We start from the raw sequence: 72089 nt of genomic DNA, 5'->3' as shown, positions 1-72089 counted from the left end.
AGAGGATGGCACGACTCCTGGAAAGAAATGGGATCGCTTGGAAACCCATTTAACGAGGCGGACAGAAGCACCGACGCCACACGACAGGCTGACAGCGCTGAATCCAAATCACGAAAATGCCCGATCTCACGGCAAATCTCCCAACGTTCCCAGGGACAGGCAATAAAGTATAGACGAATGGGTTACTTCGGAGATCATGCGCGAAAGATGTTCATGGAGCGAAATGGCTATGCTCAACGCCGCAATTTCCAGACTTCGCGGACGCACATCAGCTTGGCAGCTTGGCACCCTATCAGTTTAAAGTGCTTCATTATTGGGGACACTTAAGCTCACCATTTAAGTGTATGACGAGAGCGCGTAAGTTACCAGTCTTCTTCTTCTTATTCTGCTCCTCCAGCTCCTCCTCGGCTGTTCAAAGTCAAGTGTGGCCTCCGCCGGGATCACGAGCCGGCTCGAAACGTGGCGCAGTATTGCTATCGCAGTAAAAGAATTTCACTAACAGCCGCTGTTCTGCGAGTGGGTCGACAACGTTAACGCCCGACGACAAAAAGAAGAACCCCTTAAGGCACGCTCACACTGGCGGGAAACTTTCCGCAGCGGCGCAGCGTCAACGGCGCCGCTGCGTCGCAGCTCCTCGGAATGAAGCTCACACTACGCGCGTTTTTCCGCTGCGGTTGTCGTGGAATGCAGAGAGAGGAGGCGCTGAGGGAGGACCCTAACGAGCGAGAACACGATAGTCACGTGACACCAAAGAAGACTGGAAAACGCGCACTTTTCCCGCGTCGTCGTCTTGATCGTCTGCTAGCTTTTCTCCTGTCGCCCTTTTAGAGCGCAGCTCTTTGGCGTCCGTTCCTGGGTTTCGCGTCGGCGTCGGCGTCGTCGTCGGCCTCGTAACCAGCTCCGCCCCCCTTTCATCCCCCCAGCGCTAGCAGCGACCGACTGATACCGCTGGATGCCGCTGACGCCGCTAGAGAGTCAAGATAACGTGACTGCATAGAACACCGTCGCCGCCATGCAGAAAGAGGAGGGGAGGGTCCCCCCCCCCCCCCCTGTTCCAGTGTGGCGGATAGGGTGCTCTTTAGTTGCCGACGCGCCGGTTATTTCACGTAGGCCCCGGCACGTCGACGAATACGTGACCACCTTCCCACGGCTAGACCTGGTTCTTGGCGCTGCGGAAGCGAGGGTATCATATTGTTTGCGTCGGCATCGGCGGCGTTGTCCCTGAAACCAACTCCGCAGCTGGGGTTGACTCACTATCGGCGTCAGCAGCATCAGTCAGTCGCTGCTATCTCTTCCCTCCTCCCTTTATCGCGTCCGCTTGCTGCGCGCGCTTTTGCCCCCATCGTTTGCCGCTGGGTGTTCACGCCGCCCCCCTCCCCCCTCTTCCTGCGAGTCTCCGGTTGTCAAAGCGCCGGCTCGAACTTAATTCCTTTCTTCGCTCCTCCTCCAATGCAACCCCTGTGCGGTGGCAATCAGAGAGCCAGATCGGTGGCAGCGGATCTGTATATGTGCACCGCCCGAGCCGAAATTGCCGCTGCCGTTCGCCACTGCGAAATTATCTGCCAGTTCCTTCTGAGCCATGAGCGAGACGAATGTTGACATAAAGACAAACAGGAATTTCTTCATACTTATGCGGGAGAACATCCCGTTCCTCTCGCTCGTAACGCGTCCCACAGCTGTGACAACCTCGCGAGGCACTTGTATAGATCTCGTCTTTGAGAATCAAGCATTGGTGTACCAAGTCGAACATATATCAGTCTATTTCTCCGACCACAAAGCTTCCTTCATGACTGTCAAGAACTGTTAGTGGAGTCTTTGTTAAAGGAATACGTGTGAAAAAAAAAAATACTGTGATAGCGCATACATGTGTGGCACGATTTCTTTGCCTCAATCTATCGAAAAGGTGAAACAGCTTATTTGCTGCGCTCAAATTTCGCATTAGGAAGTAACGTAATCGTCGGTAATTTTTTGTCCGGAGGATGGCTGGTTCTAACGATGAACTTTTGGCTACGGTCAACGTACTAATACTTGTCTGTTCGTTGCTTGTGCACCGTCGCCGTACACGGAATGCACGGAAGCGCCGATTTTGGGTGCGACCCGTATATCGCCGTCGAGATCAAGAAGGACAGGCACGCCTATTGTTGCCACGGCTGCGAGCGGAAGACGAGGCCTACTTTCGCGAGTAAGTACTGTTTCTTGCGATGCATTCGTAAAGTCGGTGCTCGTCGTACGGGGTATAACTGACATATCATCTGTCCCTTTTTAGCTACCTTCGGATGCCTCCAAGCACCTTTGACACTTTGCTGGGATTCGTCAAGCACAGCCTCAGCCGTCAGGTGACTCCATTTAGAGATCCGATTTCGGCCCACGATCGACTGGCAATTACAGTACGGTGAGTGTCCGTGACGAATCTTATCCAATTAAAATGGTTGACAGCTTACCGCAGATGTATTTGCTGAACCTGCTCCGTATAATGTGGTGCGCTGTTAGTACCTTTCAATGCAGTACAACTAGACACATTGTTGTTTTATTTTTAATTAGTTCTGTCTTCTTACAAAAGGTACCGATCAGTTAATGGCTGCTCAATATCTGTATTATATATGTGATTGTTTTCCAGGTTTCTTGCAAATGGGGACACGTTCCGCAGCTTGTCCTATAATTTTTTAATTGGCCGATCAACAGCTTCAGTCCTCATAAGAGAAACCACAGCTGCAATATGGACGAATCTATGGTATAAATAAATTCCTTTTCCTCAGACTGAGGTGGAATGGAGAAAGGTAAGAGAAATTATTTTTCTAAAAAAAAAAAAAAAAACTTGAATATCAATCTGAAAACGTAATATAGAGGCCATAGATGCTGTGTTGCAACATCCATATCAATTTTTCAGCGTTTGTCTCTTGTCTGTCTCCTCTTTTAGTCCAGTCTTTAATTTTGCGTTGAAAAAATATGCACTCTACTTATCCATATGAACCTTGCCACCTCATTCCTAACAGTGCAAAGGTGTTCAGTACTAGCTCATTGCATGGACGACTATAAATTTCACGTTACTGTTTATGCCTCTTTGCAGTGACAGTTCAGATAACCCTTAATCTAAAGTTAAGGAAAAAAATTTCAGAAACAAACATCTCTTTTCTCCAACAAACCGCAGAACTTGTTAAAACATTGTATGCACATGTTGCCGTGACATGTAGTGCAAGTTGAATGGATTGGTCAGTGCTACACCCTGGAGTGCCTCCTTTACTTTATTCTTTTTGTGCTGTGATTACGCAGTGAAATCTCGCATCTTCAGAGGTTTTTAAGTATTTTTTTATATGAATTGTTTTGTTTTGCGAGACCTACGTGTAAATGTTTGAAACTCGTGAAATTATTTATGTTTCATAAAGAAAATAGTTTCAGCCGAACAAACAGGAAGCAGAGATGAGGACGTTTATGTTTGCATCATTTTAATTGGTTGATCATTATATGCACTATTCCCTCTCCCAACTTCTATGAAATTTTTTACTAAGCCAGCTACTGCTGCCAAATTTGTGTCTGTTTCAGATTGCATTGGACGTGGAAAACTATTGGAATTTTCCAAATTGCATTGGAAGCCTTGACGGCAAGCATGTAAACATTGAATGCCCGAATAGCTCTGGGTCAAGAAACATGAACTACAAAAAAACTTTCAGTGTTGTCCTTGCACACAGAGACTTAGGCCAAGACCACTGCAGTCATAAATCAAACGTGCTGCAAAAGACGACTGCATTATGAGTATAATATTTGCCGCAAAACGGCTTCTTAGTGCTAATAGAAAAAGCTTCCACGCACTTATTTCAGTTCAGCGAACTTTCACTTTAACAAACATTGTCCTAAGGTCCCTTGAAGTTCGTTCAAGTGAAGTTTCACTGTATATAGTTCCTTTCTTATCACGAAGGTGTTTTCCATGCACTTCGGCTCTGCCTGCCCTCAACTAAAAAATTGGAGGCTTATCAAGGTTAAGCCCAGTGGATGCGAAGCATGTTAAGCAGCTGCCTCAGTGTGGATGGGGCTAAGTAACGGAGACGTGGTTTTAGGTTAATCGTCGTACTTTATTCTTTGCAGCCCGACAAACACACTCTTATGGTCCGTAAATGCATGACTCTTGGTTTGCACGTCACTTACGCATACACGCCCGGCGCAAAGACGCTAGCGCGGTTGCGGGCACAGAGAGACGGCGGGCGCGCGCCGCTTCATCCCTGGCGTAACGTCACATATCACGTGATGCAGCGATGGTGGCCTCCGAACCGAAGCGTGGAGGCCTCCGCCGGGCGACGTCCGACGGCGCGATATGAGGCCCCATCTGCAGCCGGTGTGACATCATCACGTGACGTCACATCATGTGATCTCACTTCAAGGTCAATGGTGGCCACCGCCGGGAGGCGACTGACGGCGCGATATGAGGCCCCATCTGCAGCCGGTGTGACGTCATCACGTCACGTCATGTCACGTGACCCCAGTTCAGGGTCAATGGTGGCCACCGCCGGGCGTCGCGCGAAGGCCCGAAACCTACGTTAATATGCTTCGCATAAAATACATTTTGTCGCCAACCCTTCGGTTAGGCTCAGTGGGAACCGCGAGTGATTGAAGTTGATTCTGAGGACAGCGCGAAAGGGACGAAGACAAAGAAGGAACACGAAAACAACGGCACAGCACCAACTTTCAACTGAGATATATTCGCGGAAGCCCTTGCATTTTTATGAAGCACCCAAGCCATATCACAATGGCCTATCACGTAGACATCCACATGCAGCGTTCAGACAACAGGCGCAACTGGTCACAGGCCAGATAAAATTCAACGCAGCACAGCACGTCAGTCCCAAAAATAGGAATTCATCACTGTAGAGCATGCCAGCCTTAAAAGCAACTTATTGGAACGAGACCCAAGGTTATCGAGCGCACAAAAAAAAAACACGCTAAAACAATACGAGCTTGAATTCAACCACACGCCACAGATGCGCTCGTGCTCAAGACAAACACGGTGCGAGTTTTTTTCCCCTCGCTTGCAATAACGAAAACAGGAGACAATGATTGACAAAAAGACTGACAGAAATTACGAAAAAACGATGCACATGAAAGCTTAAACAGGTGACAAATGAAGCAAAATGATCAACAGAAACTCGAAAAAAAAATGCACATGGAAGCTTAAAATCTAAGAGAATCATCTCTGCGTCAACAAAAAACGAAGACTTCAAAAGACGTAACAATCGAAAACGCTTATCAAGAACAATGAAACAATAACTCTAGTATAAAAACTAGAGAAATTTCAATAAAAGTCGCCTCAACTTCGCTGATCGATATGGACGGCCTGCTAACGCACAAACTTCCTGGTTTCTTGATGAAATGAGCCTCTACTACTTCTCGCTCTACTTTATCTTTACCGGATTTCAAAAAATCATCTTGTCTAGTACAGCCTTTTGGGTCATAAGGCCACAGCACGAGCAAAAGTCAGACTTCCATAGCGTTAATAACAGAAAATGCGAAGAACAATCAATCGTCATTGACCAGGACGTTGCAGTCACGCTCAGCGGGACAGTCGCAGAACGACTGGGATTGATATACCGTATACAGAAAGTGAAAATAGAAGAACTGTATCCCCCAGCCCAACCTTTCAAAGATGTGTTTAGTGGGCTCGGACAACTGAAAGGCGTGTAATACTCAATGAAGTTGAAACCAGCAGCTTGGGAACCGTCGTGCAGGCTAGCAGGGCTCCCGTGGTGCTGCAAGACAAAGTACTGATGTAACTGCAGCGCATGGAGCAGCAGAGCGTTATTAATGACAATCATAAGTGAGCCGACCGAATGGTCTAGACATGCTGACAGTGGTGACAAAACAAAGTGCGTATTTGTCTTCACCCGACGGCCCTAAACAGAGAGTTGCTTCGACAAAACTACCCCATGCCAACATTCGAGGACATAGTTCCATGGCTACCCGGAGCAAAAATTTTTTCCACCCTTGCTGCAGCATCCGGATTTTGGCAATTTAAGCTAACTGAACAAATTGCAAAATCTGCAGTATCAGTACGCCGTACGGGAGATATCGCTTCCTCCGAACTCTCTTGGGAATATCATCGGCTCCGGAAAATTTTCAAGCTGCAATGCATCGCTTGTTAGGCGGCCTTTCCGGTGTCTCGCGAAATACAAGAGATGAACATGACAGCAATCTGACGCTCTTGCTGACGCGCTGTCTCGAGCACAACCTACGACCTAACCTCAAAATGCTCTTTCCTGCAGACAAGGTTAGTTACTTGGAAGTTGGGACACATCCTCACGACACAAGATCTGCGCATCGAAACAGAGCGTGTGCAGGCCATGCCGGAAATACCAGAGCCAGCAGGCAACTGCAAATATTTCTCGGCACAGTCAACTTTGTAAAGCGTTTCATTTCCAACATGTCTGTCTAGACCGAACCGCGTAAAGAACTACTGCGAGAAAGATAAGCATGGGTTTGGAGAAAAAAAAAAACATGCCAGTTTTGAAGCATTGCGACAGATACTCATAACAGCGCTAGTTCTCTCCTAATTCGACCCAAAAAAGGCAGTAACGCTTTCTGTTGATGCCAGCCAGTCAGCCGTAGGGGCGGTTTTCATGCAAGATGATCGTTCTGTAGCCTTCTCGTCGAGATCGCTCACAGAAGCGGAGCCATAGAGAAAGGGATAGGGTAAAGAGCGGACACTTCCATAGGGCCCAGCGGCCCAATTGACTGTAGCGCACCAAGCGGCTGATGCTTGACGCACATCCGCTTTCGTTAAAGGCGCGCAGTTTGAATGCTGAAATGCGCTGCGCCACGGCGCGCAGTTTGAATGCTAGCAAGCGCTTGCCGTATTGCCGCGCCCTGATGGCAAATTATTTCTGTTCTGTACGGTGCGGTATTAGTTTTCTATTTACTTTCAGCAATGAAATATAAAATTAGGTCACAAATATTGCTGACTGGCCATCAACGCAGCTGCGTCAAAGTCTTTGCCAAACAGCAGTATTGCAGGAAAAATACCAGGAGCTCCGTGAAATGAACGTGTATTTTGCTTCATACAATAACAAAACAGATACAATTCTGTCACAGTTTGCTGCACGAAAACAACCAGGAAGAGAGACAAAACGTAGGATGCATCAGCCCACGTGTACATTATAAAAAAGTAGAACAAATTACACAAGGCAAGAAACAATACATAGGTAGACAAATGTAGCATTACATGCAGATATACATAGTATGGAAAATCATACACAAGAAAATAGACATACACTATGCTCAAAATATATTCGCGGCTCCCTCACAATACCCTGTATTTTATTTGAAACAAAGATTTCAAACAAATATACTTCTTGGGTATTATGTCCCAAACACATTGCTTTTAGATTAAATGTGCACCCTTCCCAATACAATAATGTGTTTTTGGATACGACCTTGGCAGCAAATTCCAGCAGACGGTTACGTCTTTCATCCTCAGCATCACCTTTTTCAGATAGTTTGAAGGATTCCTAATCACAAATATTCTGTAACCCCGAAACAGGCTGGAAAACGTTTACTCATGTTACAAAGTGCCTTGTATTCATTTTACAATGACAATGTAAATAGCACTCGTTAAATACATAGCCAGAATGCTCAACAGTGTAAATATAAGAATGGTCCCTCTATTATTCGCTTCTTTATAGCCCGGGTCCCTTTGGGACGGTAAATGGAAACCAATCAAGCTTAGCTTGCAATATTCTCACATGGTCAATTTGTTGGAATGCGAAAATATGTACTGATATTAATATTTCAGGAAACTAATGGGACATTTATTTCATGCCTATTAACACATTTTTCATGTTAAATAACAATTACATCGTTGTAGAAATATCTGATGTGCAAAATCACGTGAAATGGCTAGCCGAAAGTGATAGCTCAAACGTATCGACTCGTGGAATGCGGGATATTGGTCCTGACCTCTTGCACGTAGGCTGCAATTCAGTCACCAGGGCACATAGCAGAGACTGCCGAATCCTGGCATCAGCTGGGAAATTTACAGTAGGAATATATGTTATCGTAATACACCTTTTACTGACACTGTGTAAACAAATTAAACACGAGAAATCTCTAAAGGAATAAAGTTACGAATATTGGTCAATGATTTATCGAACCTCGCGTGCATACCCACATAAAATACACAAACCAAGCTACATGGCGACGATTCCTACCAGTAATTTCTAAGCATTACTCCATTTCCCGATTTTAGTATGGTTTTAAAAGCTGCATTGACAGCCGACTACGCGTTTCATTCAATAAACAATATTTGATAGCTGGCGGCAACAGCACAGGGGATACCACAGTTCGCGTTAGGAACATCGAAAATGCGCGTGTGGAATGCATGTTTTCAGAAACGGGGAGGTCAGAATCATCGGCACGCCACTTCTTTAGTATGAAGATGTTTAGAAGCACTCGTCGTTTCCTTTTCTATTGCCTTTTTTTAAAGCGCATTCACCGCGAGTTTTTCGTTGCAGATGGCGATTCTCGGTCGACAAGTAAGTTTCTGGTTCTCCAGATTTTGTGCGGTATTTTTTTTTCCTGCCGTGTTAACAATAACGGTCCCGTACATACCACGCGAAAACGCTCGTCTTTAACACATTAGCCTACTCTCGATGTTCAGATTTCACCCGGCCAACACATCATCTAAATGAGATTGCGCACTGGTGAATGCCATAAAAAACACCCCAACACGTAAAACTCAACGAGAAACCACGCAAAAGTAACCATTAGGCAAACCAAGCAAAGAACGTCAGGCGTGGGTTCGCTCTTATCTAACTGCGCAGTAACCGGCGAGCTCTTGTTGCGCCATTACGGAGCACATATAGGCCTTCTCTTCACAACCGCGCCAGCCAGAATGCTCAGCTAAACTGCTTGAAATATCTCACCTTGCCTTTTCTGGGAGCTACCGGGGTGTCACGAACTGGCCGACACATGACGTGCCCATTGGCGCCTGTCCACTAGCTGCGCAATTCAAGAAACCGGCCGGCGCGGTCAGCATATGCAACGTTTTAAACCAAAATAACGTTCCTCACCTTGCCGTCCTGACAAACTGCAGTAGTTCCGTTTCGAAGGCCAAGGAAACCGCATTCGGACCTCAAGAACACGCAGCCCGCGTAGACTAGGGTGCCTGGATGCCCTCTCTTGGCCCCGCTCCGTTCAGGGTGGAGACATTCTTTGAAGGAGCTGTCGCCGCCTCGATCGGTTTTCGTAGCTGCTGTGCGCCATTGTATAGCCCCACGGAAGCAGCACGCGTGAACTTTGCGCGGCCGCCTGGCTGTGGATTTCGGCGCAGAATGCCTGGTTGCTGTGTGCCGCTGTGCACGAACCGCTCCCGAAATGGTTGGAGAATGTTTCATTTTCCAACAGAACCCCAAAAAAGACGGCTCCTGCGGATTGTGAAGTCAAACGCGACAAGTGGCAGCCGACAAAGGGATCGTGCGTGTCTACAACTAATTGCCCTGCACGTTTTGTAACCGCTATTGGAGTCTGTCCGTTTGTGTTGTGCAATGTGTGACGCCTGGCAGCCTGTGCACTCAAACGCAGTAAAAAGGATGTCATGTAACGAATGAGGTTTCTGTGCCTGCATCATGAAACTGTACAATGCCGGAGTCTTTCGCGGGTGCTAAAATATGTTGCTTGCGAACCAAGTACAAAAAGAAATATGCGTTCATGATCCATATCGATATTATAATAAAAGCTTCACTTATTATATTCCGGTTCTGACATTGCCTGCAGGCCCACTCTGATGAGAACAACTTCGAACAAAATCGGGCCGACGGCTGGAAGAAGTTGAAACCAAATGCTGTGCCAACCGCATTTCCCTTTGACGGTGAGTACATACAATACTTCGAATCAGCGTTGCAATCATAAAGTCGCTTGCCGTTGTCGTACTTTGACGAATGTCAACGGCATTAATGGGCTAGCGCTTGCAATTCCAGGCCTAAATTTAATTCCGGCAACGGGCATTCTTATTTGCACCTGAAACTTGTTCATTATTATTATTATTATTATTTAATTTTTTGCTGTTTTAACCTTGCCGCGGCAGAGGAAGCCACCGACAGAAAGGATGCGACCTTGTGTGTTATCCGTGGCATGTGAAGAAGGGTTGTCGCCATGTGAAGTTGAATTTTCACTAACAGCTGCCGCCTCATCCGCTGAAAGCAAAGAAACAGCTTAAGCGTCCCTCACAAGCAGCAACGAACTGCTTCCAGGACATGACTGCAACCCACAAGCAGCCAGCCTGAGCCTTTCGCCAAATGACAGAAACATTGCTCAAAGCTCGGCTTCCGCTGCGCTGTCTACTGGAGTTCATGACCAACAATCTGCTAATAACTCCTGCGCAGAGTTAAACAAGCAACTCGCTGATATGACGAGGAAATATAACCAGCTTCATGAAGCGCACAGCGAGGCAAATACAACCATTCAAAGCCTTAAAAGAAAGTGAATAAGCTGGAAAATAACTGAGAAAATCTTGGAAAGCGTACGAAGTTCTTGAACAAAGACCAAGTGGAAGCACTTTCACGAAACAGTAACCAGGGGAGCACATGGTCACCACAAACAATCCGGCAAGCACTTCAGATTACATTTGCATGTGGAACCTCGGGTTGTGAAACAGTTAGGAGACTTGGGTACACTTCCATCCAGTAGAACTCTTGCGCGTCGCCTACAGGCTCTGAAGTTTACGACGGGGATCCTAACGGAGGTGGTCGATGTGCTTAAGGCAGAAGGCATAGAAGACTTTAAAAAAAGACTGTGCTCTTTTTTTTTGATGAAATGGAGATCGCCGAGGGATACGAACTTGATCGTGCTGGAGATGTTGTGTATGGGGGGAAAACTTTGCCGCTGAAGCCAGATGAGACTGCAAACCATGCCCTCGTATTCATGGCGGGTGGCCTCACTCAGAGATGGAAGCAAGTAATTGCATATCATTTCACTGGAAGCCACGTAGATGGCCTGACCCTCAAGGAGTGCGTTCTGCAGGTTGGAACTTTGTGCCGACATTTCGCTGAGAATCCTCGTCGTGACTTCGGACATGGGAGCTTCAAACCGGGCCATGTGGCGGGAGCTTGGATTAGCGAGTCACAGAAATTCTCATACTCTTTGTTCAATATGACATCCTTGCCTGGAAGGTAAGGAGCTTTTTTTTTATTGTAGATGCAGCACATGTGCAAAAGGATATCAGGGGACAACTTCTAAATTCATCTGTTTTTACTTTAAGTGATGCAACTGTATGTGAACATGGCTTGCCATCTAACGAAGTAAGAATAGATCATGTACGCGCTGTAGTACAGTATGACAGTGAGAAAGAACTCAAAGTCGCTCCAAAGCTCTTAGAGGCGCATGTTACTGCCGGCCACTTCACTGAAATGAAAATAGAAGTAGCTGTACAGTTTTTCAGAGAGGCTCCATCCGCAATCCGATATCTGGTGAGGCATCAAATTCTGAACCCGGAAGCTGAGACAACCGCGTGGTTTCTGGAACTAATTTCTAAATGGTACACGATTATGTCTTTGCGACACCCATCAACGGCCCTAAGCCTTCAAAACACGGAGGAATGCCATTCAGCTATCAGCACACTTATGTTTGCACTTGATACTATTCAAGGTATAAAAGCAGGCAACGCGCCTGAGTGGAAGCCATCTCAAACAGGTCTCATGATTTCTACAACCGTCGTTCTTCGACTTCAGGAGGCGCTCTTTAATGGAGAAGGCTATGTTAAGCGGGGATCCAGGCACTGGTAGCGGGCGCTGGTAGCGAGCAGGAACGGAGCAGGGGTGTCCTAACTTGCAGTCAGCTGGTCCGCAAAATCACTTTCTCTTCCTTCTTCTCGGGGATCTGCCCACTTAATCGGAACCTCTTCTTTACAATTTGGCCCTCGCAGAAAAGAGGAGCCATCCTGGCGACTCAAGGACACGAAAGGAATGCGGGATCGTAGTAAGGCTTCAAACGGTCGACGTGAACAATCTCACGCCCACGGCGGCGAAGGTCGGTGGATGCGGCTAGCGCTCAACTAGGTAATTCACGGGAGAAGTCTGTTGGAGCACTAGGTAAGGTCCGTGGTACTTGGAAATAAACTTGCTGGTCAGACCGGGTGGTGTCGTTGGGACCCAGAGCCACACGTAAGAACCGGGAGAAAATTGGTGGACAGAGTGGCTGCTGTCGCTGTGCGCTTGTTTCTGGGCTTGCTCGTCCGAAGTGAGTGAGCGAGCCAGTTTGCGACATTCTTCAGCGTGCCTGGCAGCTGCTGAAAGCGATGTATACTCTCAGATATCAGGACGGTAGGGAAGGATGGTGTCGAGCGGAGACGAAGGTTTACGCCCGTATAGCAGAAAAAATGGCGAGAATCCGGTAGTTGCTTGAACGGCGGTGTTGTAGGCGTAGGTTATAAATGGGAGAATCTTGTCCCAATCGGAGTGATCGGAGGCGATGTACTTGGACATCATGTCACCTAGTGTGCGATTGAAGCGCTCTGTCAGTCCGTTGGTTTGAGGGTGGTACGCACTGGCTGTCCGGTGGATGGTTTGACATTCGCGTAAGAGCGCTTCGACAACCTCGGATAGGAAAGATTTGCTTCGATCACTTAGAAGTTCACGGGGGGCACCGTGCCGCAGAATGAAATGATGAAGAAGAAAGGACGCGATAGTGGGTCCGGTGGCATCCTGAAGTGCTGCTGTTTCCGCATAGCGAGTAAGGTGATCGACGGCCACGATTATCCAACGATTTCCTGCAGGTGTGTACGGCAGAGGTCCATACAAATCGATACCAACACGCTCGAATGGTCGGTATGGGAGGAGGAGGAGGAGGAAAAAACTTTATTAAAAAAAAATGTAAACACTCCCAGGAGGATCGACCTCTTAGTCCAGGAGCCCTCTGGCTGTTCCTTCTAGCTTAGCCTGCTCGACCAGCCGTATGGGCACGGAAGGTGCAGTAGTGGAGCCGGCTGATGGAGAGGAGGCGGCTTGCGACGTTGGCAATCGATGCACCAACGCACATACTTACTGACGAAGGTATACATACCGCGCCAGTAAAAGCGCTGTCGCAACCGTTCATAAATCTTAAATACACCCACGTGGCCACACTGCGGATCGTTATGATAAGATGCGCAGATATCGCTTTGGAGGTGGCGAGGTACGACGAGAAGCCACTTACGGCCATCTGGCATATAGTTGCGTCGATAGAGAAGACGGTCACGAAGGGCGAATTGCTGCGCTTGACGACGAAGGGCGCGAGGAGCCGGTGAAAGTGACGAATTCGTAAGAAGATCGATTAGTGATGTAAGCCACGGATCCTTGCGCTGTTCTGATGGCATGTCGTCGATGGACAAGGAAGACAAGGCGGAGCTGGAGGCAGGGGACAACGGAGCGTCAGGCGACACTGGCGAGCGAGATAAAGCGTCTGCGTCGGAGTGCTTACGCCCTGTACGATAGATGACTCGGATATCATACTCTGTAGTCTAAGCGGCCAGCGGGCCAGACGGCCGGTGGGGTCTTTTAGTAAAGACAACCAACATAAAGCGTGGTGGTCAGTAACAATATCAAATGGGCGCCCATACAAGTATGGCCGAAATTTCTGAAGCGCCCAAACAATTACCAAATATTTTTTTCTGTCACCGAGTAGTTGGTCTCGGCCTTGGTCAGCGTTCGACTTGCGTACGCCACAACGTATTCATCAACACCGGGTTTTCGTTGGGCAAGAACAGCGCCGAGGCCGGCGTCGCTAGCATCGGTGTGCACTTCGGTAAGAGCAGCCGGATCGAAATGGCGCAATACGGGGAGTGAGCTAAGTATCGTGCGCAATTTCGTAAAAGCAGTGTCGCAAGCCGGCGACCAGTCAGAAAGATCTTTGTGGGCGCTGAGAAGTCGCGTCAGAGGAGCAATGATGGTCGCAAAGTTCCGAACGAAACGCCTAAAATAGGAGCATAAGCCTATGAAGCTGTGTAGTTGCTTGATAAATGTTGGCTTCGGGAACTCAGTGACAGCGCGGAGTTTAGATGGATCAGGAAGGATGCCATCCTTGGACACTGAATGCCCTAAAATAGTAAGTTGGCGAGCGGCGAAATGGCACTTTTTCAGATTGAGCTGCAGACCAGCGTCGCAAAGACATTGCAAGACAGTTTCAAGGCGAGATAGGTGGGTCGCGAAGTCGGATGAAAATACGACGATGTCATCCAAGTAGCAGAGACATGTGTGCCACTTCAAACCGCGGAGAATATTGTCCATCATGCGTTCAAAGGTGACGGGCGCGTTACACAGGCCAAACGGCATGACGAACTCATAGAGCACGTCGGGGGTGGCAAAAGCTGTCTTGGGGCGATCGTCTTCAGCCATTGGAACTTGCCAGTAGCCAGATCGTAAATCGATTGAAGAGAAAAATTCTGCTCCATGCAAAGTATCCAGCGCATCGTCTATGCGTGGTAGCGGATAGACGTCCTTTCGTGTGATCGCATTAAGGCGGCGGTAGTCCACACAGAATCGAATAGACCCGTCTTTCTTCATGACTAAAACGACCGAAGACGCCCAAGGGCTACTGGAGGGCTGAATAACACCTCTACTGAGCATCTCATCGACTTGCTCATCAATAATGCGCCGCTCTGAGGCTGATACACGATAAGGACGTTGGCGCAACGGGGCATGCGTACCAGTATAGATGTGGTGGGCAACAGTTGATGTCCGACCCAAGGATGGCTGCTGGATGTAAAAGGAAGTTCGGAATCGGTTCAGCAAGTCGAAGAGCTTGGCGCGTTGATCTGTAGCGAGAGCACTGTCGATGGCTTTGTCAAAGGCAGGAAGAGGCGATGAAGGAGACGAGGAACGAGGTGGGCTAAGGGCACTTATGCTGTCGGAGATTGTGTCGGCACAGGCGGAGAGAAGCGGCGGGACGGTAACAACATTTTCTGATCGAACAGGGTCGGCATGCCCAACGCACTCGCAACATTGCAACGTGAGTGGATAGGACAAATCGTTAGTAATGGCTAGTTCGGTGCGGCCGCTTCGTACACTAAGGACGGCGCAGGGTAGGGGAAGACAGCGTGGCGAGACGAAAAGGGGAAGATGGGGTGAAGAGCACTGTACAGTCTTGAAGAGAGGCACAGTTTATAGGTACAATAGCAGCAGATAAAGGCGGGATATCAGTAACATCCGCAACGTGGCATTTGGCTTCCCCAAGAAAGTTAACGGCAGTCGTTGCGGTGCTCAGCGGAGAAAGCTGTACCTCGGCACGAGCGCAATTAATTACGGCGCGATTGCGACACAAGAAGTCCCACCCTAAAATAATGTCATGGGAGCAGTCACGGAGAACGATAAAACTGATGACATAGAGAACGTCCTGAATGGTGACACGAGCCGTGCAGGTACCGAGCGGTGCGATGTGCTGAGCAGTGGCGGTGCGCAAAGAAATCCCAGAATACGGCAAAACAACTTTTCGTAACAAGCGGCACAGTCTAACGTTAATAACCGACACAGCAGCACCAGCATCTACAAGCGCAAGAGTACAACCATTTTCAATGGTAAGTTCGATTAAATTATTAGGCGGCGAAGCAGGACTTTCACTTGTCGACGAAAGCGCAGTTCTTGCCTGCGGAACTGCGTCTAGTGGTTTCCCGGCATTGGCGAGGTAGAGCGACGACGCATAGGTGACGGCGAGTGACGACGCGGAGAGGTTGAGCGGTGGTCGTGCGAGAAGCGGTCAAAGTGATACGAGGGCTGAGGTGGCGCACTGGGTGGGGACGGCGGCTGTGCGTAGGCAGCCGGGCTCTGATCAAAAGCGTACGGTGTCGGGCGACGGCGGCACAGGCGTGCAACATAGCCAGGGAGACCACATGCAAAGCAAATTGGCGGGTTGTCAGATTTGCGCCAAGGGCGTAGAATAGGTGGCACACGACGCTGAGTGAAAAATGCGCGCTGAGGAGGACCATACGATGGCAAAGGCGTAGGAGGGGGTGGTCCTGCAGCAACCTCAGCATAAGACAGTGGAGTGGGTCCGGACGTCGGAACAGCATCGGCATGAATGAGCGGAGCTGTCAGTGGTGGGGAATGAAGAGTAGGTTGTCGAGGGGGCGGAAGTGCGTCGGCAACTTGTTCCTCAATAACCTGGCGTGTGGTCGGAGTCAGGTGTGAGCTGGAATGCGGAACGTTTGAAATTAGCGATAATTGCCGTGCAACTTCTTCCCGTACAAAGTCTTTAATTTCTTGAATTAGTGTGGAGCTGACAGGGGCGTCAGACATAGCCGCGATCGCGGCTTCAGGTTGCCGAGGGACGATGCGTTGCCGACGAAAGTCGTCGTAGCTTTGACACATCGTGACAACCTCACTTACAGTACGGGGCTCTTTTGCCATCAGAATGTTGAATACGCTTTCGTGGATGCGAATCTTCACGGCTTCAGTCATTGATGCGTTTACACGATGACACAAATCTAAAACGTCTTCGACGTAGCTGGTAAAGGTTTCTCCTGTCTGCTGCATCCGCTCGCGCAAACGGTGTTCGGCGCGAAGCTTGCGGACCGCAGATCGACCAAAGACATCCACAAATCGGGATTTGAACGAGGCCCAAGTTGGAATGTCAGCCTCGTGATTTGTGAACCCCCACTTTGCTACTTGGGTCAGGTAGAAGATCACGTTGTTAAGTTTTAGGATGTCATCCCACTTTTTGTGGGTGCTTACGCGTTCATACGAAGAAAGCCAGTCCTCGACGTCCTGATCGTCGGTACCGCTGAAGACTGGCGGGTGCCGCTGGCGAAGCACCCCGGAGCATGGAATAGAAGGGGCCGAGGTAGCGGGGCCGGTGGTTTTAGTGCTGGAGTCTGTCATTGAGGTAGAAATTCGGCGGCTGCGGAGCTCCAGGGCTAGGAAATGGAAGAGAAATCGCACGACCTCCACCAAGTGTTAAGCGGGGATCCAGGCACTGGTAGCGGGCACTGGTAGCGAGCGGGACCGGAGCAGGGGTGGCCTAACTTGCAGTCAGCTAGTCCGCAAGATCACTTTCTCTTCCTCTTTCTCGGTGATTTGCCCACTTAATCGGAACCTCTTCTTTACAGCTACAAGTTTTTTTTTACTAGTAGAATGCTCCAAGACTGTCTGGAAAACCTATTTTCCATCGTACGTCTCAGGAAACCGGTTGCGAATACCTACGACATGAAGTGTGCATTGAAGCTTGTTTGCGTGAGCCAATTTTTGAACACACCAACGACAACAAACTATGAAATCGACGAAGGCCGATACCTTGTTGACATGCTGTCGAAAGGCCTGAAAGAGCAGGCTGCAGCAGAAATAGAAGGCATTGACGACGCAGAGATACTTTTCATTGAGGAGCTACAATCAGCTGATTGCGCTATTCTGATCCACATTGGTGGGTTTCTTGTGAAAAGCGTCGTCAAAGCGTTTGACTCCTGCGAACAGTGCAAGACTGCAGTCTTGGGATCCAGCAGCAGTGAGCATGCATATTTAACAGCGCTGAAAGAATATGTTAGCGATGGGAACAACCTTCACTATCCAAGCGGTCCAGTCATGAGCACCCTAAAGTCTTGTGAAGAGCATTTCCGCGACATCACCACTTGGACTGATAACGCACTCACCATGAAATCGCCAGTGCAGGCAATAAACGCCTATCTGAGCAAGATGTTGCGACCCAATCTGGAAACGTGCGAAGAGCACAAGGACGCAGTTCAGAAGATGCTCGTTTCAAGCTACGCGAGACTGCGGTTACATCAAATTGGGTCAAGAACAATTAATGGAAATTCAAGTAAGACATGTGCAGGAGTCAACCTGCCATGAGCTCAGAAAGTGTCATGTTTTGCTTTGTACATAGCCACAGTATATGTTCCTCCTTTTTGGTTTAGGAATAGTGTTGCAATGTTGCCTGCTTTTGTCAATTTGGGATTCTCGTCATGCTACACATTATCTAAGTTAAACGAATAAAAGCTTTCAAAACATTGCTTTGTAGGCCTGTTCTTTTGAACTACAGGTGTATCCGGAGCTAGCATGATAATAGCTGGTCAAGTATATTCCCCAACACTGATGTCAATACCAGTATTTACATCTATTAGGTTGTTGTTTTTTCATTCGTACAATTCAAGTTAGCATTTTGATGCTTCGTGATGGCACTTCAGTAAAAGTTCAAAAAAGTCCGCAGGTTTGCTTTGGGAACGTGTAACATCTAGAGTTCGCCTATGCAACAGGGAACAAGTCCACACCATGTCAATCAATAAGGATCATCTGCCATGCGCGGCGCGATAACACAGCGATCCACGTCGCGTACTTTCTACGCGAGCATTTCCTACCTCTAAACAAAAAAAAAAACAAAAAAAAAACACGTGCCTTGTTTATGGGACGTCAACGCTTTGCAACATAGGTTAAGCAAAACTATACCATCAAAAAATGAGCCTCCCTGATTTATTATTATGGCCACCTCTTCAAGGAACTTTGTCAGCGCGAAACGCGCCTGCGGATGAAAATTTAGTGGCATATTCGTGTGCTTGGAGCGCGCTACCCGAGTGACAGGCTACGCAATGGCGGACGCCGTAGCAGACGACGCGGTTGTCCTCCCCCTGAACGTAGCGGGCGAGAGAGGGCATCTAGCACCCTAGCGTAGACGGCACTGCCCTTCCGCAGTCTGCTTCGGTCTGCACCGGCAGCACCCGCGTGAGCGGTGCGACAAATGCTGGTGGCGCAATCTATATGGAGGAGCTGAACTAACGCTTCCAGTCATGCGTCATTTCCTGGGGCCAGATTTCGCAGAGTGTCAGCTCTTTACCCAATCCCTTTCTCTATGGCGGAGCAATGCTATGCGCAGATAGAGAAAGAAACACTTGCAATAGCACATGGATACTCTAAGTTCTATTTTTGGTCAGGCAGACGTGGTCATCGAAACAGATCACCGGCCTTTGATGCCCACATTCAGTAAACCCCTGCATCAGTGTGCGCTCCGTTTGCAACGCATGCGCCTCAGCTTGCAACGCTATGAAATAACTTTGAGATATGAACCCGGCAAAGAGCTGTATCTAGCGGACGCCTTATCGTGGTTTCCTAGCAAGATTAGACTGGAAGAAGAAACTGAAGTGAATGTGAATGTTGAGTCAAGTGAATGTTCTTGATTATGTTGCAGCGTCAGAAGAACGCTTGAAAACTTTGCGTGCCGCAACAAATGAGGATCATGCACTTGTGAATCCCGTGAATACGCAGGAACAGCAAGGCTGGTCAACAAACAGGGAATCCCCGAGCCGAAAAGACCGTACTGGACCTACGGGGAAGAAGTTCACATTCAAGACGGGCTATAGTCTGAACGAGGAGAGATAAAGCAGCTCCTTCACGCAATGTATGCTAGAACAGACTAGAGGAAGGCAAGGCCCAGCATGTCCGCAGCCGAGAGGGGGCAAGTCCTTGTTGCCCTACAGTTCAGCCCATTCTAAGATTGTTAAGAGGGGCATTGTGAACCTTTGCTTCACAAATGCCCTAATGAAGTCCTGTGTACACTCTATGGGCCGGAGCATCGAAGAGCAAACTCAGCGGCTGATAAATGCTGGCTACCCTGAGCATTTGCTGACATCAGTAGCAGGCTCCCTCCTGCAGAAGCTTAAAGGGGGTCAAGTGAGAGCTGCTCCTGCGCATCAACACAAGGTCGCTGTGGTGCCTTACCTTCGTACTATTTCCCACAGGCTCAAACGAATTGGGCAAAAGGCAGGCGTCCGTGTTGTGTTCTCGGCGCCTGAAAAGCTTTCCAAGCTTTGTCGCAGAGTCAATGCCCCGGCTGTGCGAAAGCCAGCCTGCCCTGTTAGGCACCAGGCACCTTTCGTTCCCTGCTAAGTTGGTGTCGTCTATGGGCCTAGCGCGCTGGTATGGAGGCGCCACTGCTCCGGAACAAGTAGCGCCACCTCCCGCCGGCGCACCCGTATGTGGTATGTCTGCTCGTCGAAGAGAGGCGGCGAGGTGAACGCGAAGTCTACGCTTCTCGGCAGAAACCTTGTTAGAAGAAAACTTTTGTCGGTCATTTCCTGCTTCGTGCCATATGCGTACGTAACAGACACATGTACAATGTGTGTGTGTTGAAGAATAAACCAAAAGCAAAGCGAAGAAAGCCGCTACCCATTCATGCCGTCTGGTAGAAGGCCGCGCGGCGCTTTGGGCGCAGCGCATCGTCGGCGCGCAAGCGCTTCTGCTGGCGGCTCTTCGGGTTTTTTCCTTTGAAGTAAGAATTCGGAACCCGAACAATATGGCACTTTGAAAGTAAAGACATAAATAAAACAAAAACTAAGCCAGTGCGCAATGCTCAGCACTGGCTTTTCTCCTCGGTGGCAGTGTATGTGTAGACGGCATCCTAGACCCCCCAGAAGCGAGAGCCGAGAGCTGGGCTCCATGGAAAGGCTCCTGAAAAAAAAAAAAATCCCGTCTTCCCCAGGACGGGACGAGCAGGCTGTATCTGGAGATGTACCCTAAGGCGTCGGGCCTTGCGTGCACGTGCCTTTTCGGTGCTCGGCAGTTCTACCGTAGTTTTTATTTTCTACTCGATGCGTCGAAATGAGTGGTGACTTGTGACGGTGCAGTGCGCCGAAAAACAGCCATAGCTGAGCAAGCTCCGCAGCTCGTGCTGTTCGGGGGATTTCGGACGATCGAGAAAGTTGAGGCTATAATTTAAGAATAACTGCTTGGTGCGCGGTCAGAAACTGTACGAAGCCAGCACGTGTATGGAGTGCGCGGGGAACTTCACGGTGCAGAAGGGCCCTCGGATATCTTCAGAAAATGCGCTGCCGAAATGAAAACCGCCTTCTACGACGTCAGCTTGGAGGTAAGTTTTATTCGGCCCTTACGGCGTTTCCTCACCACATATATGTATTTCGTTTTTTTTTTTATATGTAGTTGTTGACAGACCCACGCAATATCACGGATGCCAGTTGCATCTGCAAGGCCGGGTGCCACTGTTAACGATGCGACACATCGCTCTCGTATGATTTCCAATAAGTAAACCGCAAAAAAACAACAACTTGATTTTCGATTGCTGCCCGACGGTTTCTTTTACAAGTATATTAGGACACTCACAAACACAAAAGCAGATCAAGCTGTTAGTTTAAAAGGACGTTTTCTCTTTGCGGGGAGCCATGAACGCGTGGCAAGTCAGCAAGCGCGCACTCCTGCAATGTGCTTCGCTCTCCATGTCGTGCTTCTACGTCTTTTACGTCAGGCTAGGCTTCCCAAAAGCGAGCACCGAGAACAGCTGGAAACTATCATTAGGAAGTCGTTAGAAAAAAAAACTCCCGCTGGGCAGGAAGGCTCCTCGCTCTCTACAACACAGGCCGTGTCTGAATATCTGCCGAGTGCTGCTTACAACTTTTAAAGCTCGAGTTTGGTCCAGAAGTAAAAAAAAAAAAAAAAAAAAAAGACCCATTTTTTTTTGTGTTTTTCGCGTGCTGCGCGCTCGATACAGACAAGCGATCGCTCGTGCATGCTTGAAAGAAACCTAGCAGCAAGTACTGTAAAAAAAAAAAAAAAAAGAAAGAAAAATGAGAAATGCGCAGCCGAAACGAAAAGCAATGGGTGCGATATGAGATTCGAAATGACTAAGTAAGTACAGGCCCTTGTTTTAGTCGGCGTTTATTTTTTTATTCTTACGGGGAACCAAGAAGAAATCGGAACACAGCGTCGGCGCTACCCACGGTTGCGGATCCAGACAGCCGCCTTTTACAGCGGCGCCTCCCAGACGGCGCCACATGTTCGGCCAAAGCTGCAGCGCACCAGGCCCATAAGATTGCCCTGAGCTGTGGCAAGGCCTACGTGGGGAAAGCGGACGTTGCCTAAACGAACGACTTATGGAACACTCAAACAGTGTTTACAATACTACAAAAAGAAACCTAGGTGTTCACTGCCTAAAATGTACCTCTCAGTCCTGTGAGCCATCCCTTCATAAATGCACTGTTATTGCGAGAAATGCACATCAGTTCACAAGCGAAATCATAGAAGCCGCTCACATTGTAAAGCTAGGTCAAAATTGTGTTAGCACACCCTCAATAGCCCTGCTAGACGCGAGTTAGAATATTTGAACCAGACGCACAGTAGTTTTAATGTTTAGATTCCGCGTACACTCCTCAGCCTCTAGCGGCCTGGCCTTGGTTGTTTTTAAGTATTCTGTTTTTAATGCTCTTTTGGTCTTGTAATGCCCTTAATTGTCCTTTTGGTTCTTTTATCGCTATTAATGGCCCTTTTGTGTTTTTTATTGCTCTTAATGCCCCTTTTGTGTTTTTTATCGCTCTTAATGCCCCCTTTGGCTTTTATCGCTCTTAATGCCCCTTTTGGCTTTTTTTCGATTTTAGTTTACGTATCTTCGGATCGTGCCATTTTTAACTGTTTTTACCTATTGGCCCCCCTTTTTCGCTTCTTCTTCATTTTTCATAGCCCTGCCGTTCTGCCTTGCTTTGACCTATATTGTTATCGTGCGCCTTTTAACTTTGCGTTCGGTGTTTTACGCCACGTGCAAACTCAGCAGTTTTTATCAATTCTTTCGCGCCCACTTTTCGTACATATATATTGTGTCACTCTCTAATAAAAAACCCAGTTGAAGTCAGCGCTGTGTTGTCGTTCCCTTCCTGTGTCTGTGTTTTGAAGTGCGCTATTTTGCTTTCCAAGACTCTCTAGAGAACCTGAAAACCACGTATGGTTCAAAGGCCAGCGGAGGCGCCCAGGTCTATGATCGTGAAGACCGAAGACGGCCGTGAGATCCGTCGAACATGAGAGCACCTGCGGGAGGCAGGACCCCAATCATAGCCGGAATCAACCTCATCCCGGACTTTCGACGACCTCCAGACTTGAAGTTTATTTGCATCACATCACATTCAATGGGTATGACACTAAATGCACGAGGAATGAGGTGTCTCCAGGATACCTTCACAAAGCCCCACGCTCCCCTGGTGGCCTCACGCAACAGTGGCAAAATAGCTCTTTCAAAATAAAACAACAATAGCAATATTAATGCATTGACAACTAACATATATCAACATACTGCGCAACAGGGTCAAACGCAAATGATGAGGCGAAACTGCCAAATAACTGAAAACATAGATAAACAATTTAAAGAGAGCGCACACAACAAAGCAAAGCAAACAAAGCAACATATTGTTTTTAATTCTCGTTGTTCAAGAAGTTACTGATAATTGTACGCATTGTTTTGAAACCAAATTTATCAAGGTCAATGTTCTGGCTGTGAACCCTATTAAGTAGCCTTGGAAATCTGTTTTCAATCAATTGTTGTTCATCTGTTTTTCTAGCGTATATGTTTTTACTCGCATGGTTCGCTATATCGAGTTGTGTGGATAGGTTCACTTATTGCAGATTGGTCAGAGTTGCTAAAAAACCTCACTCAATATTTAAATCTTGTTTCAGTGTCCTACAAATTCGATAGTTGTATAGTTTTGCGACTGCCATTACTGCGTATTTGATGAACCGTTCTTGGGTGTGAAAACGACTGGACAATAGTACGCAGAAGTACAAGACCACGTCACGAATCCTGTCGATATCCGTTGCCAGATGAAACTTCAAGACATTCTCAACAGAAAAGGGGAAATGTGGCCAGATTGCGCTGTTATCCTGGTTGCCCTGCCAACTGAGACGCCTGACAGTAACGTCACGTTTCCGAGTGTACTTATATCGCATCCATCCTTGAATAAAGGTCTTTCGTTACCGGACCGCCATCCTGCCTACAAGAAAATTGTCTATTAGCGTACTGAGACTACATGTCGGCGAACGCGCGACTGCGAGGGGAGCCAAAGACGCAATGCTTAAACTCTCTCGCATCTTATCTGAAAAGCGAATTTTAGGTGCCGACATAGAATTTCCCATTTCTTTGTTCATACACCGATAGCCTAAACTACGAAAGACAACGTTAGAATGGAGATGAACCAAAATCCTTGCTTGCACGAAAGTAATATTGCAGGTGGTTGCATGTTAACTTCCCATTTCGGGCAATTATTAGCGGCCTGGCAAAATGATGGCGGCGTCTCTGATATCGCCGAGAGTCAGGTACCGCCTGACCCTGCTCCAGCACTGTTCGTCGAGGTCGTCCAGTTGCAAGCGCCTCTCCCCGTTGGAGGCGCACATGACCCGCTCCTTGACGACGCCGGCCAGGCGCATGAAGTCGTCGAGGCCCTCCAAGCTCTTCAGGCCTTCCCGCACGAGGACGGCAGCATCTGGCTCACTGACGGAAGCGACTTCGGCGACCTTCCTCGCGAGAGCGGGATGTCGGGAGACCAACTCCAGAGACTGGCCGCACTCTCTGCCTCGCCAAAAAAATTGGAGGGGTGCACGTAAGTCTCCTTACATGCACAAATGCGACAGCATGGCAAGTGCGTGCGCAGGTCTGTTATCAGCTCGTTCTTTGTTGTCTTCCTTACTGTACCTTATCAGTAACCTTATTAGGGACAATCTGTCTAATCTGATGACGACATATTTTGAACGTTAATGCTGACTTTAAGTCGCCAATCAATTACGCTATCAGTCTGATCTATCTTGTCTCACTATCTTTACTATTATGAATGTAACTAGCATGTTGCTTTTCTGTGACTTATTTAGTTATAATTTCTGACATGGTGATTTCTGGACATGTCCAGACTCCTTTCTTTGGCGCTCTTTTTTTTCTTTTTCACTCTTTGTTTTCCTCCCCACGTGTAGGGTAGTCTACTCAGCATCGCCTGGTTAACTTTCCAACCTTTCTATTTTATTATCTCTCTCTCTCTGATTATCATTAATAACCTAAACTTAATTACTTCTCCAGTACACATAGCGTGGGCACACAGCGAGTTCATGAGCGAAGATATTATTTCGCATTAAAAATTACAGCAGCCTTTAACTGGGAACCAACGTCAAATCGTTAGCAAAGCGCAACCAAGTGTGAGCGAATGAGCGCGGAAACTAGCCAGAAACGATACCACTTGCCTAATTTCAAACATTTAAAGTCTCCATCTTGTTGCTTCACAGGCGAAGACGGTGGAAATCATTTTGCGCTCCTAAACTGCTGTGCCGCTAACGCAGAGAAAAATATGATAGCCATTCTCTAGTTTGTGCAACTGAAAACGAAACGAAGGTGCAATCTGTACCGCTTCGCTATACAGAAAGTAACAGTCCTTATAGGTACAAATGATACTGAACGCTATGCTCGGAAGGGTTTTAGGGTGAATAAATGAATAATTAGGGCCATGACTGAAACAACGCGCTGACCTCAACTGGTCTGGCACGGACGAAAAGAATGACAACACCCAATAACAATTTTTTCTTTCACTTAAGAATAATTCGAAGCAGGAAGCACAAAACTGGCAAACACTCCCTCACGGAATTTAATAAACCCTATAGGTACCACTGGAAACATCATTATTTTGTTAATTATAATTTTCGTAAACCCTGTTATGTCAGCTTATCAGCTTTGGCAGTAGTGAATACATATTCTTCATGGCCATTATGATTTATGAACCAGAATTTGAGGCTGGTAAAGAAATAAAGACGAAACTGAAGATACAAATAAAAGTTTGCACTGGCGAAGTGCATAATCACAACCAATTTAAAGGATGGGAAAAAGCTGCTTTCTGCATACAGAGTCTATGAATGACGACTTTTGCGAACAGAGGCGACGCTCCAGTTGTGCTAATTGGAAACTCATGAGTGTTATTTTAGAAATGGGACGAACATTATTGAAGTAAAATAATGCGGCAGTAAATCTCTTGCTTTACGAATAAAAAAAGACAAATTGAGAGCGGCAACAATGTTGCATACATCATGCCAGTCTTGACGGTCTATAAACACTAAGTTACAAGCGAATGTCAATAGAAAATCGAAAATAGAAACCTGGCTTCTCATTCACATCGCCAACTACAAGTCTTGCTGCACTGGCCTAATCATTTTATCTTAGGCCAAGATTAGTATTGTATGACTTAATTATCATGCATATAAACGTTATGAGTGCTGGATTCAAAGCAAATGTGTCATCGCGTTTCACAAAGTCAAGCATGGATAGGTAGCGGCATCGCAATAATATTGTCACGGACAACAGGGACTAAAACGACGGGACGAAGCTGTACCAGCAGGCAAAGTTCGGCCCACAGCACGCTAGTCAACCTCAGTGTCCTCGTCATCCAGGCGCAGCAAGAACATGGGGACACCAGGTGGCATTACTCCCCCTCTTAAAAAAGAAATTAGGGACGGAGCGTGAGCGATGGCCAATGTAGGCAAAAATAAAGATCAGCAGATGGACAGCATAGATAACGGTGGTAAGGCGTCCCCACCGAGATTCTAACAAGGCCTTTGCATAACCTTCTCTCCCATCAGCGAACGTCACGACAAGCGGATGAGCGATAAGGTGTCAGCCACTGAATCTGCGCGTACAGGCTTGGGTAAAGGGGTGAGATGACATCATGTGACTAGACTCAGATTCGAGCTCGCACCTTCATTTGCTGGTACTTTATCGCCATCCGCCTGTCGTGACGTAGGCTGCTGGGGTGCGCAGGCCTTGTCAAGATCTCGGCGGTGTCGGGTAAGATGTCCTACGCGACAACGAAACAAGCCCACAGCGCACTACCGCGTGAAATAGGGCTTCATGCGGACAACGTGCACGACCTCGGAGCGTGGTTGCCGGCGCGAGGGCTGCACAGCACCCACTGGAAGAACTTCGTATGTCACTTCCGTGACCGCCGAACTTCGTAAGGTCCGAAGTAACGGGAAACCAGTTTATCACACAAGCCGGGCCGACGCAGCGGGGTCCACACCCAAACTTTCTCTCCAGGATGGTATGCGACGTGTCGGTGACGGAGGTTGTAGCAGCGTGCATCCGTGCCCTGCTGTTGCTGACTGTGAATGCGGGCAAGTTGACGTGCTTCCTCAGCGCGCTGAGCAAACTGCTGTGATCATCTGTGCAGCTCGGAAGCATGGCATCCAACATCGTCTGAACGTCACGTCTGTAGACTAGGCGAAATGGTGTAACACGCGTCGTCTCTTGGGTGGCCGTGTTGTAGGGATATGTGATGTAGGGGAGAATTTCATCCCAGTTTTTGTGCTGCGAGTCTATGTACATTGCGATCATGTTGGCGATGGTTTTGTTGAGTCTCTCCGTGAGGCCAATCGTCTGCGGGTGATATCCAGTAGTTTTTCAGTGGCTGGTATGACTAAGCTCGAGCACGTCGTGCATGAGCTGTGCCGTAAACGCGGTGCCTTTATCGGTTACGACTAGCGACGGTGCGCGCCATGACGCAACACGATTTGCTGCATAAAGAATTGAGCGATCTCAATTCATGGGCCCCGCTGCACTGCCTTGGTTTCCGCATAACGTGTGAGATAGTCGGTCGCGACTATAATCCATTTGCTACCCATCGATGACAGCGAGAATGGGCCCAGTAAGTCAATGCCGACTTGGTCAAACGGCGTCCGAGGGGGAATAATAGGTTGGAGCAAACCCTCGGAGAGGAGGCACCTTTCGACGTTGACACTCGCGGCAGCCTCTGACGTAGCGATGAACGGCGTCAGTAAGTTTAGGCAAATAATAGGCTTGACGAACTCGAGCGAGTGTGCGTGCAAAGCCCAAGTGGCCGGAGGTGGGTTCATCGTGGCAAGCAAAAAGGATATCGTCGCGAAGGTCGGCCGGCACGACAAGGAGGTGCGTTCGATCAACAGTGCTGGAGTTTTTCTTGAATAAAACACCATTCCGAAAACAGAATGCAGACAGGTGCCTTCCAAAATGGTGGGGGACGTCAGCAGCGCGACCCTCCAGGTAGTCAATGACAGGTCGAAGGTCTGGGTCAGCTCGCTGTCGGGTCATTATGTCTGAGGCATTCACTAGTCCAAGAAAACCTCTGTCATCCGTGACGTTATCGACAATATATACAGGGTGTCCAAGTCCAGTGAAGGGTTAAAAAATAAACCATTTGAGTTGGGCCACAGAACACATTTGCATAGAGCTGCCAGCCGTCTTGCGTACCAAAGGAATTCTTTAATTTTCAAATAGCCAATTGGTCAATAAGTTCATATTTCTGATTTATAAATTAGCTTCAGACAATAAATGTGATTTGCAAAGTTGCAGAGCACCTTCAGAAACAACCATTATATTCCTCTTGAGAAAGAAAGCCTCACGCATATCTTTTTCCAAGCTCCCCAAAAAACGTCGGCGGTTTACAAAAACAGTCACGTGACTAGCGCATTAACGTGCCGCGATTACCCTGGGGCTGGATTACGCACCGCTCTCAAACGGATCGCTCTCAAAGGCCTATGTCCAATTGGTCAGTTCTGACCGGCAGCCATATCGGCTTTCTTCGCCACCGGTGGATGTCATGAGACATCATGAACACGAAAAAAAAACGATGACGGCGAGCACCTAAATATGGCCGCCAACTGAGAGCGTTCTTTTTAAAGCGACAGAAGCTGTCTTACACGTTTGAGAACATTTTTGAGAGCGAAAATGGCGACCGCGTACATTGCGACGCGCCGGCTGTGAGGCATTGTGTCGGCGATCCACGGCGAAGGATGGAACATAAAGACGCGTTTGACTTGCCGGACGAGTTGTTCCGACTCTGTTCAACCCGGGAACAAGCAGAAAGTCTTGTGACTGTGCGGCGATTGCCAACAAACATCGATGAACGGAGGCTTCCGCGCGAGTGCGTCGTGAACGCGGCGGCTATACTTCCAAGCACAATTACACCGTTCTTCTAGCGTACGTAGGGAATGTAAAATAGTTTCCATCACACAGTGCGCTTGTAGCGGAAGCCATAGGGCGGAACGCTAATTGCCGTCAAGGCGCCGCTAGGAGATGCGGAAAAAAGTCGCTAGCAGGAGGGTCTACGCACGTTGTGAAATTCACAATAATGAGTACATTTTATTTGTGACTGCATGTGTATGACTACGAGTTCGGAAGATCATAGTAAACTTGTCTTTTATCTCAAATCTGCGATGCGAACATGCGCATTTCGTGACCATCGCTGCCCCGCCGGACCAACGCGTTTGTCTAGCGATACTCCTGTGCGCCGAAAGGTGATCGAAGGTCTGCTGAACCCCTGTGTCTTTTTCCTGGGCAAGCTCTAAAAAGAACAGTGTTGGTCCTCCACCGACCTTGATTATAAGCATTGATGTGTGCCATGAACAGCTTGTTGTAAGTCGGCTTCTCTGTAAGGCTGCTTTTCTAACCAAAAGGTCTCGTTCCCACTCGTGCATTGTTTGAAGAAAGACACAGAGGCAAGTTCTCTTTTCTTTTCAACAGTTGTCTTCAAGATGGCCTAGCGAGAGCTGTCGAAAGAATTCAATAGCTCTATACCTGCCCTTTATATGTAAAGTACAGGAGGAAGGGACTTGATTGCCCAGCGCGCTTTGCTTCTCGAGCATGACTGGTTTCGGGCTATTCGTCACGCCCGCTGCCTGCAACACGTTCGCGACTCGAAAATGAATGCGCGTAAAAACACCTGCTTCTTTTTGTTTCAGCAAAAACCGAGTGTTTTCTCATAACACGACCTTTTTTTTTTTGGAAAACAAGCCCTGCTGAGAGAAGCTGACTTAGATTTCGCCCAGTCATGAATGAGGCGGGCTAGTTATGCCAAAAACTTCACGTTGCAATGAAACTTTGTTTTCATGGCAGAAACAACAGGAAACAAACATTTAGTCTTTAAATTTATTTGCTGCCTAAGGAACCGGGGGGCTTGTGTTATGCAGGTAATCATAGCACGTTATTTATATTAATACGAAGCTACAATGCTGTTCTTACAAGGATGCTCATCTAACTAACAATGGCACACATTGTCAGCATTCCTGCGAAGGTTTACTATCTTGGCTGTGGGCTACTTGGTATGGATATTCAGTTGTATACTAAAGCATGCTCAAAAGTTGTTGAGATTAGTGAAAGGTGGGCCTAAGTGGATGTCATATTTTGTTTATGCAGGAGACGGCCACTACCCACTGAAGTCATGGCTGATTACACCATTGCCAAGCCATCCCAGTTCCAGCTCACTGTCCCTTCTCTGCTATCGTCTTGCAGCCTGATACAGTTGGCTGTGGTCACTAAATGTGTTGTAAACATGCTTAAACTAAAACGTGCAGCATTACAGCAAAGCAGTAAATGTTCATGATGCTGACTGTAACCAGAAAATACCACCAACAAAGATCTTTTTACTGCCATTTATATTCAGTAGAAACGCTTTCTTCTTGGCAGCAACATTTCACTTTTGTTTTACCGCAAAAGAGGCAGCATATAAAGAAACAAATTTACCTGGATGTACATTAGCCATACAACATTCACATGTCCTTTGCAGAATAAATTATTAGGTTCAAAGAAGCTGTTCCCTTTCATATTGAAGCCACCTATACATTTAGGTGCTGTATGCATGGTGCAGCATACATATAATGCTTATATGTCAGATATAACTAAGCCAGCTGGATGGTATACTATCAGAGGTCTTGCTCTGTGCTGTAGCAGCTGCTAGGAGAATGGTGTACTTTACTAGGCTTCAGTGACCAAATTGACTGCTGCATGACAAATTCTCACTGAGAGTAAAACAACTGGAAGCATAACAAATGCATTGTTAGGGCGATGTGTGAATAAAGGTTATTTTACACTAATAAAACGTGCAACACTGTCAAGGAGAATGCTGAACAGCTTGAAGACAGTAGAGGCAACTAATCTTAAGCATCCAAAAAATGGGTACGCCATAAATGTGTGATAGGTACACCTTTACACCGCTACTTTTGCCCTAGGCATTTATTTTCCCAGTTATTTTCACCAAATAGCCAAAAAAAAATCATCTTCTGCTCAAGCTGACCTTTTAATAAAAAATGCTTGTACACAACGCACGCCGTACTGAAAGAGAATGAAGAATGTGTATAAAATGAACATGTTTTGAAACACTACAGAGACTCCTTGATGGATATAAAGGCACTTGATTGGTTTGGTTTGGCTTGTGGGGTTTAACGTCCCAAAGCGACTCAGGCTATGAGAGACGCCGTAGTGGAGGACTCCGGAAATTTCGACCCCCTGGGGTTCTTTAACGTGCCCTGACATCGCAAACTAGTACACATTATCCACCTTCGAAATATGTTCACACCTGTCTGGTGGGCCCTTTGTCATGTTGGGATCGAGGAAATTGAGCCGATTTACCAGCTTGCCTGCGGCATCACACACCAGCATGCATAATACTGTTACGAGGTGGCATAACAAGCAATGAAACACGGCGACACAACAGAAACAGAACGACGTGATGACATGACGATGAAATATGCTTTTAATGGCTAGCGGGCCTGGCGCGAGCGCTCCGCCCCGCGCCACTGCCCGCTTCGTCATCTTCGTAGCATTACCCGGGGCCACCGAGCGATCGTCCTGATCGATTGCTAGAAATTCAATGCATGACGTGACGATGAACACAGACACAGGATTGGGATATGAAACGCTGGATGCCACAATGAATGCGAAGATGGGAAGAATGCTTGCACTGGAGCATCAAGTCCAATCTTCACAGTTTGCCGAAGGCCAAGGCTCATGAACACGCCGAACAGCTTGGGCGGGGTTGCTGTCTTCGCTCGAATGGTCGTGAGGTCGCTTCGTCGTGGGGTCGGTAGGGTCGGCTTTGGGCTCTTCCTGGTCGTCGTGTGTTGTGGTCAGGGCTGGGGACGAGGCTGGGGACAGCGGCTGGTCGGGTCTGAGCAAAAAGGGCTGGGGCAGAGCTGGGCAGCGATCTCCATGGGCTTTCGGCAGATGGACCCGGCGTACGGTTGGCTTCGACGGTGCAAGGCGAGCGTGGGGATAAGCACCTCCAACCAAATGTTACGAGGTGGCATAACAAGCGATGAAACACGGCGACACAACAGAAACAGAACGACAGGCCCGGTGGCCTTTAAAAGCATATATGACCACCGGGCCTGGCGCGAGCGCTCCGCCCCGTGCCACTGCCCGCTTCATTATCTTCGTAGCTTGCCTTTCCCGCCGCCAGAATGGATACCGTCCAACAAGAATTGGCACTATAACATCGTCAGAGCGGCCTTCCAGCAATGTGCGACCAACACCATCGTGCACTCTTAGACACCCCTGTTCAGTCCTACCTTTATCATCTCTAATTTGAAGTCTGGTAGAACAAACTCGTTCTCGCCTCGGTGACGGTAAAAAAAAAATGTAAATAAAGCGACGCAAAAAAAATTATTTAAAACAAAGGTTTTCTTTCAATTGGACGAACCAAACGGAGAATAAACATCAGTTTCTGTACATCGTACAGTCTGAGCAACATCAGCAACTGAACATGAACAGAATGGAGCAGCATCAACGTCAAGTGGAATGTCAAGCACTGAGCCCAATGTGCCCGAAATTAACTGGTTGCGGAGCACAACAGTGAGTCACCGTGGCTTGCACGAGAAGTTGGTGGTGGAGGGTCGTGCGTCGGATCTCGTTTCCCGCACTGCAGTTGCGAGCTCTTGCATAGCAGCTGCCACCTACTTTACTGATACTGCCAGCTTTCATCTGTCGGCAGATGTAATAGTGTAGCTTTCATTTTCCTCTTCTATTTTCCTTAAGAAGCATAAATGCACATCAAATGGCTCCCGCTCGTCGCTCTTGTTATCGCTGTTAAGCACTGAATGAAAACACTGACTCTTTCCAGCAAGACGACTTGGTCGATTTTCGTGACAAGCTGTTTCACCAAGCTGTTAAATGCAGGTTCGTAGCCTTCACTGCTTTCAGTCAGAATTTTCCGACTACTAACGACATCAGCACAGGACGTAGATTTTAGACGACGCGTAAAAATTGGCAACTAACCTAGGAATAAACTGTTTTCTACTAATTTCAGCCAAGCTGCCGTGTGCACTCTTTTTTATGCCGTCAGCATGCCCTCTCGGAGACAAAAGTTACTGAGGAGCAAATTTAATTGCAAATCTAAAAGCGCGTCTAGTTCTGCTTAATCTCATTGGGTTTTAAAAATAGTTTTTTTTTCAAATATGAATCTTTGTTCATTTTATTTACTGCGTATTTATTACGCCATTTCACAAAAACTTAGGAGACGGTCTCTTGTCGAGCTCGGCCGTGGTTGCGTTACCAGTGTAGCAACAGCGTCGGCAACGGAACAGGCCGTTCAGGGGCAGAGCCATGTTAGAAGTCACTGATAATTCGACAATTTTGTAATTCGTCCCGATTGACGTCTCAGTGTAACGTCATTGACACGTTAATTTGACGTAACGCTCTCAAACTTCAGAGCGCAATTAAAAGCGGTGCGTAATTCGGCCCCTGCTCTCAACGCTGACTTGGGAGAAAAAATCATCTGCGGCAGTGGCTCGCAACAGCAGGCCAATATGTCCGCGGTGGTTTCATTACCCGCGTGTCAGAGTCGGCGCATGTGATGTGCAAGTTGCAGCTAGCTGGCTGGCTCGCTGCAACTTGCCATCGCCAACTTATCGGCCTAAAGCTGGAGCAGGGCCATCGAGACACGGCCGAATTTTCGTTTATTGAATCCACGGTTCAGAGCAGCGCAATAATGGCGCGCGGATGCGCTTGCCACATGATGTATTTGGTATTTCACGAGCTTTCTTTGGAACTCGGAGAAAAAGTACATGTGCGACTTTCTATATCGCAAATAAACGGAATGGCGGTATCCGAATGTGCTCGGGCCGTGGCTTAGGCAAAGGAATGCCAACTTTGAGCTACTATTCAAAGACGCAAGAAAGGTAGCCAGGGATAACGGTCTGTTTGCTTTAAGCGATTTCCACGCGCAACACGAGAGCTGGGGATATATAGGAGAAACCACCAAGGGAAAGAACCTGGCGCAAGCTGCTGCGCAAGCGGACATAAATCTCGTAACGGATTTTACGAAACCGACTAGACTGGAGAACAGCGTCAGCAGGGATACATGTCCACACCTCGCTTTTGTGAAGAACACTAATGACGTTTCTTGGAGAAACGAGAACGAGAGCCTTGGCAGTGATCCCTTCATCCTTGTGATATCGTCGGCCACTGCTAGGCTCAGACGAATGTTAGGAGAAGTGAAAATAACTGATTGGAATGCGTTTAGAGAACATTGCGACAAGGAACCAATTCAAGCTATCCAGGCGTGGAGCAAGGAACTCGGCGAGGTGTACGAAAGAGCCCCAAAGACCGTGAAAAGAACGAACGCAGTCCCTGAAATTTATAACCATCTACTTCGCTTATGGGAAGCTCGTAGGGGCATGACTAAGAGGTGGAGCAGACAGAAGGGCAACAGGAAGCTCAAACTGAAGATTGCCGCGGTCACCGCTGAGGCAGAGGAATATGCGTAAGAGCTTTCTAAACAAAACTCGGGACAATTGTGCGACTCACTGAGGGGAACACTAGGGACAGCCAAGATTTGGGCGTTGCTGAAGCATCTCATCGACCCGGCCTAGTTTAAGGCGGAAACCAACAAGACGCTTCATCGAGTCGCCCACAAATACCTAGGAGACGATGATGAGTTGCTAGACAAGATCCGAAAACAGTACGTGGGGGAGGTGGACATTCCCTTCTGCACAGAGTGTATCGAGGAATTGGAAATGAAAAACTCGACCGTCCAATCACGAAGGACGAGGTGTACGCGACGGCCAGAATGGCTGTCAAGAACACGGCGGCGGGAGCTGACAAGATCGACAACGCCATTATAAGAAATCTAGGGGCGGAACAGATTGCGAGCATCACAAAATTTTTGAATGACCACTGGGAGACGGAGAGTGCGTCGGAGGAGTGGCAGCACGCAGAAATCATCACCATCCCCAAGCCAGGCAAAAAGCCATGTTTGGAGAATCTGCGGCCTATCTCACGTTGACCTCATGCCTAGCGAAACTGTAAGAAAGGATCGTTATGATCAGACTTCAGAACTATTTGGAAGATGAAGATCTCATGCCACACACAATGTTTGGTTTCCCGCTTAAGCGATCGATGCAAGACGTCCTTGTTCTCCTCAAAGAAGAGGTTGTTAGCAACGTGTCAAAGTATGGAGAGCATGTGATCATGGCTTTCGACCTCAAGGGGGAGTTCGATGTTAGTCATGAAGCCATACTATCCCGTCTGAGCAATCTACTTTGCGGGCGAAACATTCATATTTACGTCAACGCTTTTCTTACGGATAGGAGCGCGACTATATGGATCGGCGAATTGCGATCGGACAAGGTCAGAATGCCTAACAAGGGTACTCCTCAAGGATCTGTAATCTCGCCCCTTCTCTTAGACATCAGTATGGTTAGTTTGGCGGAGAAGTTGAACGCCATAGACGGCATTCGGTATGCAATGTATGCCGATGACACGATCAGACTGCTATCTGGAGCTGCGGCCCAGATAATGAGAATGATTAGGCGAGTGACCTATAGAAGAAAGGGGATGAAGGATGAAGACACGCTCAAGTTAGTGCGGGCGCTGGTGGTAAGCAGAGCCACGTACAGTCTTCCCTATCAATACCTCAGCCAGACGGAGAAAGAGCAAGTGGAAGCGATCCTCAGGAAGGCGTACAAGACAGCGCTGGGGCTGCCAGTAAGAACAGCAGACGCAGATTTATGGCCCTTAGCTTAACAAACACATACGAAGAGCACCGGGAAGCACAGCTTGTCTCTCAGAAGATGAGCCTCGCTACGGAACTGCGCCGTGTCTGACGCCGAGGAGGCCCCTATTGCTCTAGCGGTCGCTCAGGGCAATAGGTCCGGGCGTTCGTTGGTAGTTATGACCGATTCGCAAGCCGCTGGCCGAGGATTCACCAACGGCAGGATTGGCAAAAAAGCGGCCGCCATCTTGAAGGACGGCGGGATAAGCGACACAAAGCAACTTGTACTTTGGGCTCCGGGGCACGTTGGCATTGCCGGGAACATCCAGGCCGATCTCATAGCTCGAAGTTATGCAAACCGAGGGAGGTCAGAGGCCGAAGAGACCGAGGCAGTGACTCGTACCTACACAGACATTTTGGTGCACTACCGGGGGCCAGAAGACGGTATCGTCCGCCCCACAAGTTGTTAAACAAGGAGCAGTCGGTGTCTTGGCGGCAGCTACAAATTCTTATCCATGCCTGTCTTAATACAGCAAGATACAACCACTCGTATACAGTGAGACATGTCCCTGGTGTGGACAAAAATAGACAATTTATCATATTATATGCGCGTGCCAGCAAATGGATGCAGTGCCTATAATTCACAACGCCACGCCGGAGCAGTGGGAGGCTGCGCTGTTCAGTTCGGAGTCGAAATACCAGCTTTGGCTGATTGAACGGGCCAGCCGGGCAGCAAAGGCCAGAGGATCGAGTCCTGGAATGAGGACCCAACCATGGGAGCTCTACATTATTATTTTTCTTTTTTGCATTATATAAAGTTTTCTCTCTCTCTCTCTCTCTGAATTTGTTTTACATGTTTCGAAATCACATTTATTGTCTAAGTGGAAGAGTTAGTAAATAAAAATATACTTTATTTTAATTATTTATTTGCAAAAGAAAAAAAAATTGGCTGTGGTGCGCCAGATCGCTGGCAGATGTGTACAAGCGGTTTGCGTTGCCTAGCTGGAATGTTTTATTTTTTTTGTCTCTTCGGTAAAGTTAGCTTGGACATCCGGTATATATTACATACAGTAGATTATTTAGACAGACATATAAAGAGAGGTTGTTACTTAAGAGAGTCGTGCAACGACACACACATCTAGTACAGTGAGGCCGTGCCTGACCTTGGCTTGCGGCCCACACCAGTGGACAATAAAGCTTTCTCTCTCTTCCTCTCTGTCTGATTGCTTTCCTGGCCACATTTGAACAGGACACCAGTCCAGTTGTTATACACTACGACAAAACACATCTGCAGCATCACAGCATGCAATGCTGGAAGCGCAGTGCATGCGTCAGGAGAAAAAATACCAGGGGGCATTTTGGACGACTAAAGTGCCATGAGGCGAAAGTCTTTATAGCGCGGTGGGCCGTGGCACTCAAGAACGGCACCTCTCTGAATTTTTTCTTTCACTCCCATCTTCCTCGTTTTCCTTATGGCTCGGTTCTTATAGCGCTGAAGGAACACTACAGGAAGGACATATCTAAAGGCGTACCAGTTCGTGTGCTTTACTTCCTGGCGACGCATTTTACAATGCGTGGCTCGGAAAGTGGTACATAGTACATAGTGGTCGCTTCCTATGCTTGTATTTAGATTTTCCCATCTCGCATCGGGGATATTTCTGGCAAAGGTAAGGTCAGGGCACGTATCCCATGGTTACACTGTTACCAATGCGCGTAGGTTTATCAGTGTCGACGAGTAAGGTATGACTTAGCGCCTCAGCTGTCTCCCATAATTTAGTTCCCTTTCTACTGTTAACTGAGTAGCCCCATTCTGCATGTGGTGCGTTAAAGTCTCCAACAGTTAGCAACATTCCATTATGAGCGGCTACATGCGCCTTACGGAAGAGTGTGGCCATTTTCGTGCTGTTGTCTTTAGGTGCACTATATACGTTTAGAATGTAAAGGGGAGATTGTGTTCGTTTGTTCGGCAGGATTTGTATAAATGTATGAGAGACCTCCGGTGTTTCCGAATCTAGTTGGTTTGCAGTTAGATTACGGTGCACAAGTGTAGCTGTGATCGGCCGGCGCTCAGCCGACACTTTCTCATTGTATGCTGTATACCCTGCAAGCTTTACTTCTGTATTCGTCTCTTGAAGTGCTATGACTACCGGTCTGTTTGTTTGGTCCAAAACTGCATATTCCAGAGCCTTGCGCTTGGCTAGGAATTCCCTGCAGTTCCATTGCCACACTATAACAGGTGAACTAGCCATCGCGTATCGGGTAAGGTTCCGCTCGCGCGGGTTGCAATACGCTGGGTCGGAGAATGCTGCTGGGGGACGGACGCGCCGAAGCACCGTCGGCTGGGCGTGAGAATGCAGTGTGGACGGGAGGCAAAGAGCCTGCATTTGTCGTTGGAGATATCATCAGGTTGCTAGGGGATGCTAGCGCGTCAACCCTGGTTGTAAGCATGTCGAGTTTAGCTAGGACAGTTCCGAAAGTAATTGGAAACTTTTCCATTGTGTCAGTGACTTTGTTAAGCTGTGTTATTAATTTCTGGATAGTTTCCTCCACCTTGCCTTTAGATATGTCCGCTCGCAAAGGCCAGCGGAAGGTATAGTAGATTTAAGACAATGGACGGAGCGTGTGTTGCAAGACGCCGCAAACACTTCAAAAACTGTTACCCTGGAGGACAGCAGTCTCAGCCCGGACGCTAAGCTAGAGCGCATGATTGAAGCACAAGGAAGTATCCATGCTCGATGGCGTAAAAATAAGCACAACCGACGTTTAAAAATTCGGCTAACCCGGCTTGAAAAGGAAATCTAGGCTTACTCGTGAGAACTTAGCCGAGAACAGTGGCATCAGACTTGCGACCGCCTTAATGGGCAACTGGGCAACAAGAACACGTGGTTTTTACTTAGACATTTACTGGATCCTACGAGAACTAAGGCCGATTCCCACAAGAACCTACATAGGATCTCGCAATCTTTCCAAGGCACCGACGAAGAGCTCATGACCACATTAAAAGATAATATTAACGCCTCCCAGGATATACCCACGCCAGATGGGTACTCAGGATTGGATAATCCTCGCATGAATAGCGTCTTTACCGTCGCAGAGAATAGGGCTGTTCTTAACCAAATTAACAACACCTCGGCACCGGGGGAAGATTGCATCACCAGTAAGACGCGCAATTTAGAGGACCAGTCAGTAGAGGCTCTTACGGACCTCTTCAACAGGCACTGGACAGAGGGCAGCGTCCCTGAGGAATGGAAGCACGCTAAAATTATTTTCATACCTAAACCGGGCAAAAGACTCGAGATGGGGAACCTCCGCCCAATCTCGCTAACGTCATGTCTCGGAAAGGTAATGAACCACGTTGTCTTAAACAGGCTCCTTATGCACACTGATGCGGAAGGCAAGTTTCCCCCGTCCATGATTGGGTTTCGAGCAGGTCTTTCGACTCAGGACATTATGTGGCAAATTCAACCAGACATTCTAGATACAAATCGCATAAGAGCCATGCGAACCATCCTGGGACTCTATGTGAGTAAGGCCTTCGACAATGTGTCCTACGCTTCCATCCTTACACACCTCTCACAGTTAAACGTAGGCAAACGAACATACGACTACATCGCTGCCTTTCTGAATGCGCGCACGGCTACGCTCCATTTCGTTGACAAAGCTAGCGACAAAATTACACTAGGGACGAGAGGAACACCGCAAGGCGCCGTACTTTCACTTTTTCTCTTCAACATCGCTATAAGCGGCCTCCCGCGTCTGTTCGATGATATCCCACACATACATCATTCCATATACGTCGACGACATCACCATATGGACCAATTCTGGCTCCGATGGAGATATTACAGTGTCATTACAACGACCTATCGACACGGTACAGTCTTATGCGCAGGAAAATGCACTGTAAAAAAAATTTCGCCGATTTACGTAGAAACATGGAGGTAATTTATTGCCGAGCTGTTTCCGTATTTCATATAACGGACGTTCCTAATATAACGTAAAACCGTAAAACGGACTCTGTTAATTGGTTACAGAATCTCTGTTTCCTGATTACAGCATAACGTTTATTTCTGCATTATCAGGTTTCCGTTTTCTAAATACAGCATTGAGTTCATTTCTGCTTTACAGAATTTCTGTTTTCTCAATACAGCATCAAGTCCAAATTTTCATTATAGGGTTTCTGTTTTCTGAATACAGCATTGAGTTTATTTCTGCTTTACAGAATTTCTGTTTTCTGAATACAGCATCAAGTCCATTTTTGCATTATAGGATTTCTGTTTTCTGAATACAGCCTTTAGTTCATTTCTGCTTTACAGAATTTATGCCTTCTGAATACAGCATCAAGTCCATTTCTGCATGACCAAATTTTCATTTTTCAAATTACGTTAAGCAACCTGTTACACAGACCTTCTTTTGCAATTATGAAGCTGTCTGCTTTCTGAGTCACGGGCACAATCAACAAAAAATGAAATCTGTTCTTTTACCGACAGTACAGCATCGGCTGGTACAGTTTGTACCAGCCGATGGGATATGATTGTTGATTTCTTTTTAGGAAGAATGTTGGTGTTCATTCAGCATGCAGTTGAAGTGAGAGTAGCGTCGGTGACCACATGTGAATTTTGCGATTTATCTAGTGAAGAAACATGCACGCATGCAAATTGTGTAGGACTTTGTATGCAAATATATTTAACACCCATTCAATGGAACACGTACATACGGTTTATTTCCCTTCGTACATTAAACTGCCTTCGGGGCATGCATCCTCTTTTGTAATCTGCCATCCTGTCTGAGATCCTCTGAAAAGCACAAAAAACGATAGTTCGTCAGAACCATAAGATTCTAGGCACTGGAAAAAGATGGAGAATTGGTTTGGTTTGGTCTGGTTTGTGGAGTTTAACGTCCCAAAGCGATCGTAGTGGGGGACTCCGGAAATTTAGACCACCTGGGGTTCTTTAACGTGCACTGACATAGCACAACACACGGGCGCCTTACTTTTCACCTTTAACGAAAAGACGCAAAATGTTGTTTTCAGCACTTCTAAGGCAGTGATAAAATTAACACCTGAGTTTCTAGAATTCGACACAAGAAATAAAATAAATTATGAAAAATCTATGAATCAAACTGCAGCGGAGGTGACCCCGCCGGGGTGTTGCAGTGGTAAGACGCCCGACTACTGTGCCGGAGTACCCGGGTTCGAAACTAACATGCAAAGAAGGGATGTCAGACATATAAAAACCTTTTACTGATAATTTGCACGCTTAGATAGGGTAAAGGACTTCAGTTTAAACTTAAAAAAAAAAAAAAACTGAGTGACTATCAGTGATCTTAAATGTACCACTGTACAAGGGCAAAATTATTGCAGAAGTCAGAACCATTTTTGGTAGGTCAGCTGTTTCAGTTTTTCCATGAGCAAACTTTCGACAAATGGGACGCTGGCATTTGAATGTTACCCCTGGACGTTCATTTTTCCCTGTACTCAATATTGGGAACCAAGTGGCACATGTTTCGAATGTATTACTAGATGCTAAATCTGCCATGCCTTTCACTTTCTCTATGCATATGTAAAAAAGGTAAAATATTTGTTGAAAGTCATGCGCGAGATGAAATGGGAAAAAAGCTTAAGTGATGCGGAAACACAGAATTTTCAATTATTACACTGTTTCCAGGATCATGGTGAAAGACACATAAATATATATATATATATATATATATATATATATATATATATATATATATATATATATATATATATATATATATATATTTATGTGTCTTTATATTATGTGTCTTATATTGTCTTATATTGTCTTTATAGTGTCTTTATATTATGTGTCTTATATATTATGTGTCTTATATATATATATATATATATATACCGGGTGTCCCAACTAACTTGAACCAAGGGATACAAAATAATACATTTGAGGTAGGTCAGCGAAACCAATTGCATTCAACTGCCAGCCTCCTTGCGCACTACAGGCGATTTTTTGTTTTGCAATTACTTAATTAGCTAATTATGTTAATTTTTCTAATTGATTAAATATCGACTTTAGACCAAACATGTGAATTGGAAACTTGTAGAGCACCTTCAGAAACCCCCATTCCACTAATTGCGATAAAGAAAGTCTCCCGTGTATCTTTTTTTCTGGGCTCAAAAGAAAGCCCGCGAAATACAAATAATACCACGTGACTAGTGCATTTGTGCGCCGCGATTGTGGTGCTCTCAGTCGTGGTTTGAGCGAACGAAATTAGCTGCGGCCGTGTCTCCTTTGCCCCGTGAAAGCGGCAGGCCGATATGCCTGCGATGGCTTCTTCGCCCGCGTCCGACGGCCGGGCCACGTGATGGTGCAAGTAGCACCCAGAGCGGCGAGCCGACACCACCGAGATTCTAACAAACCCTCCTTCTCTCCCATCAGCGAACTTTACGGCAAACGGATGAGCGATAAGGTATCAGCCACTGAATCTGCGCATACAGGCTTGGGTAAAGAGGCGAGCTGACGTGTGGCTCGACTAAAATTAGCGCTGCACCTTCATTTGCCGGTTCTTTATCGTCATCCGCCTGTCGTGATGTAGGCTGCTGCGGTGCACAGGCCTGGCCAAGATCGCGGTGACGACGGGCGAGCTCTAGCTCGCTCCAACCATCGCCAACATTTCTGCCTGCCGCTGCAGCGGGACCATCGGGTCACGGCCGCAGCTGATTTCGTTCGCTCAAACCACGACTGAGAGCACCACGATCGCTGCGCTCAAATGCGCTAGTCACGTGGTATTATTTGTATTTCGCGGGCTTTCTTTTGAGCCCGGAAAAAAAGATACACTTGAGACTTTCTTTATCGCAATTAATGGAATGGGGGTTTCTGAAGGTGCTCTACAACTTTCCAATTCACATTTTTGGTCTAAGGTGAATATTTATTAAATTAGAAAAATTAAAGTAATTAGCCAATTAACTAATTGCAAAACAAAAAATTGCCTGTAGTGCACAAGCAGGCTGGTAGTTGTATGCAACTGGTTTCACTGACCCACCTCAAATATACTATTTTGTAACCCTTGGTTCATGTTAGCTGGGACACCCGGTATATATTTAAATGAGGAGTCATCAGTTGTTTTTAATGTAGCAAGAATTCATCAAAAAAGATCAAGAGAGCCATGAAGGCATGCAGTCAAGAAAAACCATGAGAAAATTGACATACATGCTTAGTGTATCAGGAGATGGAACGAAGCTTCTGCGCCAACTTCATAACTGTCGAATGGACGCTGGTGAGTGACTTCTTTCCGCCTCGCCACTTGCTCCCTGACAAGGGACAGATGAAAAATATTTGCCTGTAAAACAGAAATGACTTGTTTTAGTTATGTTTGTTTTACCAAAGAATACATTATAACATGCTTGTTATGTTTGTTGCTTAGTATTTCATAAACCGTATGAAACACTGAATAGTTGGCTAAGTAGTTCTGCTAGAATATTCAAAGGCGAACAAACGTTCTCAGTGCAACTATATAACATTCATGCAATTCTCGAACACTGATGTGTATCGCTGATTGCTTACTATTCCAAAAAACTTCGGCTGCAGAAAAAGGTGAAATAGTGGCTAAACAACCTGTAAAAATTCTTTTAGTTATTTATATATCTCTGGATATAAGTAAATAAAATCGTAATGTACAGTGGCATAGATTCACGTACTCTGCAATACCCCCAACAAAAGGGAATTGCAAACGCGCACAAAGTCACAGGTGTATATTTTGTTGGAGCTTCGAGAGGTTGCACACTAATAGAGCTTAAATTATGTGCAAAAATATTTCGTAGATTTTTCTTACAGTAAGGAACAGATCTGGCCATCACATCGGTGCATGTCACAGGTGTATATTTTGTTGGAGCTTCGAGAGGTTGCACACTAATAGAGCTTAAATTATGTGCAAAAATATTTCGTAGATTTTTCTTACAGTAAGGAACAGATCTGGCCATCACATCGGTGCATGTCACAGGTGTATATTTTGTTGGAGCTTCGAGAGGTTGCACACTAATAGAGCTTAAATTATGTGCAAAAATATTTCGTAGATTTTTCTTACAGTAAGGAACAGATCTGGCCATCACATCGGTGCATGTCACAGGTGTATATTTTGTTGGAGCTTCGAGAGGTTGCACACTAATAGAGCTTAAATTATGTGCAAAAATATTTCGTAGATTTTTCTTACAGTAAGGAACAGATCTGGCCATCACATCGGTGCATGTCACAGGTGTATATTTTGTTGGAGCTTCGAGAGGTTGCACACTAATAGAGCTTAAATTATGTGCAAAAATATTTCGTAGATTTTTCTTACAGTAAGGAACAGATCTGGCCATCACATCGGTGCATGTCACAGGTGTATATTTTGTTGGAGCTTCGAGAGGTTGCACACTAATAGAGCTTAAATTATGTGCAAAAATATTTCGTAGATTTTTCTTACAGTAAGGAACAGATCTGGCCATCACATCGGTGCATGTCAGTAACGTGTCTATTAAAAAGCCCTTGGGCTAGGTGTTTAGAAGGCTCTTGACGAAAGTGACAAGGGCACGTCGTGCGGCCTAGTCCCGCGAGGCAAGCAAAATGAGCCATGGTGGGGTTCGAGGCAAAGAATAAGTGGGAGACTAGAAGTCTGTATGGCGTTGTGTGAGGCAATGTTCTATATCTGCTTATATATGTGAACAGCTAGGGCACTGTGACATGGAAGAGTGTTTGTACAAATAAAGTTTGGCTGCTGTGTGAAGACGGAATTGCTGAAGGATGCACTTTTCACAGATCGATAAGGGTGGGCGTCCTAAGTGGCAAGTTAGCTGAGTCAAATCACTGGTGCGTGCATTATTCATAGCCTATCGCTTTTTACACCGTCTGCATTCACCCTCGGTGGGCTCGTCCATAGGAGCCTCAGCACCCGGTTTACAATAGAGCAGGCAAGCTAGTAGTAAGCCAGCTCATAGAAGTGCACAGAAATTGTTTTCTTGCCTGCACCACTGCTGAATTTGACAAGATAGGGAATACTATTTTCTTAATGAAAAAGTTGAGTACTGGAAACAAGACTAGAAAAGTAGCGTTACATGCATTAGTATATACAGCACATAATTATAAATCAGTTCTAAAAGCAACAAGAAAAGTAATGCCAGGAGGAAAGATATGTTCAAATGGCCCTTTAAAGGCGCTATCCTGAAATGCTTCGCCTCAGCAAGCACAATAAACGAAGAATCAAGTGATAAATGGAGAAATTACATTCATCCCATATATACGATACAACCAGAAAAAAAAAAAAAAAACGATAAGAGCCTCACCTCTGGATAAATTCCAGCGTCGTTGCCGCTGGCTCTGCATACTCAAGATTCAGGACTTATTACAGCACGAAAGGCAGGCAAGCTGCCTCACTGAATGATGCTGGCTCTATAAATACAGCCTCCTGTTCACAAAACACGCACTGCTTTCCATATATGGTACCTGAAATAGAATAAACATTTTTGTTTTGCTTCTAATGCAACACAGTGCCAGTGCTTTATTTAAAGTAGCCTAAAAAGTGAAGGCATCATACGCACTGGTGCTGTCAATATGAAAGGAGCAAGTAATTTGCAAAAAAAAAAGACAATTTTTTGGTTAATTTTTAATAACATAAATATTCACTTCAGTATTGTAAGCCATAAAAAATGCTAGTAACAAAAAAAAAAGAAAGATGTGCCTGTCGCGAAAAATTATATAGTAATCATTATTTGAATACTCGAAGTGGCAACTTTGTCCCATTCTTTTTCGGAAGTCTATGCCTTCAAATGGTCATTTTGACTGAAATAGGAACACATAGTGATCTTGTATAATGCTCGCATATCTACATTTTACAAGAACATATACCCATACCCATTGGTTAGATATATGACAATATCTCGTAACCTATGAAGACAGCTTCCCAAAATTTAAACCGTAATTTAATTTGATTAGTTAGCCTTTTTGTGAATGAAGAGCTAAGCAATCCAGGAAAAGGCATGGATCACTACAATTAGTCCAACCACACAATCTGCTGCCGCATCCATATGTACAAAGCATGATAATAAATACCGTCATCAAGCTTACCGAGTACAAATATAACTGGCGTGGACGGCAAATCGGAGATCCTGGATGTAATGCTCGTGCCTTCCTGATAAGAGACGGGAGTAAAATCAAATTCATGTGGTAACGAACAAGAACAGTTTATAGTGCTCCAAAACAGTGATAACTGACTAACTCTATAGCCATGTTTCTTTACTCAGCCGATGCACCGAATCCTTTGGTTTCTAGGAACATATGCGCGGCAAACAATACAGCTGCTGATATTCCGACAGTCACCTGCAGATTTAACTTCAATGGTGCAGCTCTCTATTCCATACTACAGATGCTAAGCATTTCAACCAAAATAAAACGGCGGTGACAGGAGTACCTTTTCTTTTTACAACTAAGAAGTTTCCTTTCTTTGATGAGTTCCACGCTCCTATTCCGTATAGCCATAAGCATCAGTCTTGCAAGTAGAGAAGGGTGGTGCCAGCATATGGTAGCTACCGAACCTAACAAGCATACTTAAAAGACGTAAGGGAAGTCAAACTGCAATAATCAAGGCTTCTAATAACTATAGTTCTTTCTTCTTTCATTCATATAGTTCCAAGTTTCAATGAATAAGGCCATGAAGGCTGTTAGGTTATACCTGACACCACAATAGTTTCACATTATTTTACAATCTCCAAAACGGATTGCTCAGGATTCACTACTGAGGTACAGTGGGGTTTATAACTCACTTCAGAGATACGGTAGAGAGCACGAGGGTCGTCCTTGAAGTATGCGGCAAGAAGATGCATTACCACATCTGCCTCACCTCTGATGTTGCTTTTTGTTTCTTCGAGCTGCCGCTCTGCAAGCAGGTACATGATTTCCTTTGAAGGTGCACTGTCAAGGTACTTCACAAGGAGTGGAGCGCATATTGCAATACTTTCCTGAAATGTGGCCTGGAATAAATTAAAACATTTTTTTTTCATCATTGGCAAGCAAAGATTATTGGTAGGCTTCAATGGCAAAAAGCAAATGTTTGCTTTGACATGTATGGAGAAATTTAAATTTGCAGCAAGAAACAGTGCAGTATGCTACCAATTTTCTACGGCTATCACAGTATCACCATTGAATGTGATGCGGGTCTGGCAGTCCTAAACCAAAGAAACAAATTATCGGGAAAACAAAAATAAACATTTAAAAGTTCTCATAAAATGATGCCCATTTACATCTTACTGATTAAATTTAGCTGCAGATCTTCACCATCCTAGGATTTCCACAACTTTCGCTGCTCTGCACAAGGTCTGTGCTTGTAATGCTCAAATTTTTCATTCGCAAAAGCAAGATCTTTCACAGCATAGCTTGGTTTCCTCACATATCAGTCAGCAGAACTGAATATTCACAACTCCAACTTGTACACTGCAGACATTCTCCTTATCTTACCTGAACATCTTTCCCAAAAAAGTTATGTGCGTGACTGTAGAGGAATGGTCTGTGAAATAACAATGGCCATTATTTCACTTGGGCTGTGGTATGCACAGGGTTAGCCGAGTTGATGAACACCCGTTGGTAAAAATATGTTTCTTTCCTGTACGCCATTGCAAGCGGCACGACTATATTTCTGAATGTTTTCCTTCCTTCCTTTTTCAAAAAATCAATTTTTTCATGGTCATTTTCGGCAATTGGCTTGCTGCCAGTTCTGACAGCCATAGCTGCTGCTTTTACTTTTCTTAACTTGTTTTTTCGTCTGCTGCAGTGCCTGTGTTTCACGATGCTAATTTTCTACTCTGTTCTCTATTTGAAATGGTCCACAATATGTGACACAAGCTTCATCCGTAATGACTCGTATCTCCCGCAGGATGGCACAGTACACAGGAAGGCAATGTTTTCTGTTTCAGCATGGTTTCTGTGGTGCCTGAAGACATGGCTTCTGAAGGTTCGGTAGTTCTTGAACGTTGCACCGCACGGACTGATTGGACATAAGGCTCCACCGAGTACACTACTATGATAAGAAAAATGTTCAAAGTAGGCCAGCCATGTAGAAAAGCTCTGCGCACATCTCGGGCATCTGTTCATCTTTCAGCACCATCCGGTAATAACGCTATAATAAAAAATAAGTTGTCATATAATTTACAAACAAGCTGTCACGAAGACCACCCCGCGCACAACCCTCTGAACAATCAGCACCATGTCTTGTCACCTGCCAAAGCCACGCCCGTGATTTTTCGCTGACAATTAGCCGAATTTTCTGCTAATCGGCAACTTTTAACGCTATCGCATTAATATTGCATACTGCGGTCGAACAGCTCCAGTTGAAAACAAACTTCCACGGTACAAATGAGCGGCTTAGTTCGCGATTGACAAGTGGTTTATGCCTCCTTAAATCTGATCACCGCAGCTGACCAAAATACAAGCCAAGGTGCTGCTGTGTGCTGCTTAAGTACCGCTCAACACCGGAAGTTTGTTTAGTCGGACAGTGCTATAAAATAGTTTCGATATGGTCAGAGTAGTTCCTCTGTCTGCACTCATCATGCGGAGAAACAAAAATCACATGAGCAATGCAAATAAACAAGTTCGTAAAGAGAGCGCGTCCTGTATCGAAATTGTTCACTGAATAAAACGTTTGCACTGCCTGAATGGCGCCTTTGCGAAGCGCGCAGCACTGCTCTTAGACACCCGTATGAAGCCAGTCATGAGTTGCACCTCAAAGACAATTGTAAGATTGTTCTCACCTGTTAGGCGAACACGTTGTCTTTTTTTGCTCGTCGGTGATCCAGATGTATTCGCAAGCGCACAAGATGGCTGGGTCGTCAAAGATAAAAAGTTGCAATGCAGTGTCGCAGTCCAGACGTTCAGCTCCACACGTCCACACCCTGTGCTCACTTGAAAAAGGCGCGAGAATGCAGTGCGCAACCGCTACGGCGCATGCGTCATTGCCCTAGCGACGAGGGGACGAAGCAGTCGTCGGCGCGGGCGCGGGCGGCTTTATGCAGCAGACGGTGCGGAGTAAGCGCGAAGGCGTGAGAACGTTGTTTTCCGCTGGAAGATGACACGTACAAGGCGTGATTAAAAAAAAAAAATTGGCTTACATCGAATCGACCAACACGGCGACAACCGAAGAGCCTGGGAACGCCGACTTCTAGAGCAGTTTTCTATTTGTTTTTATAGTAAATGGCGCAGTACCCAAGGTCTATGTACACAGTACCTCTCACTTGTCGGTGGGCGCAGCGCCGGGAGGGAAGAGGTGAACGAAAGAATGAAAAAAAAAAAAGTACGCCAGCGGAGGTTTCGATCTCAACTTACACTGAGACCGCATAGCAGACAGGCGCAGCTGTATTTTGACTCCATTGCAATACCGCCGCCGCGACGAAAGCGCTTCTCCGATCACCAGCCGAGAGCGCATTGCTTTGCGCGTTAGGTGATGCTGCTGTGTGTACTATGCTTGACAGCAGCAGCATCCGGCCAGAGGAGAAACGATGCGCGGCTTTGGAATGTTGCTCTTGTGCAGGTGGTTCGAGAAGCCCAGCCCGGCGGGAAGGCGTGGGAGCATGTACAGTGTGCATGCTTGGGGATCTTCCATACTTGGGCATGCGGGCGTCGCAGTGGCGTGAACTCCTCCTTCATCCTTGCCCGATTCACGGATTTTCAATACGTATTGAATAAAACGGAAGCGCCTGAAATTCGATTCACGGATGTTCAATACTTATTGAGTAAAACGGAAGTGTCTGAAATGCTTATAAGGACATTCTCCTTCATCCGTGCGCCAATTCTCGGATGTTCAATACGTATTGAGGAAAACAGAACCGTTTGACGTTCTTTTAAGGAGGTTGTCTGCGTAAAATTACGGTTTTTTTTTACAGTGTGGCATCACTTGTTCACCAGCTAGATCAGAACTATTAGTTATAAGGAACAAACAAGCTTCACAGGCAGAACCAAATTCTCGAGAACCTATCCAGTTACACATTGACAACCATCCGATACCCCCGGTAGCCACGATCAGAGTTCTCGGAATGTTGATTCAGAATAATACGCAGAACACAGAAGCTATACGCCGGCTACGCGTCACGGCGCACCAGATAGGTGGGCTGGTGAGACGCATTGCCACATGTCGCAGGAATATGAGAGAAGCCGACCTTTGCAGGATCATTCAAGCCTTTATGATAAGCAGAATCATGTACGCTTCTCCGTACTATCATCTGCGTCGTAGGGACGAAGATGCACTTAATAGCATAATTAGAACAGCATACAAAGCGGCCCTTGGCTTGCCAGTATACGCTAACTCAGATCGACTACTGCAGTTGGGAATTTTTAACACGCTATCTGAACTAATTGAAGCCCACAAGACAGCAAAGTGACCCGCTTCTCACGCAGCCTTGCGGGACGCGTAATTCTCGACAAACTCCACATACACCCCACTGAAGAGGTGTGCGCAACATCCCATTTATCGGCTGACATAACTAGTAGACTAGTTGTTAAACCAATAGCCAAAAACATGCTACCAAGCAGAGATGATGCCCGCAGGAAGACAAGGGCACAGACCCTTGAGAAACAGTAAGAGGACGATCCACAAGCACTGTACGTGGATGCAGCTCAACACATCAAAAACGAAGCATACGTGGCATGTATGGCCACTCCAAAGTCAACCTTCATTAACGCCATAACATTTCATGCTAGCTCCATATGCGAGGCAGAGGATGTAGCTATCGCACTGGCCATCCCGGATCCCCGCACCAAAACTATTTAAGCGACTCAAAAATTTCGCCAAAAATTCTGTAAGCGCACTCGCGGCGCGAATTCTGCGCAACCGATCTCTCAATCACAACATCAATCTCGTATGGGTTCCGGCTCACGCGGGTAACTCCGGAAACGAAGGGGTCGACCGTCTAGCCCGAGGCTTAACCAACCGGGAGACGGGAGGTCTATCGGGAACGGACGCACCTGTCGAGGCGCCGCGCACATACGCGGAGATAACAAACTTTTATCGCGAGCTAAGATGCCCGTACCCCGCCCCTCACCCCGACCTCGACCGGGCGCAAGCCACGACACTCACACGCCTACAAACAAAGGCACCTACCGATTATCGTTATTTACGAACGGAGAATTCAACCCTGCATGCCGGCACTGCGGTGACGGGAAGCAGGCCACTCAAGACCATATACTGTGGGAACGCGCCAGCAATCCCCCTCCAAAGACACTCTTGCCAGATCCCTCAGCGGACGAATGGGATAAGCTGTTGGCCAGCCCAAGAAAAACTACGCAACTGGCCCTCGGCACGCGAGCTCAACAGGTCGCTCCCGGCGAGAGGCTACCCTAGGGTCGCCCCAGCCCGAAATAATTCCTTTCATTTTGTGGCAATAAAAGTTGTTACCACCACCACAGGAAGGAAGACACAAAGGGAGAGAAGCGCTTCTGTCCTTTTGTGTCTTTCTTTCTGTGGTGTTTCTTCAGCGCTATAAAAATCAAGATCATGTACCAACAACCCCTCAAAAAGTCCTTATGGCTCGATTCAGGTGTCCGCAGAGAACTGTCAAAGAACGTGAGCGTTTTCTATCCTGTAAACCAATTTGAGCGCCGCAGAAGCCTGCTTTACTGCGCCTGCTTCTTTATGCTGTGTAGCGCGGCGCTCGAGGAAGTGCCAAATGGAAGGCGCCGCAGAGACACTTGGATCGGGCACCATGCGGGGCCAGCTTCGTATATGCTTGAAATTACTGATGGCTTCATGAATAGTCATAACGTCGTGACCGAATTTGACATCATTAAACGTCAGTTCCGGTCATTAGACATAGCCGAATGTGACATCTGGGCTCGACATTCCGGCTCATGACGCCATAGGCAATAATATCTCCTTACCCAAGACTAGTTAATAATGACTAATCACTGATTATACTAATAATGATTAGTTAGCCATTAGTACTGGTTAGTGACAAGTTAGTATTTAGTATTGATTTGTGACAAGTTAGCAATTCGTACTGGTTCGTGACTAGTTAGCTATAAGTCATTAGTACTACTTAGAGTGGTGCCATGACCGTGGCCGGACGGGCAGGGTAATGACCGCGAGTATCAGCCATTAAAAAATCAACAACAATGAAAGGCTGTAAGCGTAAATGCAAGTAATAACAGTGTTCAGTCAACCATCACCAATGATTTCTTGAGCTTTGTAATAAGCAGCCACTGAGGAATACCAAAATAGGCAAGGAAAAATAAGCGCAGAGAGTGGACGGAGAGAAAACACGCATGTGGTGAATCCAAACCTTAAGGAAATGGGCCCTTAGGGCTTACATTCAAACTATTTATTTTAGTGGGTTCACAATATGCAATTTTGTTTCTATAATTTTTATTTGTTTGTAAACAATTAGCTTTTTTTTTTTTTTCACAAGGGAGTAATGATGCAAGACGTTTCCTTCTTTATTTACTCGCGCCCAAAGCTGGCACCCGCTCGCATAACTCTATCTGCCGGAAGATGCTACCACAATGAACTGGAGTGTCTGTAGGTACGCGGAGCTGAAGCTATTATGTTTGAGAGTGTAGTAGACTACTCGCGAGCCCTGTCCGGAGAATTCACTGGCAGCATTAAATTTGCCACTGCCGGGAGACGATATTGTTTGCCACTACAACCGAGCACGCTTGTTGTCGCCACCGCGGAGTTTTTTCCTTTGCAGGTAAAAGTCTGCCTAATAATGAACTCTTTCAGTGGCAGTTCGCTTGTGTATTGCCTGCGGCGCTGGGCTTGTTGCTTTTTCATTATAGGTTAACAGCCCAAACAACGTGACGAGAAGACGGGAGAAAGGGATGACACGAGCTCTGACTTTCAAAAATTGTTGAAATTCCCGTCCCGTCCCGTTGTTTGCTCTGCGAACCTATAATGCTGGTAGCGCACAGTAACCAGCTAATGGATGGACAATCTTCCTTAACATTTGTGGCGTATTTCCTGATTTGATTTCCAGTACAAGGGGAAAGAAAGCTCTATATTGTCACGTAGTGGTGACGAGGTCGACGACACAATTGAAGGGTCGATGATTGCACTAAAGAAACTCTTTATTTGGGCTGACTTGCGCCCGCAAAAGAACTAAGCAACTCGGCTGCGGCGATAGAAACAAACGTGCTCGTCGATCGTCGAACAAAGAATGCCCGTCACACTCGGCAACGCTCAATATAAAGGCTACACAGAACAATCTAGATAACGTCGCAAGCAGCTACCAGCATGGGCTGGAACATTGTGGAAAGACACCCGCGTGGCCGGAACCTTCGAGACAGATCTCGGTGCATCTTGTGCTACAACAAAACTGATAAAGGTGTGACTCGCGACATCGAGCATTAACAAACAAAGATTACGGAACAGATACGCGGTCCAGAATCAGAGTGATAAGCCTGTGCGCCGGCGGCCGCCAAAAACAACAAATACTCTTTTGAAGGTTTCGCGGCATTACTCCCCCCTTAAAAAACATCGCCTGGATGTTCCAAAACAAAGCGACTTAAACATAAACACTGCGAAGTTTAAACACCACAGATTGTTTAACGTGCGTAATAAGGCTTCAGTCGTACAACATGTACAATTTCTGGGCGTGCGCGTCGCCGTTGTGATGCTGAAGTTCCGTCGGGAATGACTTCATAGTCCAGTGGTCCGACGCGGCGAATGATTTTGTACGGCCCAAAGTATCGACGCAACAACTTTTCACTAAGTCCACGACGGCGAATTGGTGTCCAAACCCACACTTGGTCCCCTGGATTGTTCTCTGCGTGGCGTCGTCGTAAGTTGTATCGTCGGCTGTCGGTGCGCTGTTGGTCTTTAATACGCAGCCGTGCGAGTCGTCGAGCTTCCTCTGCACGCTGCAGGTAGGCGGCAACGTCGAGGTTGTCCTCGTTGGTTACGTGCGGTAGCATTGCGTCGAGCGTCGTCGTGGGTTCCCTACCGTACACAAGCTTGAACGGGGTCGCTCTGGTCGTCTCCTGGATTGCTGTGTTATACGCGAAGATCACGTACGGCAAGATGGCGTCCCAGGTCTTGTGTTCAGCGTCGACGTACATAGCGATCATGTCCGCGATCGTTTTGTTCAGGCGCTCCGTAAGGCCATTGGTCTGGGGATGGTACGCAGTTGTTCGTCGATGGCTTGTGTGACTGTATTCCAGGATAGCTTGCGTCAACTCTGCCGTAAACGCCGTTCCCCGGTCCGTGATGAGCACTTCTGGGGCGCCGTGTCGCAAGAGAATTTGTTCGACAAAAAATTTGGCGACTTCTGCCGCGGTACCATTGGGCAGTGCTTTTGCTTCGGCGTAACGGGTAAGGTAGTCAGTGGCCACAATGATTCACTTGTTACCCATAGACGAACATGGAAAGGGGCCAAGGAGATCCATCCCAATTTGTTGAAAGGGCATGATTGGGGGCGGAATCGGGTTTAGTAGTCCTGCTGGTCTGATCGGCGGCGTCTTGCGTCGTTGGCACTCACGACACGTCTTCACGTAGTGGGCAACTTCGGCAGGCAGTCGCGGCCAGTAATACTTCTCTTGGATTCGACGCAACGTGTGCGCAAATCCGAGGTGGCCTGCTGTGGGCTCATCGTGCAACGCCTGCAGAATTTCTTGCCGAAGGGTTTTAGGCACTACGAGAAGCTGCGCGGTCTTGTTGGGTGCGAAGTTCTTCTTCACGAGGAGGCCATTGCTTAACGTGAAGGATGATAAATGTCGCCTGAATTGTGGCAAGCTCTCCAAGAGATGGGAGTTCCAATTCACCTCATCTGTCTCCTCAGGAACCTTTATGAAGGGCAAGAGGCCACAGTCAGAACTGGGCATGGTCTTACTGATTGGTTTCCGATTGAGAAAGGGGTGAGGCAAGGCTGCATACTGTCGCCCTGCCTATTTAACCTATATGCAGAGTGCATCATGAGGAAGGCCGGTCTGGACGAGTCTTCAGCTGGAGTGAAGATTGCTGGAAAACGTATCAACAACCTTAGATATGCGGATGATACCACTTTAATGGCAGAAAGTGAAGTGGAACTCAAGAGACTTCTGATGCGCGTACAAGAAGAGAGTGAGAAGCTTGGGCTTAAACTGAACATTAAAAAGACGAAGATCATGGCGTCTTGCCCTATCAAGTCCTGGAGCATCAATGGACAAGAAGTGGAAGCTGTGACAGATTTTCTGTTCTTGGGCGCCAAGATTACCTCGGAAGGAGACTGCAGCCATGAAATTAGGAGACGCCTGCTTCTGGGAAAGAGAACAATGGTTAGCCTTGACCGCCTAGTAAAGAGCAGAGACATTAGTCTGCCAACCAAGATCCGTAAACCCGTGCTATGGTCTTTCCAGTTGTGATGTATGGATGCGAGAGTTGGACTGTGAAAAAGGCTGACCGCCGAAGAATTGACGCGTTTGAATTGTGGTGCTGGCGAAGACTCTTAAGAGTTCCTTGGACTGCCAGAAGATCAAATCAGTCGATATTGTCGACCATAAACCCTGACTGCTCATTGGAGGGTCAAATTCTAAAGTTAAAGCTCAGCTACTTTGGTCATCTGATGAGAAGAGAGGAGTCGCTGGAGAAAGATTTGATGTTGGGAAAGGTTGAGGGTCGCCGGAGAAGGGGTAGGCAGCGAACGCGATGGTTAGATGGCATTCTCGAGGCATTGCAGATGAAGCTATGTGATGTTAAGAAGATAGTGAGAGACCGGAAAGCGTGGCGTGACATTGTCCATAGGGTCACGAAGAGTCGGACACGACTGAACGCCTGAACTGAACTGAACACACCAGGAGGGGAAGCGGTCTTTCCTTCCAAGTAATCGGCTAGCGCTTTCAGCTCAGGGTCTGATCGCTGTTGTTCTGCGAAACTGCTGGCGCTTACCGGTCCCAAAAAGGCGTCGTCGTCATCGTCCTTCGGGGGAGCATCGACGGGAGCGCGGGATAAGCAGTCTGCGTCGGAATGCTTTCGGCCTGACTTATAGACTACAGTCATGTCAAATTCTTGAAGTCGTAGGCTCCATCTGGCAAGGCGGCCGGAGGGATCTTTCAAATTAGCCAGCCAGCAGAGCGCGTGATGGTCGCTTACCACCTTGAATGGTCGGCCGTATAGGTATGGACGAAACTTAGAAGTGGCCCAGATGATTGCAAGGCACTCCTTCTCGGTCGTCGAGTAATTGGCTTCGGCTTTTGTGAGTGACCTGCTAGCGTAGGCAATTACTTTCTCCTGTCCGGCACTCTTCTGGACGAGAACGGCTCCTAGGCCCACACTGCTCGCGTCGGTGTGAATTTCGGTCTCAGCGTTTTCATCAAAGTGGCTAAGTACAGGAGGGCATTGCAGGCGGCGCTTGAGTTCGTCGAAGGCTTCTCCTTGCGGCGCTTCCCATTTAAAAGGTACGTCAGCCTTTGTAAGCTGCGTCAACGGTTCGCCGATCCGCGAAAAGTTTCTGACAAATCGTCGATAATAAGCGCACAGCCCAAGAAATCGGCGCACAGCTTTCTTGTCGGCAGGCGGTGGGAATTGTGCGATTGCAGCTGTTTTCTCCGGGTCTGGCCGAATACCGTCCTTGCTAACTATGTGACCTAGGAACCGGAGTTCTTCGTAGGCGAAGTGACACTTCTCTGCTTTTAGTGTTAGTCCCGATGACTTGATGGCTTCCAACACTGTCTGTAGTCGTTTGAGGTGGTCTTCAAAGGTTGACGAGAAGACAACAATGTCGTCCAAATATACCAAACAAATTTGCCACTTCAAGCCTGCCAAGACTGTGTCCATTACTCGTTGAAACGTGGCTGGTGCGGAGCAGAGGCCAAATGGCATCACCTTGAACTCATAAAGGCCGTCCGGTGTGATGAATGCCGTCTTCTCGCGATCTCTTTCGTCGACCTCAATTTGCCAATATCCGCTCTTCAGGTCCATCGATGAGAAGTACCTTGCATTGCAGAGCCGGTTGAGAGTGTCGTCGATGCGGGGAAGCGGGTAGACATCCTTCTTCGTTATGCTATTCAAGCGGCGGTAATCAACGCAGAAGCGAAGTGTGCTGTCTTTCTTCTTGACCAAAACGACTGGTGCCGCCCAGGGGCTGTTCGATGGCTGGATTACGTCATCACGCAGCATTTCCTCAACTTGATCGCGAATGGCCTGGCGTTCTCGCGGTGATACACGATAAGGGCTTTGGCGCAGAGGTCGGGCGTGTTCGTCCGTTATTATGCGATGCTTGGCCAGTGGTGTTTGTCGTACCTTCGATGACGATGAGAAGCACTCCCCGTAGCTTCGAAGCAGACTGAGAATCTGGTCTTTCCTGTTGTGGGTCAATGCCGGGTTGATGTCAAATGTGGGCTGACGGAATAGGTCCGGTGCGTCTTCCAGCGTTTGGTCGTGGAGGGAGAATACATCTTTGTGGTCCATTAATTCGTCGAGAAAGGCGATCGTGGTGCCCTTGTTGAAATGCCGGTATTCTTCGGTAAAGTTTGTTACTAGAACCTGAGCTTGACCTCTCCGGAATTTCGTGATGCCTCTTGCGATGCCGACACCTCGTTCTAAGAGCAATTGGATATTTCCTTCGACGATGCCTTCAGTGGTTTCGATGTTTGCGCTACCTACGCAGACTGCGATGCTTGATCGGGGCGGGATGGTCAATTCTTCGTCGAGGACGTTTAGAGCGATGTGTTGCATCGACGTCGTCGTAGCAGGAATGGCTTTGTCTGCAGAGAGCTTGATTAGCTTGGATCGCAGGTCGATGATAGCCCTATGTCCATTTAGGAAATCCATGCCTAAAATCACGTCGCGGGAGCACTGCTGCAAGACCACAAAGCTGGTGGGGTAAGTACGTCCATTTACGGTTATTCTTGCAGTGCATCGTCCCGATGGAGTAATCAGGTTGCCACCTGCTGTGCGAATCAGCGGGCCATCCCAAGCGGTGGTAACTTTTCTTAGCTGAGAGGCTAACGGTCCACTAATGACTGAATAGTCAGCTCCGGTGTCTACTAGGGCAGTGACTCTGCGACCGTCGATATCAACTTCAAGGTCACTTGTTCGCGTCCTCGCATTGCACGTGGGCCTTAGTGTCCGATCTCGGCTCCGTCGTGTCTTCAGGTCATGGCCGGGGCATACCGTTGTTACTTCGCTGGGCGGCGGTGTCTGCTTGCACTCTGGTCGTGTTGTCGTCGATGTCGTCGTGTGGAGCGGCAATGAAATGGCTGCGCCGTCGTTAGTGGTCGTCGGCGGCGGAGGATGTTCGTCTTTTCGCCGTTGAGCAACCGCACCTCCAAAGGTTGCTCTGTTTAGTTTCCCCTGCGCGGGCTTGGCGACCTTCCGCGCATACTCTCATCATAGGTACGGCCTGGTGACGCAAAGCGGGCCCTGTACGGCGATGGAGATCTGAACTGACGGCTTGGTGGCGCAATCTCACCGCTACGCAGATAGTTGTCAATTTCTTGTGGCCGTTCACCTGGGCGTGGTCGTGGAGCGTCGACTGCAAATCCGCGGAGACCGATTCGTCGGTACGGGCAGTGGCGCAGAATGTGGCCGGCCTCACCGCAGTGGAAGCATAATGGCCGGTTGTTTGCAGTCCTCCAGGCGTCGCACTTCCTGGGGTTTGGGGGTCGTTGGTAGGCTTGGCGGGCGGGGGCCAAGGGGCGGTTTTCAGGAACAGGACGGTAGCGGTGAGGGCTCGGAAAGTCATCAAGTCGGGGCGGAGGGCGACGTAATGCACCAGCGTAGTTCATCGCTGTTGCCTCGTGTGCTGGAACAGTCGCAGCCGTCGCTTGAGGAACGCCCAGCGCCTGCTGGACTTCTTCACGGACGACGTCCGCGAGCGGCGCCACCTGCGGTTGTTGCGATGATGGCATCAGTCGGCGGAGCTCCTCTCACACGATCTCCCGGATGAGGTCCCGAAGGTTCTCTCCGCTTGTAGATGCGCTGGGGTAGTGGATTGAGCAGTCCGGCTGAAGTGGTCGCTCGTAGTGGCGCGTTCGGGTGGCCAACGTCTTCTCAATAGTAAACGCCTCCGTTTCAAATTCCGCCACAGTTCTTGGCGGATTTCGCACAAGACCCGCAAAGAGCGACTCTTTAACGCCTCGCAATAGAAGTTTGACTTGCTCACCTTCGGTCATATTAGGGTCGGCGCGGCGAAAGAGGCGCTTCATCTCCTCAACATACGCCAAGACAGGCTCGTTAGGGAGTTGAAGTCTTGACTGAAGGAGGGCCTGGGCTCTTTCCTTTCGGACGGCGCTTGAAAAGGCAGTCAGAAACGCTTCCTTGAAAATCTCCCAATCCTTCATAGCTGCCTCATGATTTTCGAACCAAACTCGGGCATGTCCTTGAAGAACAAAGTAGACTTGCCTGAGTTTCGCGGCGTCGTTCCAGCCATTGAATTCTGCAACACGGTCGAAAAGGTCCATCCAGTCTTCTGCATCTTCGTCCGGTCGTCCATGGAAGCAGGGGGGCTCACGGGGTTGAACGAAAACAACCGGTGCTGTAGGCTGGGCCATTGTCAGCGTCGATGCCTTCCGAGATCGAATGGGGTCAGGCAGCAGACCGTGTTCGGGTTGTAGGCCTTGAAGTCGGCGGCTGGCTCGGTGACCTGTAGGCTGGTCTTCCAGGGCGGCAGGAATACGGCTTGGGTCTTCGCTTGAAGGATCAAAGGCAGCACCTCCACCAGATGTCACGTAGTGGTGACGAGGTCGACGACACAATTGAAGGGTCGATGATTGCACTAAAGAAACTGTTTATTTGGGCTGACTTGCGCCCGCAAAAGAACTATGCAACTCGGCTGCGGCGATAGAAACAAGCGTGCTCGTCGATCGTCGAACAAAGAATGCCCGTCACACTCGGCAACGCTCAATATAAAGGCTGCACAGAACAATCTAGATAACGCCGCAAACAGCTACCAGCATGGGCTGGAACATTGTGGAAAGACACCCGCGTGGCCGGAACCTTCGAGACAGATCTCGGTGCATCTTGTGCTACAACAAAACTGATAAAGGTGTGACTCGCGACATCTAGCATTAACAAACAAAGATTACGGAACAGATACGCGGTCCAGAATCAGAGTGATAAGCCTGTGCGCCGGCGGCCGCCAAAAACAACAAATACTCTTTTGAAGGTTTCGCGGCAATATAAACCAGTGGAGATCCTTCTGCGATTGGAGCCTGAAGAGAGAGTGATATCGTTTACAAATGGCAGATTAATGTTTCCAGCTAAAACCTCTTTGTCATGTGGTCAGTAAATTCGTTAAGCAGATAAAACTAGTCTGAAAGGCGCTCAGAGGTTTACAAATGTCTCCAAAGTATATATTGGTTATTCTTAGGGTACGCGGTAAAACCAAATACAGTTACATTTCGGGATATAAAATCTGTTTCTCTACAATAAATTAACTCCGCGGCTTCAGGACGTCTGCCGCAGTTTTTCCGAAAGAACTTATGGTTTTTGCCAAAACTCGGAATCCTATGCAGACTTTTCCAGTAATTTCGACACGCCAGCGACCGGCCGCGCAAAGCCTCCTGGGAAAGTGCAGCGCCGCCGCGCTCACGTCTCTCCGACTATGCCGGTTTAAGGCGAACTGTTCTCTGCCGTCTTGGCGCCCTTCCTAAGCTGCTGCTTCGCGCTGTTTTCTTTTAATTATGTTGTGCCCACCCTTCCTTTGCATCTAGTCACATAGTTGGATATTGCATTCTAAATCCATAGATCATCAGCCGACCCGATAAGTCCGGCGTTCGCCCACTGCAGCTCCGTGGCGGCGCGTGAGAACACCTTGGAAGGGCGCATCTCGTTGCCGTGATTACGGTGCGTCCGCTGTAGCGGCGTGTGCCACGCACGGCGACCTTGGCTTTACATGGCGCCCCGCCAGGGTGGTGCAGTGGTAAGACGCCCGACTACTGTGCCGGAGTATCCGGGTTCGAACCCGACCTCGGCGGCTGCGTTTCGATGGAGGCGAAACGAAGAGGCGTCCGTGTGCTGTGCGATGTCAGCGCACTTAAAGATCTCCAGGTGGTCGAAATTACTTCCTAGCCCTCCACTACGGCTCCTCTTTCTTTCTTTCTTTCCACTTTCACTCCCACCTTCCTCCCTTCCCTTACGGCGCGGTTGAGGTGTCCACAGAAAACAAGTGAGACAGTTACCGCGCTTTCCCTTCCTATAAATCAATCAATAAATCAATCTTGGCTTTACATGGCATAGTGAAGCTTTCGCTTCAAAAGTCATGAAAAGTTGAACAAAAACTAGCAGCCAACCATCAAACAATCCGGTGCTTGCTGCACCTTGCAAGGAAGCACCAATAACGCGCACGAGAAGACGCATCATAGTCATCGGCAAAATTTGCCGACGATTACGTTACATCCTAATGCAAAATTTGAGCACCGTTGATTAGCTGTTTCATCTGTTCGATAGATTGAGGAAATGTTTCGTGCAAGACATGTATGTACAATTACAGACAACTTTGTTTTAAATTTTTGGCACACATTCCTTCAAGAAACACTCCACTAACAGTTCTTGACTCTCATGAAGGAATCTTTGTGGTCGTCCGAAGTCTTCCCCTACGGCACCTGTTTCTTTTTGCACTGAGACCTTTCACCTTTTTTTAGGCTCGGTTAAGGTATCGGTGCAGAATTGTGACAGATATAGCTCCTTTTCTTTGCTATCAACCAATTTTAAACGCCGCTGATGCCTGCTGTACTGCGTCCATTTCTATATGCTCTGTGGTGCGGCGTTCCAGGAAACGCCAATTAGAAGTACTGCACGAACGCCTGCATTGAACCAACACCACCTAGAGTCTAGGTGGTGTTGATCGAACGCCCGGCGGGGATCAGCTTCGCATATGCGTGAATCTCCTGGTGACATCATCACTAGTCATGACGTCACGGCCGATGACATCACCATGTGATGGCATCGTATTCAGTCATCTGTCATAACTCATGACTATTCAGTCATGACTAATGAATAATTGGAAGTAGTTAAGGATTAGCTAGTCATTCGTTAGTACTGGTTAGTGACTAGTTAGCTATTAGTACTGGTTAGTGCCATGGAGGAAGAGACAGGCTGAGCTGGGGGGGGGGGGAGCTCGTTACGAGGCCGACGGCGACGCCGACGGTGCGACGACGCGAAACCAGGAACGGGCGCCACCGAGCTGCGCTCTAAAAAATTCACAGTGGCTTAGCTATGATAAAGTCCAGGAGATTGCGAAAGCAAGAGAAGCGAAGTGTCTTCAATGGATGACGACACCACCTGTTAGAGTGCCTCGATGCTCACGCCTTCGCGCCCTCGAAGGGTGCGAACAACTGCGCCATATTTTGGCCCACCTTCTCATAGCGCTTCAGGTGTTACTGCCATCAGCAATCCCAAACTTGAACGCGCGCCAAAGAACGCCACGCGACAGCCGCCGCAAAAGTGGGACACACAGCGAAGGGGGGCAGACCCAACGTTTTTAGATTAGGTTGTGAGACCACAGCGCCCCTACGAGGAGAAGCGCGAAACAACCCGGCGTGGCTACGAGCCACGCTACGCTGAAGAGCCGACTTGGTAGCCCATCTATAGTGCCTAGAACCTATCTTCGCCTCGCTTATGACGTCACACCACCTGTTAGCCCACAGCGCACCTAGTGGGAGAAGCGCGAAACGCCCGGCGTGGCTACGAGCCACGCTACGCTGAAGAGCCGACTTAGTAGCCCAGCTCTCGCGCTGGTATGACGTCAGTAGTCTCGTGATGTAAAGCGTAACTACCGGACCACGCTATGCTGAAGGCTCGAAACCTGGCGTACTATTGCCTTCGCAATAAAACGAATTCTATATTACAAATGGGCACATTCCAAGGTCGAGGTAAAAGTCAGTCAGTCAGTTCAGTCGTTCAGTCGTGTCCGACTCTTCGTGACCCTATAGACCATGTCAGCCACGCTTTCCGGTCTCTCACTATCTTCCTAACATCACATAGCTTCATCTGCAGTGCCTCGAGGATGCCATCTAACCATCGCGTTCGCTGCCTACCCCTTCTCCGGCGACCCTAAACCTTTCCCAACATCAAATCTTTCTCCAGCGACTCCTCTCTTCTCATCAGATGACCAAAGTAGCTGAGCTTTAACTTTAGAATTTGACCCTCCAATGAGTAGTAGTAGCGAATAATTGCGTTCGATCTTCTCTCGCAAAGTTGTACGAGTGTCAAATCCGTGACAGCGTGAATGAGAAAATAAGACTAGTGGAGAAGGGAGGTTTCCCAGGTAGTATGGGGCATATCAATGGTAGATAAGATTCGCGAGATAAAACCTGGCTGCCGGTGCAGGTTCGAGAAAACGCACGTTCGCAAGTGCGACCTGTTGCATTGCCCTACTGGCATGAATCTGTAACTTGAAGCTGTCTACGCAATAGGAAAGAAACCCAAACAAGGGTAGAGTGAGAGCCTCAGTCCGCAAGCGAATGTTTCAATCAGACGACGCCTATCTCAATGCTCTTGTCAAAATTTTCACCTGTGGACTGAGGCTCGCACTCAACCCTTGTGGGTTTTATTTGCTACCGGCACAAAGTGTCACATCGCCTCCGGACGGTCGGCGATACGTACGTCCTGTAGTTCAACTTCTGGACAAGCTGGGCTACATGGGATGTCTGGTTAATGAAAAATAGAGGACATGTCAACTATCTTGTTGAATGCGAGGTTGGAATGGTGTGCAGCATTCCTCTTTGGCAAATAGCTACAATGGCCAGATGGAACACTGCATCAATGAACGCTTGCTTGATCACCACAGGCAGGCGATTCGCAATGCGGCGGAGGCCCTTGATCTGAGCACATCCGCATTTCTATTACAAGTTAGATTGCAATGTAAGAGAAGGTTTAATCTATACGTCGAGGACGGCGTCGAGGTCGACGAGGAAGCGCACGATGATCAAACCAGCACGATGATCTGCGCGATCACAATTCCACAGACTGCTTCCTCTTTGCCAGCGTCCAGAAAAAAAGGCTCATCTCCTTCATAATGCCACCTAGAGCAAAAGGAGCCATTCCGGCGACTTGAGGGGACGAAGATACAATTGGATCGTAGAACGTCTTAAGACGCTGCACATGTACAGTCTCGCGGCCACGGCGTCGCAAATCATAAGATGGCGTAAGCAAGCTCAACAGTATAGCTCATTGGTGATGTGCGCTCGATGACACGGTAGGGCCCATGATACTTGGAGATTAGATTTGTTGAGAGGCCAGGTCTGCCGGATGGAACCCATAGCCACACGAGTGAGCCGGGCTCGAAGTATGGTGCATTCTTCTGATCGGTGTCATGGCGATATTTTTGGCGCCACTGAAAGTCGGTCGTGAACGTGCGGGCAATCTGGCGGCATTCTTCGGCATACTGTGCAGCTTCTGTCACTGTAGTACATTCTTATGCGTCAGGGTTGTTGGGGAGGACAGTATCAAGGGGAGCAGATGGATGCCGACCGTAAAACAAAAAGAACGGAGAGAAACCCGTGCTAGATTGCGTAGCAGTGTTGTACGCATAGGTGATATAAGGAAGGACAATGTCCCAGTTCATGTGTTTGGAAACGACGTACATCGCGAGCATGGCGCCGAGGGTGCGATTAAATCGTTTAGAAAGGCCGTTTGTTTGCGGGTGGTGAGCGGTTCAAGTTCGGTGAATGAGTTTTCACTGAGCGAGCAGGGCTTGAACGACTTCGGATAAGAAAGCACGTCCTCTGTCGCTGAGCAATTCACGAGGAGCACCGCGACGGAGGATGAAGTTCTGCAATAAGAAACCGGCCACATCTTGGGCTGTTGCAGCTAAGAGCGCGGCGGTTTCGGCATATCGCGTCAGGTGGTCGACGGCGACAATGACCCAGCGATTGCCATCGGGTGTGTACAGAAGAGAGCCATATAGGTCGATTCCAATGCGGTCGAAGGGTCTAAGCGGGCATGTGAGTGGCTGTAACTCACCAGCCGAACGGGGAGAGGCAGGTTTGCGGCGTTGGCACGTCAGGTACGATCGAACGTACCTGAGAACCGGGTTGTACATACCGCACCAATAGCAACGAAGACGGATTCGTGTGTATACGTCTTAAAAACTGCGGCGTGGCCGCACTGCGGATCGGCATGAAAAGCTGTACATATTTGAGTCCGTAAATGACGCGGAATCACGAGGAGCCATTTCCGTCCACTTGAGTTGTAGTTGCGCCGGTAAAGGAGGTTATCCCGAATCTCATAGTAAGAAGCTTGGCAACGAATGGCGCGTGACGGGGTAATCACTGATTGGTTAGAAAGGCAGTCAATAAGAAAGGCGATCCATGGATCTTCCGTTGCTCGGCAGGCATGTCACTGACGTCGATCGAAGATGCCACGGAATCTAAGACGGAGAGGCTGGCAAGGTAGGCTGGAAGCGGTGAGCGAGACAAAGCGTCGGCGTCTTTACGTTTGCGACCAGACCGGTAGATAAACCGGATATCGTATTCTTGCAGACGCAGAGCCCACCGCACCATTCGGCTGGATGGGTCCTTGAGCGATGAAAGCCAGCATAGGGCATGATCGTCCGTAGTACGTCGAAAGAACGGCCGTAAAGGTAAGCGCAAAACTTTGTGATTGCCCAGACAGTTGCCAAGCACTTCTTTTCCGTTACAGAGTAGTTCGCTTCGGCTTTCGTGAGAGTGCGGCTGGCGTAAGCGACTATGTATTCACCGAAGCCATAGGGGCGCTGAGCAAGCACAGCTCCAAAGCCGACACCACTCGCGTCTGCGTGCACTTCGGTTGGCGCCTGAGGGTCAAAATGGCGCAGGATGGGCGGGGCTGTGAGGAGGCGGCGCAATGTGTTGTAGGCGTCGCGCATGCTGGAGACCACAGCGAAATGTGTGAGTTATTGCCGAGGAGCTCAGTCAGCGGTGCGGCAATGGAGGCAAAGTTCCGTATAAAACGCCGAAAGTATGAGCACAAACCCAAAAAACTCCTTAGTTGCTTGATAGTAGTAGATTTCGGGAAGGCAGTCAAAGCTCGAAGTTTGGCGGGATCAGGACGGATACCATCCTTGGACACAACGTGGCGCAAACTGGTCAGCTCGCGAGCAGCGAAACGACACTTCTTCAAGTTAAGCTGCAGGACATGTCAAGACCTGCTTTTGTCTTGCGTTCGCAAGACATGTCAAGACCTGCTTTAGTCGAGAAAGGTGGGTCGGAAAGTCTGGCAAGAACACCACGATGACGTCAAGGTAACAGAGGCACGTCTTCCACTTCAGGCCACGTAGAATTGTATCCATCATACGCTCGAATGTAGCAGGCGCATTACAGAGACCGAACAGCATGACGGTAAATTCAAAGAGGCCGCCGGGGGTGACAAACGCGGTTTTAGGGCAATCTTCCGCATTCATGGGTACCTGCCAGCAACCGGATTGTAAATCGAGTGAAGAAAATAGTTCAGCACCTTGTAAGCAGTCCAATGCATCATCTACCCGCGAAGGAGGGTAGTCGTCTTTCCTCGTGATTTTGTTTAGGCGACGGTAGTCAACGCAGAAGCGAATAGAACCGTCTTTCTTCGGCCAACAGGGGAGGACCAGGGACAGTTAGAAGGCTGAATCACTCCATTCTGAAGCATTTTGTGGACTTGGCCTTCAATAACTCGGCGCTTGGTGGCAGACACTCGATAGGGGCGCTGACGCAGAGGAGCATGCGAACCGGTGTCAATGTGGTGGGCAACAGCTGATGTGCGGCTGAAAGCAGGCCTTTGAGAGTTGAGTGAAGAACGGAACTAATGAAGCAGCGCAAGAAGTTCACTGCTTTGAGGTTCAGGAAGACTGGCATCGATGGAGCGGAGAAAAACGTCGGCAGAAGACTGGTCCAGCGCAAGAACAGGCTGTGTGAGTGCCGCCAAGTCAGCAGGGTTTTGAAGCGGGTGTTGCGTCACCAGGGAGGATAGAATCAATGCGCTGGATGCCGAGGCATTCACCGCGATGCAGGGATACGGGAAATGAGAACGGATTACAAATTCAGAGCGCGGTGAGGCCAGCTAACACAAAAGTACGGCGTAAGGCAGATGAAGATTTTTGCGGCTTAGAGAGATAGGCGATGAGATGAGAAGTACTTCAGTACGGCGGGAAAAAGCACAAGTGGGGGGCACAAAAACGAAAGAGCCCGCAAGGAGACCAGTATCTTCGGCAACGAGGACTTCGGGAAAAGGAACGTCCGGCGAGGGTTCGTCTAGCGCAAAAAACTTCAGTTCGGCACGAGCACAGTTGATCACCGCATTATGACGCGAAATAAGATCCCAACCCAAGATAAGATCATGAGAGCAGGAAGGCAAAACTACGAACTCTATTGCGTACAAAACTTCTTGAAGGATGACTCGAGCGGTGCACACCGCTATAGGCTCAACAGGCTGGGCACTTGTCGTGCACAGCGAGAATCCTGAAATAGGCGTCACTTTGCGCAATGAACGGCAAAGACTTGCAGCCGTGGCAGAAACAGCAGCGCCGGTGTCGACGAGAAGATAACACCCTCAATAGAAACTTCAAGCCGATTTGCAGGAGATACGTGAGGCTTTTTACAGTTCGCTCGTTGCACAGTGCTCGCCTCAGGAACTGCGGCATTCAGTTTTACTCTCGCGCAAGATTGGGACGCCGACGCAGAGGAGATAGGGAGCGGCTACGCGGCGAGGTTGAGCGGCGAGGAGAAAAGGTACTACGGTCATTTTCGCAACGGAACATGCAGATGAATCGGCGGCTGCGTGCTGAGAAAGCCGACGTTCGGCGCGATAGAAAATCATCGGGAATGCGATTTCGGCAGTACCGGGCAATATGGCCAGCACATCCACAAGAATAACAAATGGGACGGCTATCCCTTGTTCGCCATGGATTGCGGCGCTGCCGACGAGACGGAACGAAAGGCTGTGGCGTCTGAAGAAATTCCTGTACAGGCGCTGGAGGTACACCACAGGGTAGCTAGGTGGCCGTGGTCGGGCAGCGACCACAGCGTACGTCAGCGCTGCGACAGGAGTGGGGGCGCATGTCATTGGTGGAGTGACAGGGACGTCGGCGTATGCGAGGGTCTCAACGGCTTGTGCGAGCTGAGGAATGTCCGCTGGCGGATGGACAGGGGGAAGGGCGTCCGCCATGCGATCGGCGATCACTTGTAGAAGGGACGCCAAATTGCGGGAAAGCTCGCAGTTTGTGGACAATAGTGATATTTGGCGAGCAACTTCAACTCGGATGAAATCTTTAAACTGCTGCAGCAGTGATGAGGTCTCAGATGTAGCAGAGAGGCCAGAAAGTGATTCCACGGGCGCGGAAGGCTGTCGTGGGAGGCGTTGCTGCTTGCGCAACTCATCGTAGCTTTGACAAAGGTTGACAACTTGTGCAATAGTTGTCAAATCCCGGGATGTTAACATGAGAAAAATGTTATATTCGATGCCCTTCATCATCATCATCATCATCATCATCATCAGCCTGATTATACCCACTGCAGGGCGAAGGCCTCTCCCATATTTCTCCACTTAACCCGGTCCTGTGCTAGCTGCATCCACTTGACCCCTGCGAACTTCTTAATCTCATCTGCCCACCTAACTTTCTGCCGCCCCCTGCTACGCTTTCCTTCCCTTGGAATCCAGTTTGTTACCCTCAGCGACCATCGGTTATCCTCTCTTCGCCCTACATGTCCTGCCCATGTCCATTTCTTCTTCTTAATTTCCACTAGAATGTCGGTAACTGTAGGTATTTCTCTGACCCACTCTGCACGCTTTCTATCTCTTAATGTTACCCCTACCATTTTTCGTTCCATAGCCCTCTGGGTTGTCCTCAACTTGAGTAGAACTCTCTTGGTTAGCCTCCATGTTTCAGCCCCATAGGTGAGTACAGGCAAGATGCAACTGTTGTATACTTTCCTCTTGAGCGATACCGGTAATCTGCTAGTCATAATCTGCGAGTGCTTGCCAAATACGCTCCATCCCAATCTTATTCTTCTTGTTAGTTCCTTTTCATGGTCCGGATCTGCGGTTACTACCTGTCCTAAGTAGACATATTCGCTTACTACTTTCAGTATTTCGCTACCTAATGTAAACTGCTGTTCCTTCCCGAGGCTGTTGAACATTACCTTAGTCTTCTGCATATTGATTTTCAAGCCTACCTTTCTACTTTTTCTGTATAGGTCATCAATCATTATTTGCAGTTCATCCCCCCTTCAATATGTGCTTAATATTTTATGCCTCGGGCATCTGGGCGTTTATGCGACTGCATGGGTGGAGCACATCTTCAATGTAACTGGTAAACGTATCGCCGAGCCGCTGCGTTCGATCGTGCTAGCGTTGTACGGAGTAGGACGACTAAACACCAAGGTTTGCCTTAAATGAGTCCCAATTCGTGATTTCAGCATCGTGGGTACGCTACCACAGGTTGGCAACTGCGGTCAAATAAACGATAACGTTCGTTAACTTAGTGGCGTCGTTCCACTTATTGTACGAGCTCATTCGCTCGTATGAAGCACGCCAGTCGTCACAGTCGGTGTCGTTTGTTCCACTGAAGAGCGCAGGGTCTCGCTGGCGTAGGGAGCCAGAGCAGACGACCGGCGGGGTCAACGGGGCGGTTGGTGGGTGTTTGTCTTCGGCCTAGTGATTGACCGGTAGCGTGCGGGTGCGAAGCTCCAGCGCTAGGCAAGGGTATCAGGCCGCACCTCCACTAAGTGCAAGAGAAGGTTTAATCTATACGTCGAGGACGGCGTCACGGTTGGCGAGGAAGAGCACGATTGTTGTTGTTGTTGTCCAAATAACTTATGGCACATACCCACAGAGGGGCATAAGAGCACGATGATCTGCGCGATCACAATTCCACAGACTGCTTCCTCTTCGTCAGCGTCCAGCAGAAAGGGCTCATCTTCTTCAGAGCAAGAAATTTTTGAAAGAAACACAGGTTTTGCACAAGCCCGGGACTGAGAAGAGATGACAATTTTTTTAGAACATTTGTGTCTTCAATGAAAGAGAAGGCTGCTGCCCTGGCGGTTACAGTCGGGAAAAAGGAAACGGAATTTCAAACGCAAACGTGTTTGTTCAGAAAGCCAGGAGATGATGCGTGCGTGCGAGTATGTGTAAGAATGAACGTGCTAGACACTAACATACCTGATTGCTTTTTCCGCTATGAATTATTGTAACCGTTTTTCTTAAACACTAACTGCGAGGGCTTAACTGCGAGAGCTCGTACTTAAAAAGGCCGTTTTTGAGGAACAAAATTCAGGTATATCCACAGTCTGTGGTGTCCACCCTCCCTTACGAGCGTCTTGGTGCCCCTAGAAACGTGTTTCATAATGCAGTACAGAACACAGCTGTATGTATGTATGTATGTATGTATGTATGTATGTATGTATGTATGTATGTATGTATGTATGTATGTATGTATGTATGTATGTATGTATGTATGTACGTATGTATGTATGTATGTATGTACGTATGTATGTATGTATGTATGCATGTATGTATGTATGCATTATGTACGTACGTACGTATGTATGTATGTATGTATGTATGTATGTATGTATGTATGTATGTATGTATGTATGTATGTATGTATGTATGTATGTATGTATGTATGTATGCATGACTTTATAAGATGCTGGCAAACAACGTATGTAAGCGTCGTGACGCTGGCCAAGCGTCGACATGGCCAAGCGTCGACATGGCCAAGCGTCGACAAGCATAGACAGAGAACACAGCTTCTGTCTATGCTTAGCGAGCAGTCATGATTCCGTGTGCGACGAAAGAACGACTAATGTTTACTAATGATTTTTCAGAGATGCATCAGCTCCTCCTTATTGGGATCGTATTTTTAGTAATAAATGTATACTGAAGAAGGACTGTAAGGCCCATTTAGAAGGCACGGCAATTTGTGGGACGGCAGCTTCTCCCAACTGGCAATATCCGAATCCTTTCTCAGACAAAAATAGCACAAATGGATTCACCCTCGTCCAGGAAGCATATGACGTTACGCTAATAAAAAGGTTAAGAATGTCTTGAAGCTAACCGCTTACAAACGCTCGACTTCGGAACAAGCTACCGAAGTACACTGAAGTGTTACAGGTAGACACCTTAGGCTCCTGACATCAGACAGTGTCTACGAAATGCTTTCTACACACTATCATGAACCAACTAGCTCAGATTCAGATCATCCTGCTTTCTATGTCATTCTGTTTACGACACATCCAACTTGTCAGCAATCCTTTTGTGAAACATTACAAGCTGAAGCAGCCGCTTACCTGTCGTTTCGAGCGCCGGCCGCGAATCGAGCTGCACGTGTTACGAGACCCGAGTTGCGTGCCGCGGTGCTCGAGACAGCCAGCCAGTCCCTGGCCATGTCGCTGTTGACGCCCCAGTGCAAGTTGAAGCTAATCAATGTGTAGTTCTCAGCAAGCCCCTCTGACAGCGCCCGGAGAAAGGTGGCGGCGCAGCTGGTCCTCTCGGGTATGAAGTGAACTGTGTGCAGACGCCGGCTTGACCTGATGACACTAGCCAGAAGCTCGACGTCTTCCAGGTGCATGCAGACAGCTCTCAGTCGCAATTCTTCCAGGCTCGTGTTTCGGGAGAGCGAGCGCACAATGTCTCGCCAGCGCTCAGTCCGGGCGTCCGAGAAGAAGTTGTGACACCACGATATTAAGTGCAGCTCTCTCAGGGTGGTCGTCGTTTCGATGTAATGGGCGATGGCTGCGCAGTGGGTATCCTCCATTACGGCGGTCCAAATGTCCAGGTGAGCGGACGTAACGTGCGTGAACGATGACAAGCGTTCAAGAGCACGAGAAAACTTCTCTTCAGTTCCACTGCGTAAGCATGCCGAGAATTGCGAATAACCTGAACACTGGCAAAAGTAAAAAACACAACATACATGGCTATTTGCCGTGTAAATCTGACCTCCTGGGAAACTCTCGATCAAGTTTTCATAGATTTCACACAAGCGGTCACTGTCAGTGGTGTCTAGCTCAACAGTAACCCTCTGAGAAATGTGCTTGTTTGGCAGCAGTGTCAGAAAGTGTCGCCACTGAGCCGCCTGAAACATGCGGTACGGAAGTCTGACCGATGTGATCGTGTCGTTCTTCGCGAGTGCCTCAAGCAAGGCAGCCGTTTCTCCTTCACGTTGAGCTTCTGTGTCACTCAAAGTCGACACAAGGTTGACGCCACGAATTACCTCATTTTCAGTTAATATCTTTGTCAAAATCTGGAAGCTATCTCGTTGAAAAGCAAATCCCGTGAGGAATAAGTTGCAAAGGCGCTTGTTCCGCAGCAAGCTCTCCAGAATTGAGAGCAGCGAATCATGTCCTTGACCGCTAGATGCCACAATGTTAAGCGTCGTTAATGTGGAGCAGTTCTTTAGGTAATCTGCGAAAGCGGCTCGGCAAGCTTCATTTGTGAACGAATCGTGGAGCGACAGCTCTTTCAGTGTGGAGTTTCCTCGGAGTGCAGTCAAGAACTTCTCGGCGTCCTGGGCTTTCATGCGTAACTCTGGAATCCTGAGAACAGACAATGACGTCGTTGTCGTGAGAAGCGTCGTGATAACATCCAGGAACATTCCTCCGCTGCCGGGCACTCGAATTCCCCCAGGGTAGCCAGAGAAGCGATGAGATCGCAAAGCATCCTATGCGTTTGAAAGCGAGGAAATCGGAACTTCAGGTACTTGACGGAAGACCTCTCCTGGAGGCAACGGCACAGGACAGCTTCGTACTCCCTGAGCCGGTACGGTCCCA

General features: G+C 47.9%; 1 long non-coding RNA gene across 2 annotated transcripts; it reads right to left on the bottom strand.

Moving 5' to 3' along the window:
- Positions 1-40252: 40252 nt before the first annotated feature.
- LOC146187794 (uncharacterized) lies at positions 40253-48453 on the bottom strand. 2 transcript variants are annotated; one of them, XR_014707447.1, is made up of 6 exons: positions 48218-48453; positions 46238-46444; positions 45543-45606; positions 44762-44921; positions 42654-42754; positions 40253-40262 (listed from the first exon to the last, which is right to left on the bottom strand). It is a non-coding gene; the product is annotated as an uncharacterized LOC146187794 (long non-coding RNA). The 2 variants fall into 2 exon arrangements; XR_014707446.1 differs by lacking the exon at positions 40253-40262 and having other exon boundaries at positions 42654-42783; positions 48218-48445.
- Between the last annotated feature and the right edge of the window lie 23636 nt (positions 48454-72089).

The sequence above is a fragment of the Amblyomma maculatum genome, chromosome 5 (assembly GCF_055883805.1).
Source record: "Amblyomma maculatum isolate TAMU_Amacu chromosome 5, ASM5588380v1, whole genome shotgun sequence".
Lineage (NCBI taxonomy): Eukaryota > Metazoa > Arthropoda > Arachnida > Ixodida > Ixodidae > Amblyomma > Amblyomma maculatum.
The sequence above is the reverse complement of the archived record's forward strand: the minus strand, read 5'-3'. Positions and strand labels throughout refer to the sequence as shown.